This window comes from Caretta caretta, chromosome 24 (genome assembly GCF_965140235.1).
Source record: "Caretta caretta isolate rCarCar2 chromosome 24, rCarCar1.hap1, whole genome shotgun sequence".
Lineage (NCBI taxonomy): Eukaryota > Metazoa > Chordata > Testudines > Cheloniidae > Caretta > Caretta caretta.
The window spans coordinates 19622165-19689850 of NC_134229.1; the positions used below are offsets into that span (position 1 = coordinate 19622165).

Consider the following 67686-nt stretch of genomic DNA (forward strand, 5'->3'; position numbering starts at 1 on the left):
CACTGACATTTTCTGTGGGGGGGGCAAGAAACTGACGTCCGGGGGGGGGACTGGGCGCTGCCACGCGCTGGGGGGGGCAAGAAACTGACATCCGCTGAGGGGGAGCCTGGACACCGCCAGCCTCTGGGGCGGACACTGGGATCCAGGCCCCGGCAGGTTCCCTCGCTCCCGCCCCCCATACCTGGGGGGGGTGGGCTGGAAACCCCACCCTCGGGGGGCGGAGTTGGTATCTGGCTCCGCCTCCAAAATGGCGACGCCACCGCACGCGCGCCCCCGCAGACTCTATGGCTGCCGCGGTGCATGCCGGGACCATGCCACAGCTCTGACCTTGCGGCCGCACCGTGCAACCAAACTTGCTGCCCTCGGGCCCCGCCCCTGGGAGGGCGGCCAATCAGGAGCAGCTCCTGGGCCTGGCCTCGCCTCCGGCCAACGGGAAGGCGGCATGGGAAAGGGGCGAGGCACGGTGACACAGTGGCCAATAGATGTGGTATCGCGGAGAGAGGCGGGTCATACGCAGGTCTGTCCAATAGCGATGGCTCATAAGGGCGGGGTCCGTGGAGACTCTACCCAATGACGATCCGCCATACGCCGGAACAGGCGGGACATGGAGGGGCAACAGCCCATGAGGTCAGGGAACCCCGGAAGTAGGCGGAGCTTTCTCTACCCTTAGCCAATGGATATACGCGATAGAGGCGGAAGGGGCGGAGTCTAGGTCGGCGCTGGCCAATGGCAGCGTGGAGGGGGCGGAGCTGAGGCTGCGGTGCAGGCGGGTTCGGGTGTCTCCCGGCTCCGGCTGCCGCTGCTGCTGCCGCCGCCGCCTCGTGAGTCTGGGGCCAGGTGGGACTGGCGGGTATCGGGACAGGCGGGCGCTGGAGGGGCGGTGGCGCGATAGGTGGCCCCCGGGAAGGTACCGGCGGGGGATCGGGGCGGGGGGGTCGGTGAGGGGGTTGGGGGGGATCGGGACGGGGCGGGGGGGTCGGTGGGGGGTGTGGGGGGATCGGGACGGGGCGGGGGGATCGGTGGGGGTGTGTGGCGGGGGTCGGGGCGGGGGGGTCGGTGGGGGACTGTGGGGGGAGATCGGGACGGGGCGGGGGGGTCGGTGGGGGTGTGGGGGCGTCGGGTGTGTGTGTGGGGGGGGGTCGGGGCGGGGGGGTCGGTGGGGGACTGTGGGGGGGATCGGGGTGGGGGTCGATGGGTGTTTGTGTGGGGGGGCGGTATCAGGGGCATGGGGACGGGTGGGATTGAGGGGTGCTGGGCTGGTGGGGTCACTGTTGAGGCAGGTGGACCCTGGCAGTGGCAGGTGTCTGGGGGGGCAGGTAGCTCTTGGAGTACACGAGGGGGTATCAGAAGGGATGGGTTGTTAGTGGGGTAGATACCCCCATCAGGGGAATTGGGGTGTTGTAATAGTCAGACCCCACTCGGGGTAGGGTGCATTAAGTGAGCTGTGGGGAGCCAGTGTCAAGAGGGGCATTGTGGCAGATGTACTTGGAGCTTGTTGGTATTGCAGGCAGGTGGATCCTGTTGTGGGGGGGGTTATTGAGGTTGTCGGACTCAGGAGGGAGTATTGGAGGGTGGGGGTCACTGGAGGACGGGGGGACAGATGGACCTGGGGATATTTGGGGTCTGTTGGAGACCAGTATCAGGGCAGCCTGTGGGAGGTATCAGTGTGGGGTGCATATCCTGGATAGATGGGGTGGTATGGATTGTGGGATATTCAAGGCATGGGGGGTATGTTGGGAGGTATCTGGAGCCGCTCACCCCTTCTCAACACTGCTATCTGTTCTGCTCTCCACAGCCCCCCACCATGGGTAACGTCCTGGCTGCCAGCTCCCCCACACCCTCCCCCACCATGCCGAGTCCTGGCTCTGGGCTGGTGTCAGTGCCGCCTGGCTTCACCATGCCCCCCGTCAGTGGGCTGGGCCCCCCTGCGCAGGAGCGGCTGGAGGAGAAGGGGGATCGGCTGCCCAATCCTGGCACCTTTGAGGAATGTCACCGCAAGTGCAAAGGTGAAAGCCTAGCACCCACTGTCCATACACCCCCCCCCCCCACCTCAGTCCTGGCACCTTCAAAGAATGTCACCCCCAGTGCAGAGGTTGGGAGCACAGCAAGGGGGAACCTCAGTACACAGCCAGGTGGACAGGTCCCTGGGGGAGCGGGGTACCAGGCTGGACAGCCCAGGGGTCTGATTGGGGGAATGGAGTTACCAACAGGCTGGAGGGGCCCATGGGGTGAACGCATGCTGGGCTGGATGGGCTCAGTGCTGACTGTTGCTGTCTCTTCCCCAGAATTGTTCCCTATCCAGATGGAGGGTGTGAAACTGACAGTGAATAAAGGTCTTAGCAACCATTTCCAGGTAAGGGCTATGCCCTCTGGTGAGGCAGGGTTCGGGGTGGAGTGGGGTGAGGCTGTAGCCCAGGAGGAATGTGGGGGCTGAGCAGGCTGGGCAGAGACATGCCTGCCGGGGGGTGGGGGGGCGTGTGTGCAGATTGAGGGCAGCTGGCTTCAGCAGTGTTACTGAGCATTTTCTACAAGCCAAGCAGTAAATGTGGTGGGGGCACGTGACCCTGAACCTCCTGATCCCATGTGTCGCGTATGGGGCTGGGTGAGGCTGTGGGTTGGTGCTTTCTGTCTGAAATACTTATCTGACGCCCATCACCACTGTATCTGACTCTTTGCAGTCTAATGCATTCATCCCTATGCTTCCTGGGACGCAGGCAAGGTGACTGTCCACATGTGAGATGGGAGCCAAGGCCCAGAGAGATGCAGTCACTTTAGGGACCGGGACCTGGACCTGGGTCTCCCATGCCAGTGCCCCTGGGTTGCCCTTCCCCTCTTGCTGCGGGCATAGAACCATGTGGCTAGAAGGGACTGCAAGGGTCGTCTCGTGTAGGGGTTCTCAACTTTTCTGTTTCTGAGGCCCCCCCAACAGGCTATAAAAATTCCATGGCCTGTCTGTGCCACAACTGGTTTTCTGCATATAAAAGTCAGGGCCAGTGTTGGGGGTAACAAGCAGTGCAGTTGTCCTGGGTCCCAAGCCACAGGGGGCCCCGTGCAGCCAAATTGCTCAGGCTTTGGCTTCAGCCCCGGGCCTCAACAAGTCTAATGCCGGCTCTGCTTGGCGGACACCCTGAAACCTGCTCGCGGCTCCCCAGTGGGCCCCAGACCCCTGGTTGAGAACCACTAGTCTAGTGCAACCCCTGCCAAGACGCAGGATTTGGTGGGCCCTGCTTACTCTGCTTGCTCTCCCCAGGTGAATCACAGCGTTGCCCTCAGCACTGTTGGCGACTCCAATTACCACTTCGGGGTCACCTACGTGGGCACCAAGCAGCTCAGCCCCACAGAGGTGAGTGCCGGGGGGGTGGACTTAGCCGGCTGGCAGCCAGCGCTGAGGAGTCACCTCTGATGGTGGGAGAGGGGCAGTGTGTGTTTGCGGGGAGTGTTGTTAATCTGGACATTGGGGTTGGAGCTGTCAATTCAGAAAGTGGGGAAGTTTGCGGTGAGGCAGGCTTCTCTGGGTGGGGGTGTGGCAGAGGGATGCTGTTGCCCTGATATGGGGGAGGGGATGTTACTCGGCTGGATTTCAACCCTCATGCCCCTTTCAGGCCTTCCCGGTGCTGGTGGGCGACATGGACAACAGCGGCAGCCTCAACGCCCAGATCATCCACCAGCTCTCGACCCGGCTGCGCTCTAAGGTGGCCTTCCAGGTATGTCGTGCACTGCGGGTTCTTCTCTCAGCTCTCCCCTTCACGTGTGTTTGTGTGTGTGTGTGTGTGTGTGTGTGTGTCAGAGCATCTGTGTGTTCCCCCACCCCACCCTGTGAGTCCTTATCTCAGCCTGCTCCTTTGTGGGGTGCGCGTGTGTCAGAGCATCAATGTATTCTTTTCTCCCACCCCCTTCCCCCGCAGGTCTTTCTCTCAGTCCTCTCCTTTGCAGGTGGCAGGGTGGTGGGGGTGTCGGCATCTGTGTATGTCGCCCGCAAGTCCTTCTCTCAACCCTCATCCCTTTGCGGGGCGGATCAGAGCTTCTGTGTATACCCCTGTCAGAGTCCCTGCTGGGGAGGGGAGTGCAGTGTGGCTGCTCCTTCACAGTTTAAGGTAGTGGTGTTACCTGGTAAAAGGTAGCAGGGATGTCAGGGGCGGATTTAGAGTTAGTGGGGCCTTGTGCACAGCTTCATTTTCAGGGGCCCCACCTTGGGACCCAGCCAAGAAAAAGAACATTCTCTCTTCTCTCTCACCCCCCCCCCCCCATTTTTCATTCTTTTTTTATTCATCCTTTTCCTATATTATAACTAATATGAAGTACATGAAACTAGTGAGGTATCTTGGTTGGGGTTGGGGTGCAGGAGGGGTCATGGGGATTGGGCTCTGGGAGGGAGTTTGGGTGCTGAGTGCAGGCTCTGGGCAGGGGGTTGGGATGCGGAAAGGGTCGGGGGGCGGCGCGGCTCCCAAACCGACTAGCACATCCCTCTGGCAGCGGCTTCTAGGCAGGGGGGTCAGGGGGTCTCGTGCACCACTGCCCGCAGGTGCCGCCCCCGCAGCTCCCATTGGCCATAGTTCCTAGTCAATGGGAGCTGCGGAGTCAGCGCTTGGGGCAGGGGCAATGCGCAGAGACGCCCACACACACAGACCCCAGGACCACAGGGATATGCCGGCCGCTTCCAGGAGCGGCGTGGAGGGAGGGAGGCAGCGCTGTGCTGCTGCTGGCAAGTCTCTGTGCCCCTTGGGGGGAGAAGGGCAGTGGGTCTCTGTGCGCTGCCTGGGGCGGGGCCAGGGCGCAGAGCCACCTCCCCCTGCCAGGGACACGCAGAGATGTGCCAGCCGCTTCTGGGAGCGGCGTGGGGCCACCGGCCACAGAACGCAGGCAGCCTGCCTGAGCCCTGCTGCGCTGCCAGCCAGGACTCAGGGGCAGGTTGTCAGATGAGATTTGTCCTGCATTTTGGGGGCCCCAAGCCACCGCACTGTTTGTTTCATGGTAAATCTGCCTCTGGGGGATGTTTGCCTCCTGGAGGTCGCCCCAGTCTTGCCATGTCCCCACACTCTCATTCCAGACGCAGCAGTCCAAGTTCGTGAACTGGCAGGTGGATGGAGAGTATCGGGGGGAGGATTTCACGGCGGCTGTGACGCTGGGAAACCCCGACATCCTGGTGGGCTCAGGTGAAAGCCCATTCCCACCTCTGAAGCTCCTGCCCTGAAATTCCACCCTGTCTCTGAAGTCCCACACCAGCTTGACCCTAGCCTCCCCTTCTCCATTCCCAGCCCCTGCCACCTCAACTTCCGCAACCTGGCCCCTGCCTACCATCACCACTAGTCTGAACCCTGCTCCTCGTAACCCCCTGGGCCCAGCCCCAGCTGACCAGTCTCTTTTCACAGGGATCCTGGTAGCCCATTACCTGCAGAGCATCACACCCTGCCTGGCGCTGGGCGGCGAGCTGGTCTATCACCGCCGGCCAGGAGAGGAGGGCACAGTCATGTCTCTGGCTGGGAAATATACAGGTACTCAGGGAACTGGGGCAGGACACAGACAGCAGCCAGGACTTCTGGGTTATAGGCCTAGCTGCAGCAGGGGAGTGGGGTTTAATGGGTTAGAGCAGGGGGGCTAGGAGTTGAGACTCCTGGGTTCTCTTCCCTAGCTTAGGGCTTTGGTGGGGGCCCTACTCGGACACTCACCCACTCTTCCCTTCTCCTGACAGCACCTAACTGGATTGGGACCTTGACGGTGGGGCAAGCCGGGGCCCATGCAACCTACTACCATAAAGCCAATGACCAGGTATGTGGCGCTCAGAGGCCCACATTCCCTTCAGGCTCCCCCTCTGACATGAGGGCAGGGGCTTTGGCTCCCAGACTGGGAGCAAGGTGTAGGGGCAGGTGAAGTGAGTGGCGAGCTATGTATAGGAGATGTGCTGGGGTGCACACCTGAGAGCCTGGAGAGGCGAAGGAGTGGGCGGTGTCCTGCCCCAGGAACAGATATGCTGGTCCCAATTGCCTGCAAACCTGGAGGCTGCCATCCCATTGGGGAAGGCTGGGGGCTGGGTTTGGGTGGTGGGGACTGGGATTACGTTGTAAGTGGGTGGTCGGGGATAGTGTTCGGGGAGGGTGGGATCACATTGGCAGGGGTGGAAGCCGGGGGCTGGGGTCCTACCGGGCGATTGGCAGCTCTGCTCACCAGACTGACCCCGCTCCCCTCAGCTGCAGGTGGGCGTGGAGTTCGAGGCCAGCACGCGCATGCAGGACACTAGCGTCTCCTTTGGCTACCAGCTTGACTTGCCCAAGGCCAACCTGCTCTTCAAAGGTACGGCAGCCCCAGGCCGCCCTTCCCCTCTGTGCCCTGCGCCCCAGCCCCTCCCAGTGCCACTAACCCTGCTGTCTGCTGCAGGCTCTGTGGACAGTAATTGGATCGTGGGCGCGGCGTTGGAGAAGAAGCTGCTGCCGCTGCCCCTGACGCTGGCCATGGGGGCCTTCCTGAACCACCGCAAGAACAAGTTCCAGTGTGGCTTCGGCCTCACCATTGGCTAGAGCCCTCTCCTCCTCTTCCACCAGCCCTCCCCCACCCCAATTCCAGTGTCCCCCAGCCCAGACTGCCATGCGGTTTGAGCTGCCCTGGGACCCTTTGCCCCACCCATCCACGCTGGTGCTGCCCAGTTAAGCCCTGGAGTGCGGGGCTCCAGCCCCTTCACTGCCCCGAGCAGGCTGCTCCCCAGAGGGCCACTGCGGGTGCCATGGGGTAGGTCCTGACAGAGCCCAGGGGTCTGATCCCCAGGGCGAGCCCCTTAGCATGGCGGCTCTCGCACTGTCACATTTGGGTTCCAGTCACTTCGTCTGCCCCTCAGGACAGGTCACTGGGGGCTGCTCAGCCCCAGACACAAGGTTTGACACTCTGTCCCCAGGGGCTGCTGGAAAATGGAGAGCTGGCTGGTGCAGGGTCAGTGGCTGCTGGGCCCCTCAGGAGGTGTCTGGCCTGCCCCCTGCCTCTCTTGGCCGCTATATCCTAGCAGCCCCTGAGGGGGGGTGGAGGTGTGACCCTCCCTGCTTCCGGGAGGGGACCTAGTGTCCCCTCTATTCGCATGGCTTGGATTTGGGGCTGGGGGCTGTCCTGGGGCACCAGGTAGGGAGGGTGAGTGGAAACCCAGTGACAGGATAACCCCCCACCAAGGGTGTAAAATGCCCTCTTCAGCCTGATACCCTGTGCTGACATTCTTCCTCACCAGGGGGCACTGTGACATCAGGAACTGTCCTACTTCTGGTGCAATGGGAGAAGGACTGGCTCCGTCCTGGGGGTGGGGTCGCTTGGCCTGATGCACTGAGGGGGGATCGGGGCTTGGTGGATCCCCTCAGGAATGGATTGTCCCAGCTGGTGGGGGTGCACTGACCCTGCAACTGTCTGCCAGGAGGGGCTGGATCCCTCACCAAACCCCCCACATCTCTGTGCAGCTGTGGGGAGATTCTCTCTCTCTCTCTCTCTTTCTGCACCAATTACACCCCCTCCCTTCGTGCCCTTGGATCGCTGGGGTACCAGTGGCTTTGCAGCCTCATACCTCACACCCCAGAAAGCTGTGGGGCAGACTCTACCCCTGGGGTGATGGGGCCACAACCTCTCTGGCTGCTGCACCCTAGCTCCCCTGTTCAGGCCTCCCCGGCCCTTCCCCTCCCAGCCTACACTGATCCGAAGAGCCACAAGGGACCTATTGAGCGCTCTCTGCACCCACTACGGATTGGGGGTCTGTCTGTGCGCACACACACAGCCCCGCCCCAGCAGGAGGAGCAGCAGTTTGGGGGGCCCTGCTTGCATCCCATCCCCACCCAGCAGCACTGTGAGGAAGACCAGCGCTTTGAGGGAGGGGTCCTGTCAGCCCCCGAGCAGCACCTGGAGGAGCAGTGGATTGGGGGGGGGGAGAATCCCCAGCAGCCCCCCCCCCCAGCAGCACCAGGAGGAGCAGCGGATGGGGGGTCCCCCCAGCAGCACTAGGAGGAGCAGCGGACTGGGGGATCCCCAGCAACCCCCTCCCCTCCCAGCAGCACCTGGAGGAGCAACGGTTTGGGGGGTCCCAGCAGCCCCTGGAGGAGTGGTGGATTGGGGGTTCCTCCGCCCCGCCGTTAGAGACTCTGCGTGTAAATCATGTTTATAAGTTATGGGAACTGAAGGATCTTTTACAGAGACCCTCAAAACACCTCCCCTCCCCCCATGATGTTGGAAATGTCCTGTCTGAATAAACCCCCCAGCACTGGGCACCGTCCTCGGCTGCTTCTGTCTCACGAAGGGGGCGGTGAAGCACCGCTGGAGACCTCTCCCTCCCGTGGGGGTGGGGTTGCTGAGTATGAGCCCCCGAAACCCCTTGGGAAATGGGTCTGAGGAGGAGCAGAGAGTGGATCTGTCAATCCGTAGAGCTGAGGGGGAAGTGGGGATGGGACAGGGGGTGATAAAGAGAGCCTGGGTTGCGGGGAGCCTAATCAGGGAGTGTGAAGGGGGAGGGTGGGGGAGGAGGGGAGATTGAGATCTGAGGGGGTGGTAGTTGGAGAGGAAGCTCAAGGGGTGGGGACCAGCTCCAGTGTCCTCTTTGGAGGCCCAAAGGCTGGCATTTCTGGCCCCAGTGCCCCACGGCAGGGATCCTTGTGGAAACCTGTCTGGGAGCGCACATACCCTGGCATCAATGGGACTGATACTGGCCACCATGTCCAATTCTGGTGCTCATGCTGCCCATAGGGTGGGGCTGAAGCAGTGAGGGGTTGGAGAAGAGCCCCCCCGAACAAGCTGAGAGCTAGGCCAGCAGCCCCCAGCGAGGGGCTGTGGAGTTCTGCAAGGAGAAGGCTGGGCTAGAATCGAGGCGAGGCCAGGGGTTTGGCCAGCAGAAGGCTGTCCAGGCTCGCTGGCAGGGCGAGGGCCTGGAGCTGGGAGAGAAAGGCTAGAGCAATTCACCCTTGCACGGATTCACCGGGGTTGGGGGATTCTCCTGAATCCAGATGGGAGCAGTGTGTGAGCGTGAGCCCCGTGGGGTTGGCCAGGTGCTGGCGTTGCTGGGCGGGAAGCACCCTGCCTGGGTTATGCAGGGGTTCTCGTGCTGGCAGGTCAATGCGCCTGTTTGGATTGGCTGTGTGGCAATAGGGCTGGTGCACAGGAATGTGGAGAGCAGAGGGTTTGTGTGATGGGACCGTGCACCCCAGTGGTGGGGCTGGGAGGTGTTCTTGGCAGGGCGAGCTATTCACCTGTTGCTAGTGAACGAAAAGCACTGACCCTTGGCTCCGTTGGGGCAGGTAAGAGCCACCCTCCAGCAAGGGTCACGTGCTGCCATTTGGGATTGAGCCCTGGGTTTGTATCAGCCATGTCTGTCCCGAGGCCAGGCTGCTCCATAGCACGGGGCTTTCTCACCATCTCCTGGGGCTAGCACAGTTCTGCATTGACCAGACATTGTCCCTGAGAGGGGAAGGGAAGGAGCCTGATGGGTTGGATGGGTGGTGTAGACAATCAGACAGTGCTAGGAATGGAGCGGTGCACAGGATAAGGTGGAGTCTGGTGATGGGGGATTGAACCACATGGAGACCAGGGCCCCTGCAGCCTGGGGTCCCTGCACAATGGGCTCAGGAGCAGGATTTTATTACAAGGAATTTTTTAAAATTTATTTAATCAAACCCCTTTTCCTGGCATGAGGTGTTCAGACTCCCCCACCCAGCTGTTGGAGTGAATGATAGGGGTGCTGCAGTCCTCCTACCACAGGAATGGTACCACCTTAGCACAGGGATTAGGGACAGGTTGCTGCAGGCAGCAGAGATTCACCCTCTTCTCCCTCCAGAATTGTGCAAGGAGTGGTGCTCCTGGAGCCGTGTAGAGACGCCATCAGAATGGTGAGGAAGGCTGTGCTGCTGCCTTGAACTTCCAGGACCCCGGTTTCCAGGCCCCCTCTCCCAAGTCCTGGCACGTCCTGCCAGTAGCTCTCGGCAGCCGGGTAAGTGGCAGCACAAGGGCAGGGCTTTGGTGTACAGTCATTCCCAAGACCTGCCCTGGTGCTCCGATTGCATCTACCCCCACAGGCTTCCAACTCCCCTTCCTGTCACAAAGTGAGACTGTGGCCTGTCCCCACCCCAGAATTGGGAGCAGAGGGGCATGGAGGCGGAGGCATGGTGTGTGAGCGGATGGCCCTGACCAACGTCAGGCCTGATTGGTGGTCACCCCAAGAGCCCCTCCACACACTCTCCTGCAAATGCCAGTGTCTGACCACTCACCAGCTTTGGAAGGGCCCCTGCTGTCAGGGAGCAGTCAGGCTCGGGGTACAGAGCAGCCTGGGAGCTACACAGCCCTGCCGGGCCCTGCAGCGACGACAAGTCACTCAAGGCAGGACTTCCGCAGCAGGACTAGGTTGAATGGGCGTTACGACTTTTTACTGGGCTGTCCCACAGGGCCTGAGGTCTGGCCAGACTTTTCAAAGGGCTCTCTTAGCACGTTGGGTGCTGCACACCTAAAATCCAGCCTTTTGCACAGCAAAATGTGGGAATTCCCAGCTGTCGCGGCCAGAAAGGACTGGCTAACCCAGGCTGCAGAACTCCCACCCTGCAGGTTTCAGAGTAGCAGCCGTGTTAGTCTGTATCCACAGAAAGAAAAGGAATACTTGTGGCACTTTAGAGACTAACAAATTTATTTGAGCATGACCTTTCGTGAGCTTCAGCTCACTTCATCGGATGCATGCCATGGAAAATACAGTGGAGAGATTTATATACACAGAGAACATGAAACAATGGGTGTTACCATACACGCTGTAACAAAAGAAAAGGAGTACTTGTGGCACCTTAGAGACTAACTAAGGTGCCACAAGTACTCCTTTTCTTTTTTGCGAATACAGGCTAACATGGCTGTTACTCTGAAAGCTGTAACAAAAGCTATGGGGTAAGGTGAGCTATTACCAGCAGGAGAGCTGGGGGGTGTGTGTGTGAGGGGGGAACCTTTTGTAGTGATAATCAAGATGGGCCATTTCCAGCCATTGACAAGAACATGTGAGGAATGGGGTGGGGTGGGGCGGAATAAACATGGGGAAATACTTTTACTTTGTGTAATGACCCATCCACTCCTGTCTTTATTCAAGCCTAAGTTAATTGTATCCAGTTTGCAAATTAATTCCAATTCAGCAGTCTCTCGTTGGAGTCTGGTTTTGAAGTTTTGTTGTTGAAGAATTGCCACTTCTAGGTCTGTAATCGAGTGACCAAAGAGAATGAAGTGTTCTCCAACTGGTTTTTGAATGTTATAATTCTTGACGTCTGATTTGTGTCCATTTATTCTTCTATTCCCTACCATCATAGGTTAGGCCCTACCATCATAGGGCCTAATCACATCAGCCACACTATCAGAGGGTCGTTCACCTGCACATCTACCAATGTGATATGTGCCAGCAATGCCCCTCTGCCATGTACACTGGTCAAACTGGACAGTCTCTACGTAAAAGAATAAATGGACACAAATCAGACGTCAAGAATTATAACATTCAAAAACTGAGCCAGTATCAAAAGCTTTGCTAAAGGCAATTCTTCAACAACAAAACTTCAAAACCAGACTCCGAGAGACTGCTGAATTGGAATTAATTTGCAAACTGGATACAATTAACTTAGGCTTGAATAAAGACAGGGGGTGGATGGGTCATTACACAAAGTAAAACTATTTCCCCATGTTTATTCCGCCCCACCCCGTTCCTCACACGTTCTTGTCAACTGCTGGAAATGGCCCACCTTGATTATCACTACAAAAGGTTCCCCCCCACACCCGCCCCCCCAGCTCTCCTACTGGTAATAGGTCACCTTACTTGATCGCTCTTGTTACAGTGTGTATGGTAACACCCATTGTTTAATGTTCTCTGTGTATATAAATATCCCCACTGTATTTTCCATTGCATGCTTCTGATGAAGTGAGCTGAAGCTCACAAAAGCTTATGCTCAAATAAATTTGTTAGTCTCTAAGGTGCCACAAGTCCTCCTTTTCTTCTCGCCCTGCAGCTGCTCTTGCAGCCAGCTCAGTGACTGGCACCCCCTCACCATTTTAAAGACGCCAAGTACTGGAGAAGTGAAGCCAGGACCCAGCTAGCCTGGCCACAAGAGCCGCCAGTGCCAGAGAAGGGTGAGAGCCCTGCAAGCACTATGTGGGATACTCAGCCCCCAGTGCAGGTGTCATCCTGACCCCACTAGAAATTGGCTTGACCCTGGAATCAGGCAGATCTATATTCCTGTCGAAATGAAGGCACTAGCCTAACTCTGGCCAGCCCATCCATCTGGGGAGCATGCCAAGCTTTTGGCCTCAATCACATCCTCTGGCAATGAGTTCCACAGTGAAACTATGAGAAGACACTTTTCCATTCCCCCCCCCGCCCCCGCCGCCCCCTCTGGTCCATCTGTCCTAAGAGCAGCCAGATCGGGTCAGAGCAAAGGTCCATCTAGTCTAGTGTCCTGTCTGCCGACAGTGGCCAGTGCCAGGTGCCCCAGAGGGAGTGAACAGAACCAGGAATCGCCAAGTGATCATCCCACCGCCCATTTCCAGCTCCTGGCAAACAGAGGCTGGGGACACCATCCCTGCCCATCCTCGCTAATAGCCATTGATGGACCTGTCCTCCATGAGCTTATCTAGTTCTTTTTTGAACCCTGTTTGCTTAAATTACAGCCAAGGGGCCTGGCCCTCGGCCCAAGCCCCTCACAGCGGCAGGCAAAGCCACAGCTGGGCCTGGTACCACGCTAGGCTGAGCTGCCTTTGTACAAAGTGCAGCTGGGCTGTCTGGCACAGACAGGAAGGCCAAGGAGGCAGCAGGTGGGAGTACCTCTGGGAGGGGTGCAGAAACATGCTGACAGGAGAGCAGTCACCCCACGTGTCGGCCAGGAACCACATCCCGTCGCCGGTTGTGTAACCAGCCAGCCTTGCTCCTCTTGGCGGAGCCGGGAAAGGGAAGTGAGAGGGGCACAGGACAGCTGTGCAGCCCGCCCCCTCCCCATGTCTGTCTCTCTCCTTGTACTGCTGGGTTGGCTCAGCTCCCCAGAGCCAGTCGCATCACAGGTCGGCATTGCTCCTCCCTGCTGCTGCCAGCACTTTGACCCACTGAGCTGAGAGAATATAGCCCAGCTGTGACTCCCCGTGACCTGAGTGGGAGGTGCGGGGAGGTTACTGGCGGGTAAAGCCCTGTATCTCTGCTCCAGGCTGGGGATGGAACGTGCTGAGCCCTTATTGTGAGTGGCTGGGCCCCGGCCCCACTGGGGTCACTGAGTGAGACTCAGCGCTGGGTCAGACAGTTTGTGATAAGCCAGGGCCAGTGCTGTGGCCGGAGAGGGGTGGCCAGGGCTGATGGGGGCAAGGAGGAGACACTTGTACCAGGGCCCTGAGCTTGGGGGACTCCAACCTGTCTGCAATTGAGTGAAATGGTGGGGCCTCAGCCCACACACTGTGCATGGCCAGACTGTGACACAGGCCAGGAAGATCAAGCCATTCCTGCTCCTTCGTGCCTCGATGCTGCCATAGAGTCATAGCCTTGGCACTGCGCTGGCCCCTCCTGTGAACTGGCTGAGCTGGGCCCAGTGGACTCTGGCCAGGCCAGGCTGTTTCAGTGCCACATTGGAGGGTGATGTGGATGGGCCCAGAGGAAACCAAAGGACACTGTGATAAGGTTCCCCCGGTGGGGTGAGGGTGGAGTGAGGAAGGAGAGGGAAGGGGAGCGGTGGTGAGCTGGCTGGGGTGGGAGGGGGATATCAGGGCATGACAAGCCAATGGGAAAGGCTAGGAGTCTGCCCCCAATGTGTGACGATTCTTCTCCCCCGCTCCGCCCCCATGCAACCCTGAGACCAGCTGATGGAATGTAGTGGTTACTGCGGGGGGGTTGGGAGCCAGGACTCCTGGGTTCTCAGCCTGGCTCTGGGCTGGGAGTGGGGACCAGTGGGTTTAAGCATGATGGTACTTTAAGATCTGTCATTCCCATTCTCTCTGGATGGACATTTGACCTCAGTAGAGCTGGGCCAGTTTACACCAGTAGAGAATCTGGCCCAGGATGAATTGGCTGGGGGCAGCTGCTCTACTCCCACAGCCAGGCTAGGCTCAGTCTGGGAGCAGGACGGAGCTCCAAGGATGTCGCCCTGGATTACAAACCTAGCAAAGATATGCCCCACGCCTTAGCACTCTCCTCTGACTGACTGCCCCTGCAGCCCTGTGCCAGGAGGGATGGTGTCACTGGGGCTGGCCAGGCCTTGAGAGGAGATAAGAGGGAATTCTCTGTGGTTATTGCCTGTCCCTGGGTTATAAATACCAGGAGCAGTGCGGCAGGAGGGCCTACTGGAGAAGACAGAGACCTATCAGCTGGCAGAGCAAGGTAAGGCCAGCCACAGCTTGGAGAGGGAATAAGCAGCTTGTCTGCTTGGTGCAGGTCTCATGGAGTCGCTGCTGGACTCAGGCAGGATATAAATGCTGTTGGTTTGTGCAGAGAACGGCTCCTGGTGGTGGGGTGGGTCCTTCCAACCTCAAGCTGGGGCTCAGGCTGGCCGGGCAGAGCCACCCTGTTCTTCAGCACGGGCAATACAAGGGGCTGCAGATCCCAAACTGCTCAGCCCTGGCATGCTATGGGCCCTTCTGAAACGCCGGACGCTTATTTTGGTGCCTAATCGGGGGCTGTGTTTCTGGGCATCCTGGTGTCTGAGTGTCCAGTTCACCACGCACTGTTGTTTGCATCAGGGCAGAATGCTGCCATCCCAGGTCACATCATTTTGCCCTTTGCACAGGTGTAAACGGATTTGATTTTAACATACCCCCCATATGTCAAAACACAGTAGTGCCAAGGCAAGCCCCAGCGAAGAGAGAGCTGCTTTCACCCCCAGGCAGGGGGGTTGGTTCCCTCTGGGTCCTTGTAACCCCAGATTTACAAGGAGCTGCTGGGTGGGAGAAGGCCCCTGGAAAGATTTTAAAGCAACACTTTTGAAAGACCCCCCCTCCCCCCGCCAGTGTCTAAACCCAACTACAATCAATTAACCCCCCAATGATTCTAATCAAGGCTGCACAGCTTTCGGTTCAATTATGAACTGCCCACCAGCCCCCTGGGACTGACTGTTCCCCCTCCTGCCAGAGCCTGGGGTCTGCAGCCAGGGGTTCCTCGCAATTGTCTCCAGCACTGGACTAGGATGGCAGAAAAAGCTCGTGACCTGGTGACACGGGGGACAGTGCGAGGATTAATGCATGACAAGAGGTGCTGGTGGCAGGGCCTAAGAACCCCCATCCCAGTCTGCTCCCGCTCTGCTCTAAGCCTCTTTCCTCCATCGCACCAGGGTGTCAGGGAAGCTCCCAGCATGAAGCTTTTCACCCTCATCCTGACGCTGGCTATCCTGGCAGGTGAGTGCATCTTGGTGCAGGCCTGCCCCTGCCCCACTGGGGAAGCCCCATGAGGGATCCTCTGCCTGGGACCCTACACTTAGGTGCACAGCGGCCTCGAGGCCACAGACACACCTAGAACACACATGCACGCAGGTAGAGAATTGGCAGCGTTACAAGGGGGAGCTGAGACTTGTGGTAAATACGCTGGGCTGGGGCTCAGGACTTCTTGGTTCAGTTCCCTGCTCTGCTGCAGATTCCCTGGGTAGCCCTGGAGATGCCCCTGAATCTCTCTGGACCTCAGCTCCCATCTGTAAAATATGGAGACTAATCCTGCCTTTCTCTGTTAGGGCAGCTCTTCAGGGCAGGGGCCGTCTCTCACTGTGTGTGTGTTCAGCATCCGGCAGTGGGAAGCCCGAGGCTTGGTTGGGGTCGGGGCAGCATCCGGCACAGTGGGAAACCCCAGGCTTGGTTGGGGTCTGGGCAGTGCCTGGCACAGTGGGGGCTCCTTATTTCCAATTTAGGAACCTGAAAATTTCCTAAAGTGACTCTCCTAAAGCCACACAGGGAGTCGATTGCAGAGCCTGGCATTGGCCCCAGGAATCCCGAGCCCCAGGCCAGAGTTGTAACACCAGCCCCTCCTTCCAGAGAAAGGGAGCTCTGTCGAGTCCCTTCGCTGAGTCTCTCCAGGGCGGGGTCTGCGGCCTCTAGTGACGGGGTCTTGCTGGGGATTTCTGTCACCCCACAGGCAGCCAGGCCTCTCTCCTCAGCGATGAGCCCACACCAAGGCTGGAGCAGGTCCGCAAAGGCTTCTGGGAGTATGTGGCCAAAGCCACCAGTTCCACCGAGAAAACCATGGAACTGATCCGTAAATCTGAGCTGGGCCAGGAGATCAAGTGAGAAACTGGCACTGATTGTGGGGCGGGGGCCCTACCTTGAGGGCTGGGAGCCTCCCATCCTCCCCATGGACCCAGAGCGGATGGGGGAGGTTAGTTGCCCCTTGACTGCAGCCCCCACACCTTGGCTTCTGGGCTCAGCAAACCCCTGGCCCTCACCGGGATCGAGCCTGGCTAGGAGACCCCCAGGGCACTGGGTATTCAGCTGCTCTGCTCTCTGAGTCAGAACTGAGCCCATGTCCAGGATGACAGGGCCCCGTATCCCATGTCCCCACCCGGCAACTCCTCTGAGCCAGCCAGGCCCCCCTGCCTGGGGCCGGATCGGACCCAGAGCCCCATAGAGGGGAAGGGCCCCGTGTCTCATTCCCCACCCCTCTGAGCCAGCCAGGCCCCCCCCGCCTGGGGCCGGATTGGACCCGGAGCCCCCTAGCAGCAGAGGCCCCACACCCCCATTCCCTTCTCATCTGCTCACCCGTCCCCACAGCAGCTGCATCAGCCACAGCCTGGCGGCTGCCAACACCTATGGCACAGAGCTGCAGAAGCAGCTGCCCCTTGAGGCCCAGGAGCTGGCGGCCAAGCCGAGCAAGGGCACAGAGCAGCTGGTGCAGAAGATTGCAGGGGAGCTGCAGCAGAAGGGGCAGTGGAGCGTGGAGGACTTGCAGGCTGGGCCGGCGCCCTACGCCGAGGGGCTGCTGGAGCAGGCAGAGCAGCGTGCTGAGACCCTGCACCACAGCGTGGCGGCTGGCACCCAGGAGCTGAGCGAGCGGCTGCAGCAGAGCGTGGAGAAGCTGCGAAGCCAGCTGGGTCCCTTCGCCCAGGAGCTGAGCGAGCGGCTGCAGCAGCCCGTGCAGGAGTTCCAGCAGGGGCTGGAGCCCTACCTGCAGAAGCTGCAGGGGAGCCTGAGCCATGACATGCAGCACGTCCGTCGCAACCTGCACCCCTACGCCGAGGACCTGCAGGGGCGGCTGGGCTCCCTCTGGGCCTCCTTCCTGCAGCACTTCCAGTGAGGGGCCTGCGCTGGTGGGGAGAGGGGAACCCAGAGCCGGGCGGGCGGGCAGGCCGGGGGTGAGACACCGACCCCATCCATCCATGGAGCCCATGGGACTGGGGGATGGGAGCACAGACTCCATCCATGCACGGAGCCTTCAGGGGTCACAGGTGCTCGAGTGGGGACAACCTCTTCTCTAAGGGCCTCTGACATGCCCAGGTTCCCCATCCCATCACCCCTAGTCGCTCCCTGTGTCTGCAACAACCTCCCAGGGGCTCAATAAACCACCTGCTAATTAATCACCCTGTGCACTGCTGCTGCCTCCCTGGGGGAGGGGAGCAGCCTTTATAACCCCGCTCGCTGCCCCGTGGGGCTGGGGTCGTGCAGCCCCGGTCAGTGAGGGAGAACAGGCTCTTAGCCAAGCCACGCGTGGGGTGCAAGCCAGGGGGATGATCATGGGCATGTGATGGGGACATAGGGCCGTCTCCTGGGCGGGGGGCCTTTCCCCATCGAAACTCTCCCCTTAAACCTTTCTCCTAGAGCTTGCTCTATCCCTGCGCTGCTGTGACCTCCCGATAAACAGCTCTGGCCAGTGTTACCCACAAACTTTCCTCACCATGCTGTCTGCAGCGCAGGCCCACTGGGGCTGTCACTGCCTGTGTGTGGGGCGCCCCCCGTAAGAAACCCTGCCACTGTTCTGCAGCACAGACCCCTGGCACTGCACTGGGGCCATCTCTGCCTGTACGGGGGAGGAAGTGTCTCCTACTGAGCCCCCCACATGTACACCCCAGCACTGCATTCGGGGGAGCACTCCATACTGAGCCCCCTCCCACATACAGCCCACTCTGCAACACAGACCCCCTGGCACTGCACTGGGGCTAGGGTTGCCAACTGTCTAATCACAGAAACTCAAACACCCTTGCCCTGCCCTGCCCTGGATCTGGGCTGGGGTCAAGGGGTTCGGCGTGTGGAAGGGCCGCTAGGCTGAGCCTGTGGCAGGGGGTAAGGCTGCAGGAGGGGTTGCGGGGTGCAAGCTCTGGGAGGGAGCTTTGGTGCTGGAGGGGGCTCAGGGCTGGGGGAGAGGGTTGGGGGTGCAGGGTGCAGGCTCCGAGAGGGGGCTCAGGGCTGGGGCAGGGAACTGGGGTGCAGGAGGGAGGCTGGCTGGCTGTTGGGCACATCAGACACCACAAGGTTTACCAGGGAGCAGCGGGTGCCGAGGGCTGTCTGGACCTTTATTTAAGGCACCCCGGTGACTAGGTGCTGTTGGCTGGGGTGTGCGCAGCATCCTTTTGCTGCCACAGGCAAGCGTCGGGCTACTTTGTCGTGACATTTTTTTCTTCAACTTTGCAAATCCAAGGTTAGTGGGGCAAGGGGCGAGGTTTCCCTGCGAACAGTGACTGCTCTTCTGAGGCATCTTTCGGGGCGGGGGGCCTCATTGCTGCCAGTGGCATAGGTGGGCTGGGGAGTGGGGCACAGACCTTTGTCCTCTGGGGGCACCAGCTCTGATCCAGCCCAAGGGCAGGGAACGGGACATGGGGCCTCCTCCCTCGAGGTGACGCTGGCGCCGAGCTGTTGGGAGCATGGGGGAATTGGCTGACGCGGGGGAGGGAATATGGCACCTTTCACATCCTGAGAGTGTGTCACGGAGTGTGGGGGAGTCAGGGCCCTGCACCCCGCTCTTCCTGCGATTCACCGGGACTCTTAGCCAGCCAGTAAAACGGAAGGTTTATTGGACGACAGGAACACAGTCCCAAACAGCTTGTTGGTACAACCAGGACCCCTCAGACAGGTCCTTCTGGGGGGCAGGGAGCTTAGACCCCAGCCTTGGGGCTCCCTCCGTTTCCCCAGCCAGCTTCCAACTCAAAACCCCCTCCAGCCGACTCCCCCAGCCTCCCCCCAGCTCCTCCTCCAGCCTTTGTCCAGCTTCCCGGGCAGAAGGTGTCACCTCGCCCCAACCCCCCTCCTGGCTCAGGTGACACCCCCTGCTACCCCATCCCCCATGCAGACAGTCCCAGTAAAACTCCCCTGCGACATCCCCAGGTCAATCCGTCCCACTCCCTGCTCCATCACGGAGCGCCCCTGCCAAGCCTGCCCAAGGGCAGGGGATGGAGGCTGGGGAAGGGGCGTCACAGGACGTGGCTCCTCTGTGGGACACTGCGCGGATGCCCGGCCTTGTGCCTTCACTACCCCCTTCAGTTTAAGTGCCCTCCTCCAGTTCTCCCACTATCCTCGCGACAGCCCAGACAGAGCACCAAGCGCCCTTCTTGGCCCTCTCCCCAGGACCTGAGGGAGCAGAGGGCTCCCTCCCTTGAGGCCTCTGTCGTGTCACTGGGTTGACTAGCGCTGATCCTGCCGCCTTCTTGGCCCAGTCATCCTGAGCGTCTAATTCCCTCCACCAGCCTTCTCAAGGGGGGCTAGTTAACCCTGGAGTGAGCGGAGCAAGGACTCACCTGTTCTCACACATCCTGTCACAGGGGCTACGAGGCCTTATTTTCCCTCTGAATGCCAACATCTCACCGGGGGCGGGGGGCACTTTAAAAGGGGAGGCGGTAGGGATGTTACTGAACGTGAGGGAGTGCTTGTTCTCCCAGTAGGGGTGCTGAAAGCCAGTGGGCTCCCCCCTTACCTCTGGCCGTGTCCCCTCTCCCCCGAGCTGGGGCCAGGACCAGGCTGTGGCTCCGGGAGGGGCAGGGGGCTGAAGCTGGGACCACAGCTGGGACTGGGAGCAGAGCCCTGGGTGTGCGGCCAGTGGCTGGGACCCCATGCAAAACCTGGGGGTGCTGCAGCATGCCCTGCATCCCTAGTTCCCATGCCCATGGGCCAGGGTGGTGCAGTGTAGGGGAAGATAGGGAGCGAGAGCAGTTTAGAATGTAAGCTGGGGGATGCACTGGGGTGGGGCAGTTTAATGGGGGCATGGGGTGGGGCATGTTTAAGGGGGAATGGTTTAGGGGGGGTATTGGGGGGAGGTTGAGCAGTTTGTGGGGAGTGGGTAATTGGGGCCATGACCCTCTACAGGCCTGGTGACCTCCTGTCCTGTTGGGGGATTGACACCCCAAGCCCCCTTCCCCAGAGATGCAGCAGGACCACAAATCACTGCATGATCAAGCAGCTGGTTTATTGAGTGATGGACAGCTGTATGGGGCAGGGAGCCTGCTCTGGGGTTCCTTACAGCCTTGGGTTCCAGGTATGGACAGGGCCTATGATGCTGCACCTCCACCGGTCTCCTCACTGAAACATTGCATGAAGGCGTCCCAGTGGGAGTTCAGCCAGCCATGCAAGTCCTCAGCATAGGGGCTGAGCTTCTGGTGCAGGTCGCTGGCGTAGGCTGCCAGGCCATGCTGGAACTCCTGCAGCCCCAGCTCCTGGACATAGGAGCCCAGCTTCTCCTGTAGCTCCACCCTAGACGGGATGAAGCTGTACGCCTGGCGACCAAGCAGGGTCTTGCTGTACTGCTCCGCCATCTCCAGCAGCCCCTCAGTGTAGGACACCAGGACAGCATGCAGCTGCTTCTTGTAGGGCTGCATCTTCCTCTCCAGTTCCCGCAGCTCTGCCACGCTTACCTCCACCAGCGCATCTACATGCCTGCTCAGGTTCCTCAGCTGCTCCTGGGCCTTGGGGGGCACCTTACGTTCTAGGTCATCAAAGAAGTTCTCAATTTTCCTGGCGAGCCTCCACTGCCTGCAAAGAAAGGGAAGCAGCTTAGAGTGACTCACACTCTGGGCTGCTGGCTCTGTCTGACCCCAAGGCAGAAGGATTGGCTGGAGTGGGGAGGGGAGGGGGGTGTCAGGGAGGGGAATGTGGCCCCAGGGCAGGAGGACTAGCTGGTTCATGGGGGTTGGGAATGTGATATGGGGCCTCCACCCCCCAGTTTTGCTGGCTTTGATCCAGCCTCAGCCCCCAGGTCAAGGGCACTGGTTGTCCCAGGGGCATCGGGCCCTGCCATGCCAAACATGGATGCAATTCTGACTGGGAGAACAAGCACCCGCAGCTGAATCCCCAGCATCCCTAGGGTTGGCCAGGCCAATCCCTGCTGAGCTGGTGGGGCTTGCTAGGCCCAGAAGCAGAGGTGTGGGTCCTGCAGTCAGGGATGTGACTCTAACCCCTCTGCTCTGGGTCCCTGGCATGGATGGGGGTGCTCCCAAACCCTGCCTCCAAGTCAGGGCAGGTGCCTCACTCGATCTCCTGGCCCAGCTCAGATTTCTGGATCAGCTCCACGATCGTTGTGATAAGTTGCTCCAGGTAGTGTGGGATGGCATCTGCGACCTGGTCCAACTTTGGCCTGGGTTTCTCGCTGAGGGGAGAGGCCTGGAAGCCTGGGAAAGGAAAGGGATCCCCAGTGAGACAGTGTCACTGAAGGCCCCAGGGCTGCCCTGGCCTGGAGAGACCCACTGAGCTACCTCTCCCTGGAAGGAGGGGCACGTGGTAACTGCACTGGGATGTGGCTCAGGACTCCTAGGTTCCAACCAGCTCTGGGAGGGAATATGGGGTCTAGGGGTTACTGCAGAGGGGCTGGGAGCCCGGACTCCTGGCTTCTATCCCACTTTGCCACAGGCTTCTGATAAGGCATTGGGACACTGGGATTGGCAGACTGGATCAGCCCCATGGTTTGTCAAGGCAAATATCTAGAAGCTGGCACTCAGTGGCTCAGGGGAATGTGCAAGAACCCTGCAGTAGCAGATGTGGGTATTTTTCCTCATCACCCCAATAGTTAGCACTGGGGCAGCTGGGTTTATGCGCCTCCTAAGTCTCTAACTATGGTCATTCTGGATACTCCCATTATCCACAGAAATGCATCTGTGAATCCTGCTTATTGGAGATGAGTTCCCTGAGCACCCTTCACCCTGCTGAGCACCGAGAGAATAACAGGCTTCTAAGGCAGAGGTTCTCAAACTGTGGTCCGTGGAGCACCAGTGGTCCAAGAGCTCCACTAATTAGGTGCCTGGACCCTGGAGAAGATGCACATGTAAGGTGAGGGGGTGGCCTTGGGGGGAAGAGGGGGTAGGTGGGAGGGGGCAGTGGGATGAGAAGAGGGGTTGGGAGGAATTTGGGATGTGCAGGGCTGCGGCGACCAGAGAAAGAGGCGACTTTCCCCAGCTCCAGGGCTGCAGCTGCCAGGGAGAGACAGCCCTCCTTCCCAGCCTCAGCTGTGTGGCTGCTGTGGTGGAGGAGAGACCCCCTCCTTCCCAGACCCAGCTTGGGGTCAGCCGCAGCTAGGGAGAGAGGAAGAGACCCCCCCTGCTTCCAGCCCCAACTTGGGGGCTGCCACGGAAGGGCAGAGAGGGCACATCCATCGCATTAGAAAGGTAAGACTACTGATATTAAAATATGAGTTGCGTGCTTTTATTTGTAAAACAAAAAAACATTAATTATTAAGCGTTTTTTTAATATAGTGCTTTTATCCAAAGCACTTTACAATAGTTAGCTAATGGTTCAAACAACATTTGGAAAGATCATTAAGTGGTCCACCGAGATCCTCAGCAAATTTCAAGTGGTCCGTGAAAAAAAGACCTTGAGAAGCACTGTTCTAAGGGGTAGCCAACAAGATTTGCCAAGAGGAAATCATGCCCAGACAGTTCCTTCTTTTTCAGGGTTACTGGGCTAGAGGCCAGAGAGGAAGCTGTAGATGTGATTATAGCTTGATTTTTTGGGTAGGGTTTTTGATACAGTCCCATGTGACATTCTCAGAAGCAAACCAGGGAAGTGTGGTCTATATCAGTGGTTCTCAAACTTTTGTACTGGTGACCCCTTTCACACAGCAAGCCTCTGAGTGTGACCCCCCCTTATAAATGAAAAACACTTTTAAATATATTTAACACCATTATAAATGCTGGAGGCAAAGCGGGGTGTGGGGTGGTGGCTGACAGCTCGCGACCCCACCCTGTAATAACCTTGCGACCCCCTGAGGCCTCCCGACCCCCAGTTTGAGACCCCCTGGTCTAAAGGAAATTACTATAAGTGCAAAAGTGGCTGAAAGAATCACCCTCAAAGGGTGGTTATCAATGGTGCACTTGTCAAACTGAAGGGGGGGTATCTAATGGGGTCCCATAGGGTTCTGTCCTGCATTCAGTACTCGCTAATATTGTCATTAATGACTTGGAGAATGGAGTGGGTAATCTGCTTAAACACTTGCAGATGACACCAAGCTGGGAGGGGTTGCAAGCACTTCGGAGGACAGGATTAGAATTCAAAACGACCTTGTTGATTTCTGGCCAATTCTCCAATTTATCAAGATTAAATTCAATAAAGGCAAGTGCAAAGTACTTAATTTAGGAAGGAAAAGTGAAACGAACAACAACAAAATGGGGAATAACTGGCTAGGTGGTAGAACGGCTGAAAAGGCTCTGCAGGTTAGAGTGGGTCACAAATTGAATATGAGCCAACAGTGCAATGCAGCTGCAAAAAAGATTTATATCATTCTGGGGTGTATTAGTAGGAGTGTGCTATGTAAGACACCAGAGTTAACTGTTCCACTCTACTTAGCACTGGCGAGCTCTAGGTTTACTTGGAGTTGCCTCAGCACAGGGGGCTGTACTAGATGAACTCCTGAGGTGCCTTCCCAGGTTCATTTGTCTGCTTCATTCAGGCTGACAGAAAGAGCAACTAAATACCCCTTTTTGTAGTGAGAACTGATACCAGAGAAGCCACTGCCCACGGCACTCACCAGCAGGGCAAGGCCTGAGCAGAATGGCTGTATGGGCCAAGGGGTTTCCCTAGTGACTGATTGCAAATGCAGGGGATGGAGCACTGGTTGGCAGCAGCTGTGTATGTCTGTGTATCAAAGGCACAAAGCCATCAGACAGGGAGAGACGTTTTTGTTAGCATTGGCCTGGGAGGGAGCAGAGCTAGGGCTCCTTGGAGCACACAGCTGGTGGAGAGGCAAGCTTGGATTTCTGGAAAAGGAAACCGCCGGCTCTTGTATGTTCCTGCTGTGTTCAGGGAAAAGGAATTCTGTGCCCATTCTCTGTAAATCAACAGGCTTATACCAAAAATGAGACCTGACTCTTACCATCGATTTGGGGCCTTGCCAAGAGATATTGGCTGCCCGTTGGAGAGGGGAACAATACGTTTATCACATCCCCTTTTATCTGTCTCCTTTTTAGACAACAGGCCCAGTGTTTTCATCCTCTCCGCCCAGGGCTTTTTCCCAGACCCTGGCTCTCTCTCGTTGCCTGTCCTTGAGCTCCCACTGATTCTCCAATATCCTTTTTACACCAGTGCAAAGTGTTTACACTGGGGGGTGGAGGGTGGGGCGATTTCTCTGCTGCCCTCCCAGTGTTCCAGTCAGCCAGTGTTCACCCCCGTTCGGCACACCACAGTTCTGATCTGGATGTGTCTTACACCGGATGAAAACTCTTTTACACACTAAAGGGTTAGACAAGTGCCAGAAACATCCCATGTAGATAACTCCTGAGACTCCCCAGCAGGAGCTCTGCCTGGTTGAATGAGTCAGGACCCAGGGAACAGAGCGCCCAGCTGAATGCTTAGCAAAGCAGGGTGTTCCCAGAGCTGAGAAAGGCTCAGTCCGTTACACTGTTTTTAATTCATGTTTCCTGCTCTCCCCCCCCCTCCCCCCGCAATCCAAGCTGCATTCCCTCCCCTTTCCCCTGCTCCTGTGACTGGGTCTCTATCAGATACTTTAGTGGTTTCCACTTGAAAAGTCAAAGCTGATTCCTGTGGGAGAGGGTGCCCAAAAGACCTGGCTTCCAGGCAGAGGGATTCCCCACACACACTTCAGAGGAACAGCCGTGTTAGTCTGTATTCGCAAAAAGAAAAGGAGTACTTGTGGCACCTTAGAGACTAACCAATTTATTTGAGCATGAGCTTTCGTGAGCCACAGCCACATCTGATGAAGTGAGCTGTGGCTCACGAAAGCTCATGCTCAAATAAATTGGTTAGTCTCTAAGGTGCCACAAGTACTCCTTTTCTTCCCACACACACTGTCAGCCAGCGCCCAATGGGACAGGTGTGAGGCTGCACCGAGACACACTCACACTCACCTAGCACAGCCAGGGACAGGACAGCAATGAGAAGCTTCATGCTCAGAGTTTCCTGGCGAACCTGGCAGGATGGAGGAAAGAGATAAGTTAGACCCAAGGGGGAGTGGATGGGGTAACAGCCTTGTCACCCATGCCTCCTCCTGTCACTCATTAACCTCAGCACCTGGGCATGAGCTTTGTCTACAGTCCAGTGCTGGGGAGTCTGGCTTTGGGCTCCCAGCCCCCGAAATAAAACTGCCCGGGTTGGTGCTGCCCGGAAAGCCCTGGCCTGAGACTGTTTCTTTCCATCCCCGTAGTTGCAGCCTTCTCTCTGGCCTGACAAATGCAGTCTGGCCCCACTCGTATCCATTCAGAATGCTGCCTGCTGCAACGATCATGTTCTTTTGGCCAAAACAATGGGCTATCTCTCCTCTCTTTGCTGGCTTCTCTTCTCTCTGGTAGTGTTACACCTCTGACCCAAACAGCTAATTCAAGTTTGGGGCCCTAGCGATGTCCCAGCTGGGAGTACAAATTCATGACGGAGTCCCGTATTGTCTTGAGTGCAGCCTTGTTTATTCACAGGGTGTCCAAAGTCCTGTTTCTGCAAACTAGCACTAGCAGGAGGAATGACAACCCCAAACGATACTCAGCGCTTGTCTACCCTTCAAGCCCTGCAGCTGCGCCGCTGAAGCACGAAGGGAAGACACTATGTCTGTCGGTGGCAGCCCTTCTCCCACCTGTGTAGGTACTCCACCTCCCTGAGAGCCCGTAGCTCTGTCCACAGGAGAAGCCCTCCCATCAACTGGAGTTCGGGCAGTATAACTGCATCGTTCAGGTTTTCCACACCCCTGAGTGTCGTAATTAGACTAACATAAATTCAGCATGTGGACCAGGGCTCGGCAAACGGCCCTTCCCCCATCCAGTTTCAAACTCTCTAGGGAGTTTTAGGTGTAATTAATGTATCCTGACAGTTATATTAACGGAAGCTGTATTCACACCCAGTCTCAGAGGTCTGTGACTGTACAGTCCCCAGTCCCTCTCAGCATAACAATACCAAGCACAGGGTTCAGAGGAGCAGCCGCGTTCGTCTGTGTCCGCAAAAAGAACAGGAGGACTCGGGGCACCTCCACTCCATACGGCTAAATGCAGTGCCTTGCATAATGACAGGTTTCAGAGGAGCAGCCGCGTTCGTCTGTATTCGCAAAAAGAACAGGAGGACTTGGGGCACCTCAGAGACTAACCCATTTATTTGAGCATAAGCTTTCGTGAGGAACTTTCACCAAGGAACTAGCTGTAGCTCACGAAAGCTCATGCTCAAATAAATGGGTTAGTCTCTAAGGTGCCACAAGTCCGCCTTTTCTTTTTGCGAATACAGACTAACACGGCTGCTACTCTGATACAGGAGGTATGTTAGCAACAAGAAGGTCAAGAAAAATGTGGGCCCCTTACTGAATGGGGGAGGCAACCTAGTGACAGAGGATGTGGAAAAAGCTAATGTACTCAATGCTTTTTTGCCTCTGTCTTCACGAACAAGGTCAGCTCCCAGACTACTGCACTGGGCAGGACAGCATGTGGAGGAGGTGACCAGCCCTCTGTGGAGAAAGAAGTGGTTCAGGACTATTTAGAAAAGCTGGACGAGCACAAGTCCATGCGGCTGGATGCGCTGCATTGGGGGGTGCTAAAGGAGTTGGCGGGTGTGATTGCAGAGCCATTGGCCATTATCTTTGAAAACTCATGGCAATCAGGGGAAGTCCCGGATGACTGGAAAAAGGCTAATGTAGTGCCCATCTTTAAAAAAGGGAAGAAGGAGGATCCTGGGAACTACAGGCCAGTCAGCCTCACCTCAGTCCCTGGAAAAATCATGGAGCAGGTCCTCAAGGAATCAATTCTGAAGCACTTAGAGGAGCGGAAAGTGATCAGGAACAGTCAGCATGGATTCACCAAGGGCAAGTCATGCCTGACTAACTTAATTGCCTTCTATGATGAGATAACTGGCTCAGTGGATGCGGGGAAAGCAGTGGACATGTTATTCCTTGACTTTAGCAAAGCTTTTGATACTGTCTCAGTATTCGTGTCAGCAAGTTAAAGAAGTATGGGCTGGATGAATGGACTATAAGGTGGATAGAAAGCTGGCTAGATTGTCGGGCTCAGTGGGTAGTGATCAATGGCTCCATGTCTAGTTGGCAGCCGGTATCAAGCGGAGTGCCCCAAGGGTCGGTCCTCGGGCCGGTTTTGTTCCATATCTTCATTAATGATCTGGAGGATGGCGTGGACTGCACCCTCAGCAAGTTTGCAGATGATACTAAACTGGGAGGAGAGGTAGATACGCTGGAGGGTAGGGATAGGGTACAGAGGGACCTAGACAAATTTGAGGACTGGGCCAAAAGGAATCTGATGAGGTTCAACAAGGACAAGTGCAGAGTCCTGCACTTAGGACGGAAGAATCCCATGCACTGCTACAGTCTAGGGATTGAGTGGCTAGGCAGCAGTTCTGCAGAAAAGGACCTAGGGGTTACAGTGGACGAGAAGCTGGATATGAGTCAACAGTGTGCCCTTGTTGCCAAGAGGGCTAACAGCATTTTGGGCTGTATAAGTAGGAGCACTGCCAGCAGATCGAGGGGCATTATCATTCCCCTCTATTTGGCATTGGTGAGGCCTCATCTGGAGTACTGTGTCCAGTTTTGGGCCCCACACTACAAGAAGGATGTGGAAAAATTGGAAAGAGTCCAGCGGAGGGCAACAAAAATGATTAGGGGTCTAGAACACATGACTTATGAGGAGAGGCTGAGGGAGCTGGGATTGTTTAGCCTGCGGAAGAGAAGAATGAGGGGGGATTTGATAGCTGCTTTCAACTACCTGAAAGGGGGTTCCAAAGAGGATGGATCTAGACTGTTCTCAGTGGTAGCAGATGACAGAACGAGGAGTAATGGTCTCAAGTTGCAGTGGGCATTTCCTTCCTTAGCGGTTTTTAAGGTCAGGCTTGACAAAGCTCTGGCTGGGATGATTTAGTTGGGGATTGGTCCTGCTTTGAGCAGGGGGTTGGACTAGATGACCTCTTGAGGTCCCTTCCAACCCTGCTATTCTATGATCCTATGATTCTAAGGTGACCGTCGCTGGCTCTCTGTTGCCCCTCTTGCAGCCCCTTCCCACTGGCTCAGGGACTATCCTGTTCTGTGTCTGTACTGTAGTGCCTGCCACATGGCTGGGGCTCCTGCACAACCAGTAACACAGAAATATAAGGATAATAACATGAGGCAAACACTAATGCAATGCACATGCTGCTGGCGGCCTCCCTGCAGGCCCCTCTCCCTCCCAGCTCTGATCAGGTCTCATGGTCGCTCTCTCACTATGAATCATCCTTGCTGACTTGTTTACTGGGACTGCGGATCTCCGCTACGGGTTCTCCCAAACTGCCTCCAGCTTGGAACCCAGGGCAGAAACCAGTGGCTGCTGCCAGAGCTGGGCTCAGGCCCCACAAGTGTCTGGACTTCGGAATGGGGAACCTCAGAAAACTTGATGTAGAGGCAGTAGCCTTGGAGCCAGAAGACCTATTACCCAGCTTTGCCACTGACCTGCTAGTCCTTTCCCCTTCCTGGGCCTGTTTCGCCTCCCTCTGTTGGGATTTTAAACTCGTTTAGGCAGGGCCCAGGGACCCTCGGTGTCCCTACACTGCAGCTGGGAGAGTGCTTCCCAGCATGGGTAGCCAGACACCTGCTCACTGTGCTCAAGCTAACTCACTTGCAGCAGACGCAGCGGCTCAGGCTAGCCACCCATATAATGTACCCAGGGGATCAGGAGGCTGGTTCTTGGGTAGCTAGCCCAAGCCACTGTCTGTGCCACAGTGCCCACAAGGCTATTTTTGGTGCACTAGCTCCAGCAGAGCTAGTGTCTGTCTGTCTTTGTACTGGGAAGCCTCCTCCGTCCCAGCTGCAGTGTAGATGTCCCCTGTGTGTCTTTGCAGAACCTGGCACAAGATGCCGGGAGTCAGGGCTCCTAACTCTGGGAGGGGCATGGGGGGCTAGTGGGTTAGAATGAGGGCTGGTGACTGGCAGTCAGGACTCCTGGGTTCTGTCCCTGGCTCTGGGAGGAGCATGGGGTCTAGTGCGTTACAGTGGGGATAGGGATGGGAGCCAGGATTCCTGGGTTCTGCCTCTGGTTCTGGGCAGGAAGCAGGGGAGACTTGGGAATCTGGCTGCTGTGTGACTGAGCGAGTCATATCACCTGTCTGCCACTCAACAGACCCACCCTTTTAAAATGGGGGTGGTGATGCCAACTGCCTGCCCCTTCCAGATCTGTGGGTGAAACATGCTACAAAACACATTCTCTGGTTATTTATTGTCTTCTCTCCTCTCCACTTGGGCACAGGGAACGCATGATGCCAGGGAAGGGGGACTGTTGACACTAGCAGAGGATTTGCAGTCAGGTGGGGAATCCTAAGTGGGATGGGGAATGTGGGAAGGAGATGAAGCTGCAGCTGGATCGAGGAATGCAGTTTAACAAGGGGGACTGGAAAGGGGTCAGGAGTTCAAGTGAAAGAGCTGCAGGGGCAGAAACGGGCTGGAAATCCTGGCTCCACACCACAGAGGAATGCGCAGAGGTTGGAGCCCAGTGATCTATGATCAGAAGCAGAGTCCTCTGCTGACACAACAGCGCTGAGGCTCCGTGCAGAGGTCAACTGGCAGCAGATAAGGCCTAGGCCACAGGGCGGTACTGACAGCAAACTGTAGCCTCAGGGACCTTCCCTCCCCACTTTGCAGCTGGAGACATTTACTGGCCTGTAGTTTTCCTTCCCAGCAAACCGGGAGGGTGCCAAGTTGGGGCATCCGGCGACGGAGCCTGATTCCAGACCGCCTGATACAGCACGTAATAATCCCTCATGGAAAGGAAGAGGCATGTTCAACTGTGTTATTCCAGGCTCTGCACAAACCTCTAATCCAGAAACCAACAGCGTTTAATACAGAGTCAGCCTTTGTTATGCAAATAAGTTTCTAATATATAATTACAGCCGCAGGGCAGGTCCCAGCCAGGTGGGTCTGGAAACCAATTTTCTGTTTATCTGTTTGGAAAAACAAACCCTGAAGTCATTTTGCCAATGTCACCACGTACCGTGACAGCATCACCCTGAACCTGGCTCGCAGTGCTACGCAGGGTTACCTTGGGTCAGCGTTTGGATGGGAGACACGCTCAGGGAGTGGGTCGCTCTTCCTGGGCAGTCAGTGTTGGTTCGGACGCTCCAGCGTGGCACCACGGGCCACTGTGCTGTCGGAGCCGGGTGGCGGCTCGGGAGGGGGTGCTCGCCTGTCTCAGTCAGTGCTGACCCCAGTATGGCAGGAGGGGGTGGGGGGAAGGGCACTCTCTGTCACAGTTCAGGGCAACTGCAATTGGATGTCCTGGCCGTTGCCATTCTGGATGGAGACCCACCTCACTTGCCCTCTGAGATGGAGATTCCCAGGCTGCACACCTCCCTGCCTTCACTCCCATTTCCCAGCACGCCTGCTTGCTTTCCCTTCAGAGCCCAGTAGCACAGGGATCCCTGCAGACCACGGTGCCACCCAGCTCTTTGTAAGCAGCCAACGTTCGTCTTAAGGTAAAAGCATAACAGAAAAAAACAAAGAACCTACATGCATGCTAATGAGCTGACCAGGACCCCACCCTACGAGGGACTCTGGCAGGAGCAGTGCGTGTGGTGACCAACCCAGAAAGCACCCAGTCTTCTGGGGCCTCAGGCGACCCAGTTTGTCCAACTCTTCCCAAAGGACTGGAGCCCCCACCTGGAGCAGCGTCCTCTCTCTTTGCTGGAGCAGGAAGATGCACGGGGGGGCAGGGAGGGGAGCAGATCTCCCAAACAGCAGCAGCATCACAGACTCTGGCTTTTCTTGAGATTTCATAAATCGCCCCCCCCCACAGCCAGCATGAGGTCTCAGTGCCCCCCCAATCCAGCATGAGGTCTCAGTGACCCCCCACAACCAGCATGAGGTCTCAGTGCCCCCCACAGCCAGCATGAGGTCTCAGCACGCCCCCCCCACACCTGGTATAAGGTCTCAGCATCTCCCCCCCATACAGGGCACAAGGTTTCAGCGTGGGCACAAGGTCTCTGCACCCCCCAGTACAAGGTCTCAGCACATCCCCCATACACACTAACAAACACATACCCAGCACGAGGTCTCAGCACCCCTCCCTCCCCACAGCCTCAGCCCCAGATCTCAGCACCCCCCCCCAAGAAAAAGTCTCAAGTCCCCCTGCCCCAGCCTGTGACACTTGGACACTTTGTATTCTCCTTTGAAAACAGGACAAAAATGCAGAGGGGGCTAGTGCCCCCGGTGTCTGTCCCTGAGAGTGGGGGGCCCTCTCTCCTTTCCCTTCTGTCCACCTCCCTGTGCGGCGTCCGATTGCCGGGGGAGACAGGGTCCTAGACCCAGTGGGGTGGGGCAGACTGCGCAGGGCAAGGGGAAGAGATTGTGTCTGTCTCCCTCTCCTCCCCGGCAAGCAGAGGGTTAACACTTTCTCCAAAGGGGAAGCTGTCCGGCCCCATGCGGGGGTGGGGGGGTGGGGGGGAGTAACCTTCGCCCCCTCCAGCTGCATTGGCGAGTTTGCGCTGGCTCTGTCCTCCCCCCGCCCCATGGGTATTTAAGGCAGCGAGTGGGGCTGGTGGCACTTTACAGCCCAGGACTAGAAGCCCAGCAGAGGTGAGGGCAGGGGGCAATGGAGATACACCCTAAGAAGTAATGGGGTGCTGCAGGCCAGAGGAGAGGGTGTGGGGCAGTAGTAGAGGTGGGAGGGGCTGGGGGTTGCAGCCTCGAAGAGGCTGGAAACGTACAGGCTTCGGGGCAGGCAGGATGCAGCCCAGAGGAGTGGGAGGATGGATGGGCAGCAGCCCAGAGGGGATGGCTGAGGGGCAGGATTAGGGGTAGAGTGGATGCAGCCCAGAGGGGCAAGGGCTTTCCTTAGGACAGGGGTGGTTGGACCTGGCTTCCTACATGCTGTGCGCCCTAGCTTGTATCCCCTGTGGGGGAACCCATGGGGGGTGTTATGTCCCACCCTCCCTGCGCTCATTCACCCCAGCCCCTTCCTTCTCTCTCTGCAGGCAAAGCTGCAGCCATGAAGTTTTGGATTGTGCTGCTGGGGGCAACCCTGCTGGCAGGTAAATGGCTCGTTCAGTTCATCTCCCCCATCAGGGCAGGGTTGGAAACTCCCCTTCTGGTGTTGATCAGGAGTAACCTCATTGGAGTCATGGGGACTGGTTCCCTTTTCACGCACCATGGTGTAAATCAGCAATGTGACCCAAAAAAAGAAAAGGAGGACTTGTGGCACCTTAGAGACTAACCAATTGATTTGAGCATAAGCTTCTGTGAGCTACAGCTCACTTCATCGGATGTGACGCAGTGGGTAGGGGTCCTGCCTGGGGACTCCTGGGTTCTATCCCTAGCTCTGGGAGGGGAGTGGGGTCTGGTGGGTTAGTGCTGGAAGCCAGGAGTCCTGGGTTCTATCCCTAGCTCTGCTACTGACTTGCCCATGACCCTGGATGAGTCACTTAGGCTTTGCCTTCACTGTCAAAAGCAGGTGTTTTTTCCAATGGGAGAACCAACCCATGTTAGCTATTACTACCAACTGTTACCACCACGCAGTAAAGGCCAAGCTAAGACTGTAATTTTACCATGAAGTCAATCAGCAGCAGGGTGCAGCGCTGACCTGCCTAGCTACCTTCCTGCAAACAGTCCAGGTGCCTTGTCTCCAACAGGATCGTACAGCAGGCTGGTGATCCCTCATTTGTGTTAGCAAAAAGAAAAGGAGTACTTGTGGCACCTTAGAGACTAACCAATTTATTTGAGCATAAGCTCACGAAAGCTTATGCTCAAATAAATTGGATATCTCTAAGGTGCCACAAGTACTCCTTTTCTTTTTGCGAATACAGACTAACACGGCTGTTACTCTGAAACCTCTCATTTGTGTTAGTTATTGCACTGCAAAAACACCACCTTTTGCTGTGAAGACAACCTCACACAACTTGTCAGGTCTCTTTCGACTGGTAAACCCTTTTGGGGAGGGACTGTCTCCTACTGTGTGTTTTGTACAATGCCTGGCACAACGAGGCCCCTGATCTCGGTGGGGGTCTATGCAGAGCCTGGCACGACGAGGCCCCCGATCTCGGTGGGGGTCTGTGCAGCGCCCGGCATGACGGGGCCCCCGATCTTGGTGGGGGTCTGTGCAGCGCCAGGCATGACGGGGCCCCCGATCTTGGTGGGGGTCTGTGCAGCGCCAGGCATGACGGGGCCCTGATCTCAATCAATCTGTGCAGGGCTGGCCAGGGATATGACACTGGGCTAGATGGGCACCGGGTCTGACCCCCTGTGTGGCACCAGGGCCGCAATGGCCTGGGTTACACAGGAGGTCAGACTCGACTCTTTACCTGCAAACTCTGCCCCTCCAGGCTGCCAGGCCAACCCACTTGTCCAGGATGAGCCCAAGACTAAGTGGGAAGAGGCTGTGAAGGTCTTCTGGAACTACCTTTCCAAGGTGGGACACGCCGCAGACAATGTGACCGCCCAGATCAAGAGCTCCCAGCTCAGCAAGGAACTGGAGTGAGTGACCCTGCGGCTCAGTGTCAGTGGGTGAAGATGGGTGGGGCAAGGACACAAAGCTGCGGGGGCCTGTGTCCCCCTGGAAAGGGCGAGATCTCTGCTGGGAAAAATGCCGGGCTTTGGCGAAGTGCTGGGTGCCAGGCTGTGCTGAGAAGCACCGTGTTTGGCTGGTGCACACCACGCCTGTGGGTGTTGCTGCCGCTTTGCGGTAATGGTGGGTTGGGAGCATTCCTAGAGGAGCATATGGGGGGATGCCCAGCCAAGGGCCACAACCAGGGGCACAGAGGGGGTGATGTGGGATCCTTGGGGAGCCCTCAGTGCCCTGTTGAAGAGTGGGGTTTGGATGGGTGTCCCCACAGCCCTGCATGGGCGCATCACAGATATCGTGGCTGGGGGAGAGGGGTGGTGCAAGCCAAGACGCCCCAGCTCTGACTCCCTGGTCCCTCCCCAGCGGGCTGATCACCGACACCATGGCTGAAGTGGGGGTGTACACAGAAGAGCTGCGGGCCCGGTTTGGCCCCTACGCCCAGGAGGCCCAGCAGCGCCTGGGCAGCGAGGTGGCGGCGCTGGCAGGGAAGCTGCGGGCCGACATGGAGGAGGCCAAGGGCCGAGTGGCGCAGTACGCGGGCGACGTGCGCTTGATGTTCGACCAAAACCTGGCGGAGGTGCGGGCCCGAGTTGGCATGTACCTGCGCAAGCTGCACAAGCGTCTGGGCAAAGATGCTGAGGAGCTGCGCCGCAAGATGGCCGCCTATGCCCGCGAGGTGCAGGCCCGCACCGACCAGCGGGTGGACACCGTGCGCCAGGGCCTGCAGCCCCTGATCGACAGCATCCGTGACAAGGGACAGCAGCGTCTGGGAGCCCTGAGCCAGGCCATGGGTGAGCAGAGCCAGAAGGTGCGCGATAGCCTGGGCACCCGGGCCCAGGAGCTGCAGGGGCACCTGCAGGAGAAGGCTGAGGAGGTGCGGGGCTCCCTAGACCAGGCTGCTGAGCAGGTCCGCCAGTGGTTTGCACCCTTCCTGCAGGATGTCAGTGCCCAGTTACAGGCCCTGGTGGAGAAGCTGCAAGGGAAACTCCAGCTGTAACAGCCCCTGCTCACCCCACGCTGTGGCCCCCCAACAGCCCAGAGCCCTGGCAATCCAGGGGCCTGCATTCCCAGGTCCCCCACAGTACAGCCCTGCCCACTGATACCAAGCTAGCTGCGGAGGTGTGTGGCTCCCGGAGCAAACAGGCATGAGTCACTTCACCTGCTAAGCCTGCTCCAGACCTCCTGCAGGGGCCCAGTTCTTCATTGCCCCTGTGCATGAACCCCAGTGCATAGACATTGCCACTCCGACCCTGCATTCACACTTGGGACTGGTGGAAATGAAGCCACGAGACTCAGGGCAACCATGAATCTGGCCTTGAGCTGCGTTTGTGCAGGTCCTGGAGACCTGAGAGGGGATAACCTCTGCCCATCCCATTCTCCCCTCTCTAACCACAGCTGAATCTGATGCCCCATCCCATCCCCACTGTTAGATCTCCTGTGTTCACCAGTGCTTTCACCTGTAACTAAATAAATCCTTGCTTTGGGCACAAGATACTCGGGGCCTTTTCTTCTTTATGACCTAAATTTATGAGACACACACATTCAGATCCCCAGCTGCAGTAAATCAGCCGTAGCTCCAGGGGGGCCAGATCCTGGTCAACTGGCACTGCTCCGTGGGCCACAGGTGCAAGAAGTCCTCCCACCGCTATCCCATATTGCACTGCTCCATTCAGAATCGACCGATCTGGGCCCCTTGCTGCCGTCTACTGTCCAGGCTGGCATATGGATGTGAGCACGGCAGCAGGAGTGTAAAGAGGTTATTTTACCTCTGTATTTGGCACAGGTCTGATCGCTGCTGGAATACTGTGTGCAGTTCTGGGGCCCACAATGCAAGGAGGATACTGATAAACTGGGGAGGGTTCAGAGACTAGCCATGAGAATGATTAAAGAATTAGCAAACCTGTCTTGTAGTGATAGACTCAGAGAGCTCAAGCTATTTAGCATAACAAACAGAAGGTTAAGGGGTGACTTGATCCCCGCCTATACGTACTATTTCATAACGGGCTCCTCAGGTATCACACACTCCAGTGGCTGGAAGCTGAAGCTCGATAACTTCAGACAGGAAATAAGGTGCAAATTTTTTACTGCTGACAGTAATAAACCACTGGAACAATTTACCGAGGGTCGTGGTGGATTCTCCATCACTGGCAATTTTTAAACAAAGATGTTTTTCTAATAGCTCTTCTTCGGGAATCATTGTGGGACAGGTCAGTGGCCTGTGCTATGGAAGGGGTCAGACTAGATGAACAGAATGGTCCCACCTGGCCTTAGAATCTATCAATCCGCTGCAAACATGGTATTAGTTCAACTAATCTGAGGCGTTCAGCAGATACTGGTGCTGCAGCAGGGCAGGGCCAAACCCCCAGCCTACCTGCCAACACTCACTGCTGCTTTCCCCTGAATCCCCCCTCCCAGCAGTGTTCGGGATCCCAACAGATGCTCCCAACCCCCCATTCACAGACACGGCCCTTAGCTTGGGGCCCTCTGGGTTCTGACTTGTCCCAGATGCTTATCTTCCAGCACCTTCAGTGGGAAATGCTGCTAACCAGCCCCACCCTGATCCCTCCCTAAACACTCACAACCAAGTCTGTTGGGTAAAGTCTCTCACCATTGGCTCCGGGGGAGTTACATCAGCATGAAATTTGGTCCATTGTGTTTCAAAGGACTTCCCCAGCTCTGCTCCTGCCCCACTGGAGAACACATTCCCCCTGCCTACCTCCACCGCAGCAGGTCTGCTCCATGGATGGTTCTCTGGGGTGTGGGGTGGAAGTCAAAAAGGTTCCTTCTCCCTTTACTCATGCTCAAATAAATTGGTTAGTCTCTAAGGTGCCACAAGTACTCCTTTTCTCCCTTTACTGTAATAGCAAACAAACCAGCTGTTTTTGTGATGCCAGAGACCCAGGGAACGAGCACACGTAGGTTATAAACATCCCCCACTGTGCCCTGGAGCACAGCTGCCTGTGGGCCTCTCAGCCCAAGCTGTGACTGTTCAACACACATTTATATTGGCTTCATCACAACCACAACTTTTCTAAGCACTGGGGAAACTTCCTCTGGCAAACCAAAGTTCCGCTCCTGCCCCAGCATTTCAGCCCACACTTTCTAGGAGAGCAGCGGCCTTTATTAGCCTTGTTATTCCAGCTAAGCTCATGTCATTTGGGCATGCAAATGTGAGCCGGTGGGGTGCCGAGTGCCTTTGACAATCTGGCCCTAATTCAGGAATTCCATTCTGCCTCCAAAAGGAAAAGGAGTACTTGTGGCACCTTAGAGACTAACCAATTTATTTGAGCATGCTCAAATAAATTGGTTAGTCTCTAAGGTGCCACAAGTACTCCTTTTCTTTTTGCGAATACAGACTAACACGGCTGTTACTCTGAATTCTGCCTCCAGTTTCAGCTGGGTTTAAGTTCACATTGTCTCCCGAAGGGCTGGTGTTCTGTAGTGTTAAACAGCCCCACACCCCTCCCCACAGGCAGCTCAGGACAACGGGACCCTGTATAAACAGCCCCCCGGTGCCCTGCCCCACCCCACAGGCAGCTGCCACTCCGCTCAGGACAAGAAGACCCTGTATAAACAGCCCCCCATGCCCCACCCAAGAGGCAGCTGCATTTTAGTGCCAGAAGAGGGGACCCTGGATAAACAGCCCCCATGCCCTAGGCTTCATCTCAGTGCTGGGGGAGGGGGTCCCTGTGTAAACAGACCCTCTCATTTCTGGGCTCCACATACAAGTTGGGGGTGAAATGTCTCTGCTGATTCTGGCGTGACCGCCCAAGCCCCATTGCAGGTTGTGCCAGGCAGCTGTGGCTCCATGCAGACAGCAGCCTGATGCCTTTCCTGCCCCCCCATGCCCTCCCTCAGACATAATTTGCCATTGCCCTCTGCACCATCCACAGTGACTCACACCACTGGCTATTGCTGCTGGTCTCACCTGCTGGTGCTTTGCACTCACTGTGCCCTGGCAGAGAAGACTGGACAGAAGTGACATCTTCAGAACAGGTTTCAGAGGGGTAGCTGTGTTAGTCTGTACCAGTAAAACCACAAGGACTCCTCGTTGTTTGTACCTTCAGAACAGGGGCTAGCTAGGCAGCATAGGCCTCAGTTTACATTAGTGAAAAGTGGATGCACTTCCTTTTTCTGGTGTGAGCAACCACACAGTGGGGCAGGGAGCTGGGCACAGGCTTTTATCTTCCCCTGTTCTCAGCAGCTGCAAAGCCACCTCACAAACAGCTGATATTTTGCTAAGGCAGAGGCATCACCAGGGTCCACTGTCACACACACACGCTTCCAAGTGCTGAGTGTCGGAGCAAGTTTTGACTCTTGGGAAGATATGCCGTGTGGCTGTTAGTTTGGGACTATGCAAATTCTGCATAGAGGCAGCTTTGGGAGCCAGGGAGCTGTGCAAGGCAGAGTGGCGCCATGGGAACTGGTGGTGATTCCTGGGAGAAGGGCTTTCCCTACGTATTGTTTGCCCACCACTGTTCCAGGACTAGCTGTAGGTGGGTAAACAAAGCCGGTTCAACTTAAACTGTATCCAGGTTCCATGTCACAGCTTTCTGTCCACTAATAATCTGACATGCAGGGCCTGGGACACCTGCTGCCACTGTCTGGAAGAGATGCACTGTACTGGGTTCAGTGCAGGGGGAACTGGGTGAAAGAATGTGGCCTGTTTTAGACTGGATAGAATGGTCCCATCTGGGCTTACGCTCAGGCTCTGTGAGTGTAATGCTGACAGACCCCGGTTGTTGGCAGGCAGGATCGAACCTGGGACCTCAGTGCATGAGTCTCTACAGCAGGAACTAGCAGTCTCATTTTCTCTCTCTTTCTCTAAGTGGTCTCAGTGCCGCTAGATGGGGGACAACGCCACACCCAGGAGGTGTGTAGGTTACATGAGCACCCAACCCCTGCTGTAGCCCAGGGCTGTGGGTTTGGCGCTCGGGCACGTCTGGGGCATTTCTAGGCCAAGCCTTTGGAACGTGCTGGGGCCACCTGACTTTGTTTTCCAGCCAGCGCTGGGGTTTGGCTTGTGAATGACTCAGCCGCGGCCTGAGCTTTCACAATCCGAAACCTCAAGCTGAAAAAAGAAAACGCCAGGGAGGGGAAGATGGAATTGGGTTTCTCAGCAAAAACGAAGCATTTCTCAATGCAGGCTGCTTATAAGAGAAGAAGGAGCTGGCGATACAGACCCTGCCAGGAGCGGTTCCTAGCGGGCAGAGCTCAAGCAGCCTGGAGAAGAGCGTGTGCGACTGCGGGGGGATGAACTGAGCTTCAGAGCAGTGAAGGCAGATAACCTCCAGCTCTGGCAGGGCTCCTCCCAGCCAGGCCCCACAGGGACCCCTTTGTGCTGCCTCCAGCCTGGGGAGCCCAACTGGGGCTGGGCCTACCCCAGTGGAGTTGGGCGGAGTCAGTGATGGAGCTGGCATCTCCTGGGGTGGGGAACTGGCCAGTGGGGGAAGGACTCGGGCTCCGCATGGGCTGCATTTCCTTTTCCTGGCCACAGGAATTTCCCCTGGTGTGGAGGGGCTGAACACTGCAAATGCCTGAGGGGGAGGAAGGGGAAGGGGGAGGGAGAGGCAGCTGCAGAGGAGACAAAAAAGAGATTCCTTTGGGAAAGGTGTTGGGAAACAAGTCCTAACAGTGGGTGCTGAGGGGGGGAGAGATGGAGGAGGGGGCGAGGTGGGGGGTTGATCGTAGGGTTGCCAGTTTTGTTTGGAGTCTGGATTCCAGGGAGAAACTGTTGAATTGGAATTCATTTGCAAATTGGATACAATTAACTTAGGCTTGAATAGAGACTGGGAGTGGCTAAGTCATTATGCAAGGTAACCTATTTCCCCTTGTTTTTTCCTACCCCCCCCCCCCAGACGTTCTTGTTAAACTCTGGATTTGTGCTGGAAATGGCCCACCTTGATTATCATACACATTGTAAGGAGAGGTTTCAGAGTAACAGCCGTGTTAGTCTGTATTCGGAAAAAGAAAAGGAGACTAACCAATTTATTTGAGCATGAGCTTTCGTGAGCTACGAAAGCTCATGCTGAAATAAATTGGTTAGTTTCTAAGGTGCCACAAGTACTCCTTTTTTTTTATTGTAAGGAGAGTGATCACTTTAGATAAGCTATTACCAGCAGGAGAGTGGGGTGGGGGGAGGTATTTTTTCATGCTTTGTGTGTATAAAAAGATCTTCTACACTTTCCACAGTATGCATCCGATGAAGTGAGCTGTAGCTCACGAAAGCTTATGCTCAAATAAATTGGTTAGTCTCTAAGGTGACCCAAGTACTCCTAATCTTTAATTAAAGATTAAGCTTTAATTCCTATAACCTCCAGGACAATTCCTGGAGGGTTGGCAACACTAGGGGAGTCCACTCCCAGGGAGGAGGGCTAGGGCTCTGTGGGCTGGGGGAGGGGCTGGGAGCCCCAGATCTGGGGGGGGGCTGTGAGCGCAGGGAATCACTTGCCCGTGGGAAGTGTCAGGAGAGCCATCACTCCGGCTATGCTGGGCCCGCTGACAATGGAGTTTTCCAGCAGCCTCTCCAGCCAAACCACCTCCACTCCTAAACCAGGTTGCCCAGGGCAGACGCAGGCCAAACCAGCAGGAGCCTGGCTCAGTTCACAGGGCTCCTGGCAGCGGCAGGCAGTGAACGCTCTTAGTGCAACTCGGCCAAATGGGTCTAGGCCTGTCCCCAAAGGCTCCGGGAAACCTCCAAGTCCACAGGCCTTGGCTCAGAGACAGCATCTGCAGGTGGGGCCGGCTGGGTCAGTCACTGCCTGGCCCTCTGCCCCTGGGGGTGGTAGGGTGACCACACAGCAAATGTGAAAAATCAGGACGGGGGTGGGGGGGTAACAGGAGCCTATATAAGAAAAAGACCCAAAAATTGGGACTGTCCCTATAAAATCGGGACATCTCGTCACCCTAGGGGGTGGGTGGGTAGACTAGAGGGGATGTCCCTGTAGGTGGGCATCAACCCTTGATGATAATAACAGCCCCCCCCAGGGCATGCATGGACTGTAGGGGATGAGCCCCCCTAACCTCCGGGGAGGAACAGACTGTAGGGGACCATCCCAGCCCCTGCCCCCTGAAGCCCCTTTCCCTCCCTCCCACTGCACTTTTTCTTTTATCCTGGCCTGACTGACTTTCTTTAACCTCCCCACTGTGCCTGTCTGTCTGTGTCCATCTCTCTCTGCAGAAGTGGCATCAGTTTCACTGAAGCTGTGGTTTTCCGTAGGTTTGTTTAAGGTGGTAAAAATATGGATGAAGCTGAACTGAAATGACTCCTGAGCTTGCAGCATTTGGTGTGTTTTCTTACATCTCCAGCTCCTGGAGTCCTGTGATGTATGGGAGATTCTTGGCTTTAATTTAAACAAATCCAGTACATTTCTGGCCCCCTGGCTTTGGAGAAAAGTACCAGTACAGGCTCATATACCAGAGGGCAAAGCAGGAGGCAGTGCTGGGGGCAGAGGGGATATAGCTCTGAAGGCACAGCAGCGAGAGCAGGGGCTGCTGACTGGGCACCCAGTTCCAGCAGCAGCAGAGAAGTTAGCCCGAGGTAGCCTGTGTCCCCACCCACCAGGGCATGCTGTCCAGGGCAGGAGGGTCTGGGGCTTCCCACAGAAGCCTGGACTGACCCGCTCTGGCCCAGGTTCCTGGGACCCTCCCCCTGCGGTCACTGCTCCCCAGGACTCCGCTGGCTCCGAATACAGGTCCCTCTGCCTGGGCAGCTTTTACTGGTTGCAAGCAGCCAGCACTCTGGCCTCTGAGCTGGTCAGGGGGCGGGGCCACAGAGAGGGATGGGGCCTCGTGGCAAGGAGAGGTACAGCTCACCAATTTTGTCTGGCCCATCTCAGCCCCCCCACCCCCACTAGGAAGAGGCTGGTGCTTCCCATGGGGCAAAGGCACAATATTATCATTATTTTTATTACCACAAAGCTCAGGCACCCTAGTACCCCACTGTGTCAGGTGCTGCACAGCCAGAGCAAAGAGCTGGTCCCTGCCCCACGGAGCTTACAGTCCAAGTATCAGAGGAGAGACACCACCAGGGCAGGGGGGGTGGCGAGCACAAGACAACACAGAGACAATAACGGAGCAGAGCCCAACAGGTATTGGGGTTTACAGCTTCATGACTTTTCAGCTGAGCTCCTGTTTCTTTGGGGTCCGGCGAATGCGATTAGCCTACGTGGGGCTGGCGATCCCCAAGGGCACTAGTGTAAGCCCCCCCAGCTAAATAAACGCTTCTGGAGGATACTAACAGGGAATCCCAGCTGACACACTGGGTGTGACCCCCCACCCTGCTGCACCTGGGGGGAGGGGGTAGCTTGGTCTGTGCTAGGCACAGGAGGGACAGTGCAAACTAGGCACTGGAGGGACACACTGGCCCTTCCCCGCCCCATGCTGATTGTCTGTTTGCTCCACCCCCACCCCCCTTTCCCATCTTCACTCCGCCCCTGCCCCTCACCGCCCCTGCCTTTTCCCCCTCACCCCCTTCCCTTTTCTTCTCATTTAGCTGATCTCCTCCTACTAAACCCAGCCAAGACTAGACACCATGAACATGCCATTTGTGGCCAGTACTTTGGTCACGGGCTGGGGCTGTCTGGCAGGCCCTGTCCCCCACGCTGTTTGTGCAGCGCTCAGCACAACGGGGCCCTGGTCTTGGGGGTCCTTAGGCATGGCCATGAGCTCCTTGATTTGTAATAACAGCTCTTCCCCCACCCCTGGTTGCTCCCCAGCTGGGTTTTCATTTCCCCATGGCACAGACTAATAATTAAGAGGCCTTGGAAGAGCAGGGAGGGAGGGGTCAGGTTTCCCCCCCACCAGGCAGAGGGGGCGGATGACGGAGGCAGGATGGTTTATAGGGAGCTGGAGCTCGGGAAGCTGCATCCCAGCTCCGGAGATTGCTTAATTCCAGCTGCAGTGAGTGGGGCTAGGGTGGCGTGTGGAGGCAGTGGGACTGGAGGGGTGCACAAAGAGGGGAATGGGGGCTTGTTCGCCAAGATGGGGGACCTGGTGGGGAGGGCAGGGAGCTCAGTGGAGTGAGGACGGGTAGAGGGGTCTGGGGGATGCATTTGAGCGGACTGCAGGCTTGGGGCTGTAACTCCCTGAGTGGAAGAACCCACTTCCCTCTGGCATTAACTTGACCTCCCCAGAGGATATGGGGCAAATAGGGACCTGTGGGGTATGTGTGGGGCGGGGAATGTGGGGGGAGAGACAGAGATTCTTGTGGGGAACAGGGCACTGTGCAGAGAGAACCAAGGGGGGAGGAGAGGAGGTTTGTGGGATGTGTGGGGTTCATGGAGGTGTTTGTGGGGGGCATGATAATGTGGGAGTAGAGGGAGGCAGTTGGGGTCCATGTGCGATTTGGGGGGGGTGTCTATCCGGGGGAGATGGGACCAATTCAGGTTCAGGGGAGGCAGTGGGGTCCATGTGGGGTTAGGGGGGTGTCAGTGTGGGGGGGCACTGCAGGATCAGGGAAAGAAGTGGGGTCTGTGGGGGAGAGGCAGTGGGGCCCATGTGGGGTTGAGGCAGGTCTGTGGGGGGGCACTGCAGGATCAGGGGAGGAGTGGGGTCTGTGTGGGGGGAGGTAGTGGGGTCCGTGTGGGGTGCGGGAGTGTCTGTGCAGGGGGGGACCAGTGGTACTGGAACAATTTTTATACTGGGGATGCTGAGAGCCATTGAACCAAACTGTAAACATGGGCTATAATGGAAACTACTTCAAGCCAGAGGGTGCAGCAGCAGCCCTAGTTCTAGCAGCTAGGGGGGGACCACGGTAGGATTAGGGGAGGCAGTGGAGTCCATGGGGGGGTGTTCGTGGGGGGGCACTGCAGGGTCAGGGGAGGAGTGGGGTCTGTGTGGGGCGAGACAGAGGGGTCCATGTGGGGCTGCAGGGGTGTCTGTGCAGGGGGGCACTGCAGGATCAGGGGAGGAAGTGGGGTCCATGTGGGGTTGGGTGGGTGTCTCGGCGAGGGCCGTGTAATCCGCAGCCAGAGGCACTGGCTAGGTCCCTACCCCAGGGTAGGTCAGTGCATTTGGGACCAGTCTCGAGGTCACATCCTCCCCCCCTCTGCACAGGGACACACCAAGTCCAGTGACCATGCGGCCTGCAGTGTCCATTTCTCTGATCCTCGTGGCTCTGACGGTCCTGGCAGGTAAGAGCCCCGATTCCTCAGGGAAACAGAGCTGGGTCAATGGGGGTCTCAGAGCCTGGGGGAGGAGATTGTGCGTGTGAGAGGGGAGGGAGAGAGCCAGGGGAAGGGTGTGGGCCAGGGTGAGAGAGGAGCAGGGAGCATGTCAGACCAGTCTATCCAGTCTCTGCCTCGCCCATGGTGGGCAGCACTGATCTTTGCTGCGTGTTCATGCAGCGCCCGCCCCCATGGGACCAACAGCTGCCCTAGCAACACCTCAGTAGAGATTATAAATAACTCTGTGGCTCAGGGATGCCGGGGATCTTGTCAGCAACAGTGGGGCTCATTGAAACCAGGGCCATGCGTTTTGCACCTGCAGTGTGCCACGTGTGTGTGCACGTGCATGCAATGTGCCAGGGTGTGCATGCATGTGTGCAATGTGCCGTGTGTGTGTAAAACCACAAACAGGAGCAGCTCCACATCTGAAGCAAATTACATCTCTGAGCTGCCAGAACCAAACAGTAGCCCTGAGACTTCTGAAAAAAGCTAAAATCTCCACAGGCTGCTACTCAGCAACCCAGCTCCAACCACCCCAGCGTCTGTGTGGAGTCTGGGGTGGGCAGGGCTGAGGGAGCGCGATGGGTGGTCTGGCATTTAAAGGGGATCAAGGGTGATTAACCTCAAGCAACACAAAGTCTCCCAGGGGCTCCAGAGCCAGGTACCAGAAGCAGAAAAGCTAACTGTGAAAAGGGCTGAGAATTCACCCCGTGACAAGCGTGTTTCAGAGACTATGGGGAAACACCCCCAAGGCACAGAATGACGAGATCAGGGCCCCACCGTGCTGGGCACTGGACTGACACAAAGAGCTGACCATGTACATGCACACACCCCCCTGGCACCTTGCTCACATGGGCACACACACAAACACCCCTCCTCCTCCAGCACATTGCACGAGCACGCTCACAAACACACGCCCTGGCACACTGCACGGGTGTGGTGAGTCGAGTTTAGGCTGTAGGCATTCTCCGTCTCCCTTTCAGACTCCGCTCAGGCTCAACCGACAGAGCTAACCCTGTCCGAAAAGTTTGAGAACTTCCAGAACAGGCTGCAGGCCTTTGCTGACAGCATTGCAGATAGAACCAAAGCTGCCTTCCAAGAACTGCATCACAGCGAGCTGAGCGAAAAGACCCGGTGAGTCACAGGGGCCTCGGTGTGGCGGCAGGGCTCCTGCAGAAACCAGTGACACTGCGACTGTCACCTGGAGCTAAGCAGAGGTGGGGCCTGTTCCAGGCTTGGCTGGGAGGCTGCAGGAAGAGTTTGTACTGGGGGGAGGGGGAGGTGCTGCAGGAGATGCTCTTCCCAGCCCACCCACACAATCAGCTCCAGCCAATTGTGCAGTGCCATGACCCCCCTGCTCTGGTCTCACAGGACAGTTGACATTGTAAATGATGTTGACATTTAAATTAGCACTGCTGAGCATGAGTTAACTCCTCAGTGAGATCCCCTGCAGGCTTTCTGCAGACTCAGGCAGATGTCACTGCGCTGGTCACGCTTGGGACAGATCCCCCCTCTCGGAGCTCAGGCAGGGACTGGCGCTCACTCTGTGTGCGCTGCACCTGGCAAAGGAGCACCAGACCTCAGTCAGGGCCGGTGCGGTGCTGGCAGGATGGAAGCTTGACCTTGGTCAGGGTCTGTGCAGCGCTTGGTGGCACTATGGGGCCTCTGAGCTAGGTCACTACTGAAATATGAATAATGTATCATGTGAAGCAATCCCACGATTGGGAAGTGTGGCGAAATCCAGCTGGCTGAGAGGCGCAGCAGATAAACTAGTACGATTTAGTTCACAGTTGGGACTGAGCTGGCCTCATTATCCTCACAGCTCCCAGGAGAGGCGGCTACACTAGAAAGGAAACACCCATTCCTTAGTCATGTGTCAAAATCACTGTAATTAACTGTAATTAACTATAACGACCAGGTGGCTGCTGAGATTTGCCAGCATCTACCAGAGGGATGCTGGCTCTGTTAGCTGCTCCTAGACGGTAGTGTCAAAAATCAGGGCAGCTTTGCACTGTTCACAAGGGCAAAGCCCAGGGATTCTCAGCCATCCCCTTTACAAACCTCTCAGTCATTCCCATAGTAGCATCTGTGGAAGTGGGGGGTGAGGAAATGCAGGATCCTAACACACTGGCTGATGTTGCCTCTGCCTCCCCTTGTCTCACAGGAACTGGTTCTCTGAGCAATTCCAGAAGATGAAGGAGAAGTTCAATGAGAAGTTTTCCAGGGACAGATCTGACTGAGAAGGGATTTTTTCTGCAGAGCTCACAGGCAATTCCTGGGGTACTGGTCCCCTTGAAGAGATCATGCTGGGAGGGGAACCCAGGGTTGGCACCCACGTTCCTGTTTTTTATTGCTTTTTTTGTAGCCATGAATAAATGCTCATTGCCTTAGTGCTGGATTTGTATCCAGGGGTTGCTTGGTCGTTCCTGCACAGAACATGCTCATTAGGGAGAGGCCTCAAAATTCTCTCAGTCTCACTTTGCTTTTTCCGTCCTGTTATTCTCAGTGCCCCCTCCCGCTTGTCCCATGGATCACCTGAAATCATTCTGTGGTACCTGGTGTTCATGCAGTTCACATGGCCTCTCATGTGAGCTCCCCTGCTCCTTACCTGTCCCTTATCCAAACTGAGCAGGTTTTGCCTTTCAGTCTCTGCTAACCAAGCCCAGTGATTTCTGTGCCATTGCTCTGAATTCCCTCCAGTTTGTCACCTCTCTGGGCCTGAGACCAGGATTCTAACTGCAGGACACAGCAGAGGGTTTGGGACCTTTCCTGCACCCCCCTGTCACTGTTACAACCTCGTATCTCATGTGCTGGGTATATAGTTCTGCACATATACAGCATGGATCCAAATACAGGTGTGGCCACCGTTCTCCAGCTCTGGTAGCCACATTTTGTAAAGGATGCAGAAAAACTGTAGAGGGTGAAAAAAATAGCTGCAAAAATTATCCAAATACACAAAACTGTTCCTTGAAAAAAAGCCTCACAGGGAGCAACTGAAGGGGGCCAATCTGTTTCACTGATTAAAAAGACTAGCAAGGGGTGACTTGATCGAGGTATAAAAGCACATTCACAGAGGCTGAGAAAATAGCAGGTATTAAAGATCTCTTTTATCCAGCAGAGAAAGGCAGAAAAAGACCCAGCAGCTGGAAGTTAAAGGCAGACACATTTAAATTAGAAACCAGGTGTAAATTTGAACAGTGAAGGCAGTTAACCTTTGGCACAAACTCCCAAGGGAAGTGGAGGATTCTCCATCCCTTGCTGGTGCCTTGCTGGAAGATGCTTTAGTCCAATGCGAGTTATTGGGCTCAGCACAGGGGTAACTGGGGGCAGCTTTCTCCTCACTGTATTTTCCAGTGAATGCTGTAATGATGAAGTGAGCTGTAGCTCACGGAAGCTTATGCTCAAATAAATTGGTTAGTCTCTAAGGTGCCACAAGTCCTCCTTTTCTTTTTTGTGGCCTGTGTTATGCAGGAAGTCAGGCTAGATGATCTGATGGTCCCTTTGGGCTCAGTATTTATTAATCAAGCCAGAGGGTTATTTTTCTAAAGACAGACATTTAGGCGAAAGTGGTGAGGGATGGGGTGTACACAGTAACTCTTCATTTAACGTTGTCCTGGTTAACCTTGTTTGGTTGCTGAGCAATTAGGGAACATGCTCTTTTAAAGTTGCGCAATGCTCCCTTATAACATTGTTTGGCAGCGGCCTGCTCTGTCCACTGCTTGCAGGAAGAGCAGCCCCTTGGAGCGAGCTGGTGGGGGCTTGGAACCAGGGTGGGCCGGCAGTCCCCCTGTCAGCTCCCCGCTCCCCCAAGTTCCCTATGCAGCAGCCGCCCAGCAGGCTTGCAATTGCCGGCAGTTCAGGTGCGCTGCTCCTGCCCTCTGCCTTGGAGCTGCTTCTGGGAGCCTCCTGCTTGCTGTGCGGGGGGAGGGAGAGAAGAGGGGTGCTAATGTCAGGGTGTCCCCCTCCCCCTGCTCCTGCCCCCACTCCTGTACCTCATCTCCACAGAGCAGGGGCGGGGACACGACAAGGCTCAGACTGGAGGGCGCTTTGCGGGCAGCAGCAGCTGTCTCAACTTGCTGATCTACTTAAAAAGGCAGGGTACTTAGAGTGGGGTCAGTGTACTCCCCCCCCACACACACACTGTGTGTCCATCCCCCCCCCACTGTCTCTCTCTGCCATTTTCGGGCTGCCTTGTAGCGTGTGAGGTTACACTAACAACATGTTAACCCTTGAGGGCTCAGCCACGTGCTAGTTCATCATTTAGCAGCAAGGCAACCCCTGGGAAATAGCCCCCCCCCGACTCCTCCACCTCAACCAAGCTTCACAATCCTCATTGCTGTGTGTGATGCATCCGATGAAGTGAGCTGTCGCTCACGAAAGCTCATGCTCAAATAAATTGGTTAGTCTCTAAGGGGCCACAAGTCCTCCTTTGCTTATTGCTGTGTACAGTATTAAATTGTTTGTTTAAAATGTACACTGTATATATATATATATATATTTCATCCCTTTTGCCTTGCCAGACTTAGCGCTCCCTCCTCTAGCAGGGACAGGGCCTGAGGTAAATCAGCCCCACTCTGGAGCGTGTCTGTCTTCCCTCTTCGGGGTTTGTTTCTCAGAGCCTTCCCAGTAGGCCCTGGGGCAGGCCTGAGGAGTGCTCCTCTACCAAACAAAGGGGAAAAGTCTATAATGCACTGAAACAAAAGGGGAATACCTTTCCCTGGCTCCCTAACTGGGGCAGGTGTTCTCCTGTCACTGGCCCCAGGGTATCAGTCTTTCCCCTAAACAGGCACTGGGTTTTGGGTGTCTCCCCTATGGGGAAGGGCACAGTCTCTCACACTGGAGAAGCTTATCTCCCTGCTGCCTCCAGCCTTGTGCAGTTTGTCTCCCTCCCTCCGGAAAGAGGTTTTAACAGGTTTCAGGCCGCCCTTAATTGGACTCAGGTGTCCCTAACTGACCTGAAGTAACCCCTTCCCAGCTTGTAGGAAAAAGGGCCTTTAGCATTCTAGGGCCAACATACCGGTTTTCTTTAAAATGTTTTCCCTGGACCCTAACCCCCCACATTTACATGAATTCTTATGGGGAAATTGGATTCGCTTAACATTCTTTCGCTTAAAGTAGCATTTTTCAGGAGCAGAACTACAACATGTGAATCTCACCATAAAATCTTTAACCCAATAAATACTGACACAAAAGGCAGAGCCTGGACACTAGGGGGCTCTCTAAACTCACCAACAAAGGCAGAACAAGATCTAATGGCCGAGAGTCAAGGTGAGAAAATTTCAAACTGGAAACAAAGCAGGGATTTGTAACAGCGTGAGGGAATAGCCACTGGAACAGCCTCTCTCGGGGTGTCACTTTAAATCAAGACGGGGGTGGGAAAGAGGTCTTTCTTAGCCGCAATCTGCACTGCAAACTTGTGAGCCACATCACATGGCTAGACTGGCCTAACCCTCGCTGTAGACTCTATCGACAGGAGGGGTTCTCCTGTCCTGGGAGGTGGGGTACCTGCGTCGCCAGGAGACGCTCGCCGCTGGTGTAGGTAGCACAGAAGGGGCTAAGAGCGACAGCAGTGCAGGTGTGCAGCTGCAGTTCTGTAAGTGTAGACAAGCCCTTAGATCCAGCACCAATGTCTCGTCTCCATTGCCTGCTGCGTGCACTGACTGCGGGGAAGCGAGTTTGGGTTTGCACTTTGCAGCAGCCTCAGTTCACCCCCAAGGTGGGCTGCCAACACTCCCTCATTTCAAGAGGCAGCCCTTATTTCTTCATCTCTGTCCAACAAGATCGGGAGTTGCTGGGTGCTGCAAAAAGCAGCAAGAAACACCCCCGGCGAATGGAGGCGAGCCGTACTTAGTATTACTATTTATAATAACAATGATGATAACAATATCAGGAGGAGTGCGGGGAGAGGGGCTAAGAAAACAGTCCCTGATTTTGGCAATACAGTGTTGGCACCCCTAACCACAAGTCACTGGGGGTGGCCTGGGTTAAGCAGGTCTGCGGAGATGATCACAGGGCTCCTTTGGGAGGGTCAGCTCCTCAGCTACTGTAAATCACTTTGTGACCCATTTCAGAGTAACAGCCGTGTTAGTCTGTATTCGCAAAAAGAAAAGGAGTACTTGTGGCACCTTAGAGATTAACCAATTTTGGTTAGTCTCGAAGGTGCCACAAGTACTCCTTTTCTTTTTGTGACCCATGTGATTGTGTTTTAAACTGATCCAGAAAAGCTGGTTGATAAATTACCAGGAGCAAATATTGCAAAAGCTCTGAGCAAAGTGACCTTGGGAGCAGGAGTTTAGCTCCCAGCAACCTTATTCTTTGGGATACTTAAATAAACAGCCCTTTGGACCCCCCAGATGTCAGCAGCCTGTCAGAGAGCAGCTGACCTCAGTGTCTCTGCTTGGAGTGCCTGTTCCACACACAGGTTCTGCACTAGTAGCTTTAATTTGGGGTTTTTAATGAGATAGTTACACCAGTACAACCCCGCATGTGGGTGCAGTTATATCGCTATAATGGTGCCTTGTCCTGGTTTGGCTTATTCCCGTTCCATAAGGGAGCAGCCATACAGGCTCCTTTATGCTGCTAGACCTGCCTCCACGGCAGGGCTGTGTGTTGTACCACTTTCAATATACAGGCAGAGTTAAAGTGGTGTGTGTGTGCAGAGAAAGGCTCAGAGCAGCTGATAGATTGTCCCCTCTTTGGGACTGGGCTGTCATCCTGGTCTGGGTGTGTAGGGCATCCTGGCCCATGACTGCCACTCCTTCGCACACGGGCAATGCAAATAACAGGAATTGGGCTGTACTGAGCACGCTGTGTTGAATTGCCCCTTTGGCTACAGAAGGGAGCTGTGGGAAGGGGGTGGTGGGAGTGTGAACCCTGACAGTGTTTGTGCGAGAAGGCACTCTTGTATGCAGCACAGGGATTGTTGATGGGTGAGAGCCCCTTGCATATGGGAAGCTCTAGGATGGGATGGCGGGAGGAACATCTGTGCAGGGGGAGAGAGAGACCAATAATACCTTGCTGTTCTGTGGCACTTTTCACCAGTAAATCTCACTGTGCTTTACAAAGGGGATCAGTATCATTATCACCCTTCCTGTTTGCTGGACTCCTGGCTTCAGTGGAGTAGTGTCCATTGAGACGATGGCCCTGGGGCTCTTTGGAGGAGAGGCATAAGAGGAAGGCACTGGAGGCATAAGGCGATACAGCAACATGACAGGGACACAGAAGGGAGACTAGCTGCTTATCACCCCCTTTCTTAACACAAACTCTGGCTCTGCACATGGCTGGCAGCAGCTGGGAAGCAGTAAAAGGGGCAGTTACCAGGAGCACCCACTGTTCTTAACAAGGGCAGATCAATGGGGGATTCCCTGTAATTCTCAATGGGGAGGGGGAAACAAAGCCTCTTCCTGGGCAGATATCTGATAATATGGTGCAAGGCAGCCAGAGAGAGAGAGGTAGCTAGCGAGATAGATAGGTAGATAGGTAGATGGGAGGTGGAGGTGTGTGTGGATGCATCATTCCCTTTAAGCTGTACCTTTCCATGCCCCCACCCTTCCAGTGGCATTGGTGCCTTCTCTGATCCATGCCCCCCGCACTGTCTGTTGACACTGATCTGTCCCCCAGAGTGTTTGTGTTGCACGATTATTAGTATTCCAGGTTTAGAAGCTGGGGAAGAGTCTGAAGGTTCCAGGACACCCCCTCTTCTCTACAGCTTTGCCTCTGGCATGATGGGCCTCCGCAGCCCCGCCCCCTGGGCTCTCCTGTTGCTCTGTGTCGCCCAGGCTCTGGCTACGAGTTTCGGGGAATGTTACTGCCACTCCGGTAGCGCTACCCGCACTAGCTTTCGTCCAGCTGGCCCAGCTAAACTCGCACCGAAGAAGCAGCTGTGTGAGCTAGAAACCCCGGGCTGCAGCCTACACCCAGCAGCTCACGCTGAAGCCCCTCACTGCAGCGTGACGACCATTGTAGCTGATGCTAGCTAGGCTAGCGCTCCCATGGGTAGGTCTACCTGACTCAAGGAAAAGCCCAGAGCCTTGATGGGCAAAGGTGTCCTTTAAAAATAGTGCGCATGCTCAGCATCTTTGAAGCCTTTCTGGCTGGAGTGTAATTTCACAGGGACCCTGAGAAACAGGAAGCTGGAATGACTCTCCTAGGGTCATGCAACGTTGCTATAGCCATGTTGGTCGAGAATATTAGAGACACCGGGTGGGTGAGGTAGAGGCTTTTATTGGACCAACTTCTGTTGGTGAAAGGGAGAAGCTTTTGAGCTTGCACAGATCACTTACCTCACCTGCCCTGTCTCTCTCAAGGTCACACAGTGAGCCAGGACACCCCCTGCCCACTCTAACCCACTAGACCCCCCTCCCCTCCCACAGCTGGGGATAGAACCCAGGAGTCTTGACTGCCAGCCCATGCTGTGAGGAGGGATGCGTTACTAAGGCCTTGTACACACGGGCACTTTACAGTGCTGCAACTTTCTCACTCAGGGGAGTGAAAAAACACCCCCCTGAGCGCTGCAAGTTTCGGCGCTGTAAAGTGCCCATGTAGACAGTGCCCCAGCGCTGGGAGCTGGGCGTGCTGGAGGTGGTTTTTTTCTATCCCAGCGCTCTGCCACGACTACACAAGCCACGATAAAGTGCGGCCACGGCAGCACTTTAATGTTGCCAGTGAAGACGTGCCGTAAGTCACCAAGAGCACGCTGGCTGTTTAGCCCATCTGTCCACACAAGCGGCATCTGCACGTCCATAATGTCCATGCCAGGGAAATCCCCTAATGGGATGAGGCTTGGGGGAAGAGGTGTGGAAACCAAATAGCCTCAGCATCACTCAGCAGGATGGGATGAGGCCACCCCACCCAGGGCAGAGGCCAAGCACATGGGGCTGAATTGGGACATAAGGGTTTCCTAGACCATATGGGAGTTAATTGTGGCCTAGGCTGCCCCCTTGAACCAGGGCGAATTTCACAATGGAAGGCCTGGCTGGGTCATCCTTGAGCTGCAGTCTCTGGGGCTGGAATCTGCTCTGTTTGAGCCAGGCTGGCTTTGGGGGGCTCTGGACAACACTGAGCCCCAGGCTCAGAGCCCCCTCCAGGAGAGTGTAGAAAACACTGTGCTTCCACTGAAGGGCCTGGGAGGTATCTCTGATGTTTCACTGAGGGGGCCAAGAGTAGGGTCTTGTGGAGAGGCAAGGTGCAGGGAAAAGGCAGGCTGAGCCGGTGGGGAAGTAGGGTGATGGATCTGGGGGGAGTAAGGGAGGGGCAGATCCCACAGGCTGCCTGCTGAGTGGTGGGGGGTTTCCGTGGGGCTGAATTTCCCCACTCACTGAGTCAGTATAATTCTGACTCAGTCCCACTCCTAGGGACATAGGGTGGTGGGGGGGTTGTGTGGCATTGGTCAATCAGTTGCTCTCAGGTCAAAGGGCCAGGCCTGGCTGTGTTTGCTTGGAGTTTGACCTGGGATGGTGAGGTTGTGTCATTGGTGGATCCGATTTTGGGAAAGGGGGGTTAAGAGTTTTCACAAACACTCTATAAATGAGCTGGCCAGAACCTTGGAGCCAGAGTGAGCAGCAGCCTCCAGTCACCCGTGAGTACCTCTCCTGTGGGGTCACACAGCCTGCCTGCCTCTCAGCCTGGACCGTAATGCTCTGGCTCCAAGAGTGCCTGGGGGCTGGAGCAACCTCACACGGGCTGCCCTCTCTGGATTGATATCTCCCCCTGTATCTCTGCATCCTGACCTGGAAAAGCCATGGCTGGGAGCCTAGGGCCCGACAGGGGATTTTCCTAGGAGCACGAAGCCCCAAGGGGTTTGCTTGACTTCCCTGGCCTGCGAGCCCAAGGTTCTGTTTCTCCTTTACCAGCTGTACATGTTTTATTTGGTTTGTAGGTTTCTGTGCCTTGCTCGAGTCTCAGGAAGGAGCCACGCTCTCTACAACAGGTATGGTCCCTAGTCACCCCAAGACCTGGATCCCTCTGCCAGCCCAATGGAATTGGAAGCTAGATACATTCAGGCCAGTAACCATACAGTGAGAGGGACTGGGGACAGATGTGGGGATCCCCCTCCTTGATGTCTGTGAACAGAGCACAGACATCTCATCGCTCTGGCTTACCCAGGGCCAGGAGGATACACGAGTCACTGGGAGGGCTTCTGGCCGGGGTTATGCAGGAGGCCAGACTCCCTGCTGATTTCAAATCAATGAATGTCTGAATCTGCACCCCATGCCCTGTGTTGTGTTTTACATGTGTGGAAAGTGTGTGTGCAAAGTTCCCATCCCAATTTAGCAGGGTTCCCATCCACTTTGTAGGTGCAAATGGCAGGACTGGGCGCAGGGCAGCACAGGGAATCAGCTCCCAGGAAGATGCTGGCACCTTGGTCTCTCCTGGTCACTGCCTTGAATACACAACAGTTTAGTCTCCTGAGGACTGAGATGCTTTGGTTTAACTAAAGTCTCTGGACTCAATAGACGAGTGTCTGGATTAAACTGAATGGAGCGTGCTATACAGGAGTTCAGACTGGATGATCTATTGGTCTCTTTTGGCCTTAAACTCTATGAGACAGGGAAATACTGGGTGCACAATCAGCCTGTGGAACTCCCTGCCACAAGAGGGCACTGAGGACAAGAGCTCAGCAGGATTCTGACAGGGATGGGACGTTGCAATGGAGAACATGAATATCCAGAGCTGTGATAAGGATTTAAAAAATGGGAGGTTTGGCACTGCCCTGCTATGGGACTCTCTCACAGAGTCAGGTGGGGATGCCCACCTGGCGTGTGTTGCTGATAGAGGTAGGAGGCTGGGCTGGATCGATGTGACTCAGGTGGGGAATCCCAACAGTGTTCCAGGAACTATGCTGTAGGGAACAATCCTGAGCCAGTTTTGTGGGCCTGGGGTGTGGGCTGGGTGGGAGCTTGCCATTCTTGATGTCCACTGGTGTGAGCTCGGCCCCTGTGCAATAAGTGAGGGTGGGAGGAAGGGACTAGGCTCAGCAATGTCCACTCTGACTTTCTGCGCACACACCCAGTGCAGAGGGAGAAAGTGGCATTAACCTGAGGGTTTTATTTTCCAGCAAATATGGGGCAGATGGATCTGAAAATTGCAGTGGCCTTCATCCTGCTGCTGTTTCTCTGCACCGGTAAGAGATGCTGGCGTGTGGTAGAATCCCTGAAGCCGGAGATGCAGGTTAAACTCCTCCTGATGATGTCGAGAGAGATGATGTCTCCTTGAGTTCCCCTACTCCAGAGCACGTTACTCTTCCTTCTCCCCATTTCCTGTCTAGGGGTTGTATCCAGGCCCAGGGGAAACCTGAGGACGCAGCCCAATATTTGCCAAAGTGGCTGCTGATTTTAGGGCCTGATTTTCAGAGCTGCTGAGCTCCTGGCGCTCCCCCAGCTTTCCCTGGAGTTATGGGCTGCTCAGCCCTAGACTTCCTCTTCATGGTTTTCTTCAAAAAATTTTCCCAAAACGTTTTTTTCGCTAGAACAGAAATTTCTAAGGAAATGTCCACTTTCAATGACATTTCTTGGATTTTTGCCCAAAACTGAACATTTTTTGGTCCCTAACAACTGGAAGCCAAAAACCAATAACAACAAAGTTACAGTTAAAAAATGAGAAACTGGAGAATGAACGTAAAGAAAAAATTTGAATCAAATTTTTTCATGCAAACAAATGCCAGTTCTCTGCTAGCCGCAGAATGAGTTGCCCTAAAGCACTGGTCTGCTCTCATCCTGGGAGTCTGTCAGAGCAGCATGTCTCAGCCTTTCCTCAGCAGTGACCCCTTATTCAAAATAAAAGTGATCCCCTACGGGTACAAAAGTGGGAGTAAAAAATGATAACAGTGTTAAGCTTGTAGAATACTATGGCTCATTTGATCTTACACATCTAGACAGTTTTGGCAAGCATAAAGTTATTCTGGAAATGCTATTTTCTTTGCTTTAGAATTGTGATACAATTGTTCCGCTCTACAACACAATTTAGAATTATAATACAATTTTCAATGTCCCACAACCCCCCTCATTTGCCTGCCAAGACCCTTCTGGGGCTTGCAACCCACCCGCTGATAAACATTGTGTTAGTTCTGTGGTGCATCTGAGCAATGGCTGCCTCTCCTCGCTTGTGTTTAGCATGTCACTCACACACCAGAAGTGGAGGCTTTCATCTGTCCGGCCGGAACTAGGCTGATTTCCCTTCTGCATTAAACACAAACCCCCATCCAGCCAGTGTTTGCTGTTGCGTGTTGGTGCATGAACAGCATCTTGCGAGGTGCAAGAATGGTACTGGGATATTTGTGACAGGTGCTTTGCACATCAAGGGATCACGAGGATTCAGCTTTTCCAGTTTGTCTCCTGTATCAGAGGGGTAGCCGTGTTAGTCTGTATCCACAAAAACAACGAGGAGTCCAGTGGCACCTTAAAGACTAACAGATTTTTTTGGGCATAAGCTTTCGTGGGTAAAAAAAACCCACTTCTTCAGAGGCATGGAGTGAAAATTATAGATACAGGCATAAGTATACTGACACATGAAGAGAAGGAGAACCAGTGCTGACAAGGCCAATTCAATCAAGGTGGATGTGGTCCACTCCCAATAATTGATGAGGAGGTGTCAATACCAAGAGAGGGAAAATTGCTTTTGTAGTGAGCCAGCCACTCTCAGTCCCTATTCAAACCCAAATTAATGGTGTTAAGTTTGTAAATGAATTGTAGCTTGGTAGTTTCTCTTTGCAGTCTGTTTTTGAAGTTTTTTTGTTGAAGGATGGCTACTTTTAAACCTGTTATTGAATGTCCAGGAAGATAGAAGTGTGCTCCTACTGGCTTTTGTATGTTTCTATTCCTGATGTCTGATTTGTGTCCATTTATTCTTTTATGTAGAGACTGTCCAGTTTGGCCAATGTTTGTCTCCTGTCTTTCCAATACCAGTGTAAAAACAGCTACCTTCCTGGGCATGGCCCCTCCTCCCCTAGAGAGACCTGAGCCCCATTTTCTGTCTCTGCAGAGGCTGCCAGTTATCGGCTGCAGAAGCGAGAGGCTCAGGACTCATTCTCCCAGATCCAGGAGGTTGCCAAGAGTTACTGGGAACGGCTGAATTCAGTGGTCCAGGGCTGGCTGGACAGTGTCAAATCTTGGTAAGGGGAAGGCAGAGTGCAAGTGTAACCCACACCCCTCCTGGGTGTGGTGTTCTGTCCCATATAGTGGCACCAAGACCACTTAGAGAGAGAGATAAAATGAGTCTGCTCTACAGCCTTAGCTAAGAGCCAGTTGTCTTTTAGCTCATGTGGTAGATAGAGACTCATGCACTAAACTCCATAGGTCCCAGTTCGATCCCACCCGCTGACAACAAGGTTCTGTCAGTGTTACACAAACAGAGATTAAATCTGGAGGAAGCCACCAGCGGGCCAGTGTTTCCAGGCAGCATTACTGGGAACAGACACCCCCCCAGAGGGAGTGGTTTGGGAGGTGGTGGTCTCTGGCTCCCCATAGACAGAGGGTTTGCTCTGTCAGTGCCACAAAGCCCTGGAGAGTCCCATGTGGTTACAATCCTGGGCGCACACAAAGGCAAAGAGCATGCACTAGTTGTGACCTAACAGCCCCTCCCCATTCCTGAGGGCTGATTCTCAATCACTTCTTTCCTGTGACTGGGCCAGGCTCTCTGGCAGGCAGGTTAAAGCTGCCTTTGTGGTTCCTGAAGTTTGAAACTCTGCCGGGTCCAGCTCAGGCCCTGGTGTGGCTGCTTTAATATATGCAGATGATACAAAACTACTCAAGATAGTTAAGTCCCAAACAGACTGCGAAGAGCCACAAAAGGATCTCACAAAACTGGGTGATTGGGCAACAAAATGGCAGATGAAATTCAATGTTGATCTGTGCAAAGTAATGCACATTGGAAAACATCATCCCAACTATACATATAAAATGATGGGGTCTAAATTAGCTATTACCACGCGAGAAAGAGATCTTAGAGTTACTGTGGATAGTTCTCTGAAAACATCCACCCAATGTGCAGCGGCAGTCAAAAAGCTAACAGAATGTTGGGAATCATTAAGAAAGGGATAGATAATAAGACAGAAAATATATTGCCTTTGTATAAATCCATGGTACACCCACATCTTGAATACTGCGTGCAGATGTGGTCGCCCCGTCTCAAAAAAGATATATTGGAATTGGAAAATGTTCAGAAAAGGATAACAAAAATGATTAAGGGCATGGAATGGCTGCCATAAGAGGAGAGATTAATAAGACTGGGACTTTTCAGCTTGGAAAAGATGACTAAGGGTGGAATATGATAGAGGTCTATAAACTCATGACTGGTGTGGAGAAAGTAAATAAGGAATTGTTATTTACTCCTTCTCATAACACAAGAACTAGGGGTCACCAAATGAAATTAATAGGCAGCAGGTTTAAAACAAACAAAAGGAAGTATTTTTTTACACAACGCGCAGTCAGCCTGTGGAACTCCCTGCCAGAGAAGGTTGTGAAGGCCAAGACTATAACAAGGTTAAAAAAAGAACTAGACAAGTTCATGGAGGATAGATCCATCAATGGCTATTAGCCAGGATGGGCAGGGATGGTATCCCTAACCTCTGTTTGCTAGAAGCTGTAAATGGGTAACAGGGGATGGATCACTTGATGATTACCTGTTCTGTTCATTCCCTCTGGGGCACCTGGCATTGGCCACTATCAGAAGACAGGATACTGGGTTAGATGGACCTTTGCTCTGACCCAGTGTGGCTGTTCTTATGCTCTACTTCTCATGGCTCTCTCGGCCCTGGGAAGCAGAGATGGATGCTGTGGCTCCAACTAGGCATTCTGTCCTATTTGGGAAGGTCCTCTGAGCAGGGGGCATTAACAGGCAGTTGTCTCCACCTATCTGAAGCCCCTCTATGCTGCCCGAATGGCATGAAAGGGCCCTAGGGTGCATAGGAAGCAGGGCCCATGTGTCAGCAATTTTCAGGGCTCCATGGCTGGATTTGGTGCTGGTTTTACTCTAACCATGGACTGTATTTAATAACAATGCTGACAGTGCAGACCATCCTGCAGGGACCAGGGTCCAGCCCTCTCATGTGGCGTCTCCTCCTCCTCTTCACTTTCCTTCCCAGGGACATCTATGAAAAAACCACATCGGCTGCAGGGACCTACACAGAAATCCTGAAGGACCAGGTTTACCATTGGTGGCATGGGGAGCAGTAACATAGGCTGCTGTCCACCCCATCCCCATCCCCTCCCCGCTACCATTCCTACAGTGACAAGCCGGCAAGGATAGCGAGCGGGTTCCTCTGTGTTCATATTTGTTTATGTGCTGACACTTTTCTGCTTACCGAGTCAATAAAGCAAATTCCCTTTTGCCTTGTTCCATTCACTGCTGTGTGTGTGGATCTGTGAGCGACACAGAACTTGGTGTATATGGGGCTCACTCAGAGTCTCAATTATAACTGCACCTCCCATCCCATTATCCCTGTCTTCAGATATTGGGAGGAAACTGAGGCACAGCGAGGGTACCTGAGAAGGAGTAAAGTGCAGAGGAGGAACAGAACTCACAAATCCTGACTCCCCCACTCATTTTCCACCAAGTTGAGAATAGGACCCAGGCGTCCTGGCTCCCAGCCCCCTTCACTCTAATCGTTAGAACCCACTCCACCCAAGCATCAGGCATAGAACCCAGGCATCCTACCTCCCAGCCCCTTCCTGTTCCGACTCACTGGACCCCACTCCCTCCAAGAGCTGGGAGTGGAAAAGGCCATACTGCAAACTTGTTCTAGCTCTAAGTTTCCTCCCTGTTTGAAGCTAGCTGCCACTCAGGGATTTGGGGTGGACCCATCTGTTACATTAAAGGGTTGAGTGATCAGTGCTAAAACTGCAAAGGCACAAAAAGAAAAGGAGTACTTGTGGCACCTTAGAGACTAACCAATTTATCTGAGCATGAGCTTTCGTGAGCTACAGCTCACTTCATCGGATGCATACCGTGGAAACTGCAGCAGACTTTATATACACACAGAGATCATAAAACAATACCTTCTCCCACCCCACTGTCCTGCTGGTAATAGCTTATCTAAAGTGATCATCAAGTTGGGCCATTTCCAGCACAAATCCAGGTTTTCTCACCCTCCACCACCCCACACACAAACTCACTCTCCTGCTGGTAATAGCCCATCCAAAGTGACAACTCTCTACACAATGTGCATGATAATCAAGGTGGGCCATTTCCTGCACAAATCCAGGTTCTCTCACCCCCTCACCCCCCCTCCAAAAAACACACACACAAATTCACTCTCCTGCTGGTAATAGCTCATCCAAAGTGACCACTCTCCCTACAATGTGCATGACAATCAAGGTGGGCCATTTCCAGCACAAATCCAGGTTTTCTCACCCCCCTACCCCCATACACACACAAACTCACTCTCCTGCTGGTAATAGCTCATCCAAAGTGACCACTCTCCCTACAATGTGCATGGTAATCAAGGTGGGCCATGTCCAGCACAAATCCAGGCTTTCTCACCCCCCCCCCTTTTTTTTTTCCCCCCCGGGGACACACACACACACACACACACAAACAAACTCACTCTCCTGCTGGCAATAGCTCATCCAAACTGACCACTCTCCAAGTTTAAATCCAAGTTTAACCAGAACTTCGGGGGGGGGAGGGAGGAAAAAACAAGGGGAAATAGGCTACCTTGCATAATGACTTAGCCACTCCCAGTCTCTATTTAAGCCTAAATTAATAGTATCCAATTTGCAAATGCATTCCAATTCAGCAGTTTCTCGCTGGAGTCTGGATTTGAAGTTTTTTTGTTTTAAGATAGTGACCTTCATGTCTGTGATTGCGTGACCTGAAAGATTGAAGTGTTCTCCGACTGGTTTATGAATGTTATAATTCTTGACATCTGATTTGTGTCCATTTATTCTTTTACGTAGAGACTGTCCAGTTTGACCAATGTACATGGCAGAGGGGCATTGCTGGCACATGATGGCATAGATCACATTGGTGGATGTGCAGGTGAACGAGCCTCTGATAGTGTGGCTGATGTTATTAGGCCCTGTGATGGTGTCCCCTGAATAGATATGTGGGCACAGTTGGCAACGGGCTTTGTTGCAAGGATAAGTTCCTGGGTTAGTGGTTCTGTTGTGTGGTATGTGGTTGTTGGTGAGTATTTGCTTCAGGTTGCGGGGATGTCTGTAGGCAAGGAATGGCCTGTCTCCCAAGATTTGTGAGAGTGTTGGGTCATCCTTTAGGGTAGGTTGTAGATCCTTAATAATGCGTTGGAGGGGTTTTAGTTGGGGGCTGAAGGTGACGGCTAGTGGCATTCTGTTATTTTCTTTGTTAGGCCTGTCCTGTAGTAGGTAAGTTCTGGGAAGTCTTCTGGCTCTATCAATCTGTTTCTTCACTTCCGCAAGTGGGTATTGTAGTTGTAAGAAAGCTTGACAGAGATCTTGTAGGTGTTTGTCTCTGTCTGAGGGGTTGGAGCAAATGTGGTTGTATCGCAGAGCTTGGCTGTAGACGATGGATCGTGTGGTGTGGTCAGGGTGAAAGCTGGAGGCATGTAGGTAGGAATAGCGGTCAGTAGGTTTCCGGTATAGGGTGGTGTTTATGTGACCATTGTTTATTAGCACTGTAGTGTCCAGGAAGTGGATCTCTTGTGTGGACTGGACCAGGCTGAGGTTGGTGGTGGGATGGAAATTGTTGAAATCATGGTGGAATTCCTCAAGGGCTTCTTTTCCATGGGTCCAGATGATGAAGATGTCATCAATATAGCGCAAGTAGAGTAGGGGCTTTAGGGGACGAGAGCTGAGGAAGCGTTGTTCTAAATCAGCCATAAAAATGTTGGCATACTGTGGGGCCATGCGGGTACCCATAGCAGTGCCGCTGATCTGAAGGTATACATTGTCCCCAAATGTAAAATAGTTATGGGTAAGGACAAAGTCACAAAGTTCAGTCACCAGGTTAGCCGTGACATTATCGGGGATAGTGTTCCTGACGGCTTGTAGTCCATCTTTGTGTGGAATGTTGGTGTAGAGGGCTTCTACATCCATAGTGGCCAGGATGGTGTTATCAGGAAGATCACTGATGGATTGAAGTTTCCTCAGGAAGTCAGTGGTGTCTCGAAGGTAGCTGGGAGTGCTGGTAGCGTAGGGCCTGAGGAGGGAGTCTACATAGCCAGACAATCCTGCTGTCAGGGTGCCAATGCCTGAGATGATGGGGCGCCCAGGATTTCCAGGTTTATGGATCTTGGGTAGTAGATAGAATATCCCAGGTCGGGGTTCCAGGGGTGTGTCTGTGCGGATTTGATCTTGTGCTTTTTCAGGAAGTTTCTTGAGCAAATGCTGTAGTTGCTTTTGGTAACTCTCAGTGGGATCATAGGGTAATGGCTTGTAGAAACTTGTGTTGGAGAGCTGCCGAGCAGCCTCTTGTTCATATTCCGACCTATTCATGATGACAACAGCACCTCCTTTGTCAGCCTTTTTGATTATGATGTCAGAGTTGTTTCTGAGGCTGTGGATGGCATTGCGTTCCGCATGGCTGAGGTTATGGGGCAAGTGATGCTGCTTTTCCACAATTTCAGCCCGTGCACGTCGGCGGAAGCACTCTATGTAGAAGTCCAGTCTGCTGTCTCGACCTTCAGGAGGAGTCCACCTAGAATCCTTCTTTCTGTAGTGTTGGTAGGAAGGCCTCTGTGGATTAGTATGTTGTTCAGAGGTATTTTGGAAATATTCCTTGAGTCGGAGACGTTGAAAATAGGATTCTAGGTCACCACAGAACTGTATCATGTTCATGGGGGTGGAGGGGCAGAAGGAGAGGCCCCGGGATAGGACAGCTGCTAGACAAGCCATTTACAATGCACACTTTGCTTCTCTACAAAAGAAAAAGGACACTAAACTTTCTAAACTACGACATGCTACAAGGGGCCACAGCAATGGTTCCCTCAACCCACATAGCAATATTGTTAACCTATCCAACTATACTCTCAGCCCAGCAGAAGCAGCTGTCCTATCCCGGGGCCTCTCCTTCTGCCCCTCCACCCCCACGAACATGGGGTGGGGGTGGGGTGAGAAAGCCTGGATTTGTGCTGGACATGGCCCACCTTGATTACCATGCACATTGTAGGGAGAGTGGTCACTTTGGATGAGCTATTACCAGCAGGAGAGTGAGTTTGTGTGTGTATGGGGGTAGGGGGGTGAGAAAGCCTGGATTTGTGCTGGAAATGGCCCACCTTGATTATCATGCACATTGTAGGGAGAGTGGTCACTTTGGATGAGCTATTACCAGCAGGAGAGTGAGTTTGTGTGTGTGTGTTTTTGGAGGGGGGTGAGGGGGTGAGAGAACCTGGATTTGTGCAGGAAATGGCCCACCTTGATTATCATGCACATTGTGTAGAGAGTTGTCACTTTGGATGGGCTATTACCAGCAGGAGAGTGAGTTTGTGTGTGGGGGGGTGGAGGGTGAGAAAACCTGGATTTGTGCTGGAAATGGCCCAACTTGATGATCACTATAGATAAGCTATTACCAGCAGGACAGTGGGGTGGGAGGAGGTATTGTTTTATGATCTCTGTGTGTATATAAAGTCTGCTGCAGTTTCCACGGTATGCATCCGATGAAGTGAGCTGTAGCTCACGAAAGCTCATGCTCAAATAAATTGGTTAGTCTCTAAGGTGCTGTTGGGGACACTGGGGCATGGCCACTAGGTAACTCGAGGGGATGGAAGACCACGAGTGTCGATGAAGCCCCCTCGCACTAGGCCCAGGTGTCCTTGGCCCCCCGTCCTGCCTGGAGGCACTCGCAGCAGATCATGACCCCTTCTATTGGACCCCAGAGGCTGATAGGGCATTTAAAATCCTGAAAAGAAAATTGATGGAAGCCCCAGCTCTGGACCTGCCGGATCTCTCTAAGCCGTTTCAGTTGTATGTACATGAACGAAGGGGGGTGGCCCTAGGAGTGCTTACACAGCTGTTAGGAGCATGGAGACGTCCCGTGGCTTATTTTTCTAAGCAATTGGATCAGGTTGCAAAGGGTTGGCCGGCATGTTTACGGGCGGTCGCAGTTACTGCCCTATTGCTTAAGGAAGCCGAGAAGCTAACATTGGGAGGGGTTATGCAAATCTATACTCCCCACATGGTCCAAGCCTTATTGGATGCAAAGGGAGGGCTTCGGCTCACCCAGGCTCGAATTGCTCGGTACCAGGCTAAGCTGTTAGAGAACTCTGAAGTCACCTTACAGCCTTGCCCCTCCCTTAACCCAGCCACTCTCTTGCCAGAAACAGAGGAACAGAAACATGACTGTTTAGAGATCATAGATGTCCAGTACTCCAGCCGTCTGGATTTAAAGGATGTTCCCCTCCCAAATGCAGATTATGAGTGGTACACTGATGGTAGCAGTACTGTAATAAATGGGCAAAGGAGGGCGGGTTATGCTGTTGTGAAAGGAGGGATGGCTCCATTCCCCAGAAGGGAAGGTCCTCTTACCAAAGGGCCTGATCCGGCCAGTGCTGCAGAAACTACATCAAACCACTCATGCTGGCAGGGAAGCATTTATCCAACTAATGGGAAAATACTTTATCTCTTCCGGACTCCGACCCCTGGCTGCCCAGGTATAAGCGGACTGCTTAGTCTGCCAAAAGAATAACCCCCGACCGGGACATCCTGTGCCATCAGCTGCCCTAGAACCCACTCCGGGCCCTGGACAAGTGTGGCAAATAGACTTTACTGAGTTTCTCCGGACCCAAGGGTTCAAATATCTCCTTGTCATAGTGGATCAGTTCAGCGGATGGCCAGAAGCCTTCCCATGCCGTAACTGCACTGCCAAAACAGTGGCCCTCAAGTTTGTTAAGGAGATCGTTCCTCGCTTTGGACTCCCCCTGTGGATGGAATCTGACAATGGGACACACTTCACGTCAAAAATCATTCAAAGCATCTCACATGCCTTACAGATCCCCTGGAAACTCTATACGCCCTGGAGACCGCAAGCCAGTGGTGTAGTGGAGCGTACCAATCAGACCCTTAAACGGCATCTCTCAAAAGTGTGCCAAGAAGCCTCACTGCGATGGCCTGATGCTTTGCCCCTTGTCCTACTCCGTATCCGCGTTCTCCCAAAGGGTAGATTAGGGCTCAGTCCCTTTGAAATTATGTTTGGAAGGGCATGGCCTATGAATGGCACCCCGGTTCTGTCAGGGGAATGGGAGTTGGGTAATGTTTTTTTGTCTCAGTATATGTGTTCCCTGTCTGCTGTTCTCTTGTCTCTTCACAGGTATACCAAGGATTCCCAGCCTCTCCCCTTGGACTCTCCCGTTCACTCCTTACAGCCCGGTGACTCTGTGCTTGTTCGCACCTGGAAAGACGAGCCTCTCCAGGAAAAGTGGAAAGGACCCTATACCGTCCTGCTGATCTCCCATACAGCGGCAAAGATCAAGGGACACAAGAACTGGATCCATCACGCTCATCTGAAGGCAGTACCCGCCCCCTCGTCAGCAGAACAGTGGACCGTCCAACCTGCTGACTCCTCATCTAGTGACGATCTCGGGCTAAAGCTACTGTTTAAAAGACACAAATAGCAGGCACCTTAATGCTAAAATGGGCCCACCCAGGTATTGAAGACCTTGGGTTGGAAAGACTCTGGTCATAATTAATTGGGTAACATTGTTATTCTTTGTATTGGTATTTCCAAACTGTGCATATCGGGAGCATAACTCCTTTGTTTTGCTTGCGCACCATGTTGCTAATTTAACAAACCAGACTGATTGCTGGGTATGTGCTCCAACTCCACTATCCCCCAAAACGGGAATGCCCCTTGACATGCTGCCCTTGACCCTAGCAGAATTAGCCACCACCAAAGAGCAGGAAAGAACGGACTCACCGTTCTGGAACAAGACCTCTTTACAGCAAGCCACCTATCAGGACCAGGAGTATTCAGTTGCAGTACTCACTGAGGGAATGTTATGTTTTACCCGAAACCAATATGATCCCTATGGGCATCCTGTGAAAAAGAGCTCCTGTGTTATTACACAGTGGGCTGATGGGTATTGGATAAAAACCAACAGGGGAGGCCAACAGTGTGGGTGTAATGGTTTCTCCCCTTTTAGGGAAACTCTTACAAATACTCTTACCACAAAAAAAAGGTTTGAAAATATAACTTGCCGTCCAGTTAATATCTCCAATGTAGCAAGCCAATGGTGGGTTTGTAGTGGTCCCTATGGCAAGTGTAATTTAAACGGCACAATTAAAAATGCCCCCACTTGTACCCAATCAAAAAAATAAAATGCCCCCTTAGGGGCATATAAATTGTTTTAAAAAGCAGCCAAAGCAGCCTTAAATATCCCAAAAATCCCCTTAAGAAACAGTCCTTACTGGGCCCTACAGGGTCACTATTTTGTATGTGGCCAAAAGGCTTACAAGGTGCTGCCAGCCAACTGGACAGGTAGCTGTTATATAGCTCATGGAGTTCCTCATCTTTCCATAACTGCCACACTGCCCAAAGAAAAGATTAGAAATGCCCGAGACACCTCTGTTGAGTCACGAAAAAAAACCCTGCGGCGACTGACTAAGGCATTGGAGGGCAATATGAAGAATCCCCTCACAACTGAGAAGCTTGTAGGGTGCTCTGTACTGGGAATAGCTCCACTGTTTACCGAGCCAGCCATGGCATGCATAGGCCGCTATACTATAAGGCTACAGATGGTACTTAAGAAGGTGGCCTTAGAGTTAGAGGACTCGGTTAGTAATTTAGGGTCAGCAGTAAAAACATTAAATAAAAAGGTACAGCAGCTCAGGACCTTTTCCCTCCAAAACAGGCTGGCTTTGGACTATCTCTTGGCATCCCAAGGAGGGGTTTGTGCCCTCATCGGGCCCCGATGTTGTGTATATGTAAATGATAGCAGTTATGAGATCTATGAAAAGGTGGTACAGGTTGAGGCCCATGCCCGAGCCGGAGCACAGGTTGCCTACACTGCCCCAGAGAGCGATTGGTTGCAAACCTTGTTTTCAGGCTGGGGTTTGTTGTCTTGGCTTGGTGGTTTATTTAGCCTGCTATTGAAACTTCTCTTTCCTGTATTGCTTGTATTACTGGTATTATGCTGTGCAGTATCATGTGTTAGGGCCCTTTTGCAAAAGTTAATAAGTCATTCTCTTCAGGGTTATCACAAAGCGCTTATGCAAAGTCATATTGTAAAGAAATAAGTAGCCCAAGTGAGAAAACTCAGAGCCAAGGCTGTTGAGTGTTCTCAAAGGGGGGAGTTGTTGGGGACACTGGGGCATGGCCACTAGGTAACTCGAAGGGATGGAAGACCACGAGTGTCAATGAAGCCCCCTCGCACTAGGCCCAGGTGTCCTTGGCCCCCCCTCCTGCCTGAAGGCACTCGCAGCAGCTCTGCGTACTAGGCCCAAGTGTCCTTGGCCCCCCTGCCTGGAGGCACACACAGCAGTTATGCTAAAAATCTGCAACAGTATGTTGCAGAGTCAGACTGCCTGAAACTAAGCAAGGCCAAACAGGGGAGATATGGAAGAACAATGCTGAATAGAGCAGCTTTATGTATAGTTTAACAAATGATAAAGAAAATCAGGGAACTAGCTGGGAACTGGATTGGCTGGCTATATGGATACTTGGGGCAGCTTGCTATTGGATAAGTATGCTGGGAAAAAGGATGTATAAAAGCCTGTGTAACTGCCTGCTCTGTTGTGCAGGATTTAAGATTTTATTCTCCCTGTACCTTTTTGCAGCTGCAAATAAAC

At 54.5% G+C, this 67686-nt stretch overlaps 6 protein-coding genes across 6 annotated transcripts; 5 read left to right on the top strand and 1 right to left on the bottom strand.

Annotated features, from left to right (window-relative positions):
• The first annotated feature begins 756 nt into the window (after positions 1 to 756).
• Positions 757 to 6644, top strand: TOMM40 (translocase of outer mitochondrial membrane 40). Its single transcript, XM_048828524.2, has 10 exons — positions 757 to 907; positions 1796 to 2006; positions 2286 to 2353; positions 3251 to 3343; positions 3603 to 3704; positions 5048 to 5153; positions 5370 to 5492; positions 5690 to 5766; positions 6186 to 6288; positions 6373 to 6644. The coding sequence occupies exons 2-10, from the start codon at positions 1805 to 1807 to the stop codon at positions 6510 to 6512; spliced, it is 1014 nt and encodes a 337-aa protein (XP_048684481.1). The 5' UTR covers positions 757 to 907; positions 1796 to 1804; the 3' UTR covers positions 6513 to 6644.
• Positions 6645 to 8511: 1867 nt separating this feature from the next.
• Positions 8512 to 17483, top strand: LOC125625882 (uncharacterized). The gene is made up of 5 exons (XM_048828466.2): positions 8512 to 9934; positions 11967 to 12087; positions 15258 to 15321; positions 16049 to 16196; positions 16681 to 17483. The coding sequence occupies exons 3-5, from the start codon at positions 15279 to 15281 to the stop codon at positions 17201 to 17203; spliced, it is 714 nt and encodes a 237-aa protein (XP_048684423.2). The 5' UTR covers positions 8512 to 9934; positions 11967 to 12087; positions 15258 to 15278; the 3' UTR covers positions 17204 to 17483.
• A 2795-nt stretch (positions 17484 to 20278) lies between these two features.
• On the bottom strand, positions 20279 to 36517 carry LOC125625883 (uncharacterized). The gene is made up of 4 exons (XM_075122752.1): positions 36436 to 36517; positions 25182 to 25242; positions 21359 to 21497; positions 20279 to 20862 (listed from the first exon to the last, which is right to left on the bottom strand). The coding sequence occupies exons 1-4, from the start codon at positions 36436 to 36438 to the stop codon at positions 20382 to 20384; spliced, it is 684 nt and encodes a 227-aa protein (XP_074978853.1). The 5' UTR covers positions 36439 to 36517; the 3' UTR covers positions 20279 to 20381.
• Positions 31782 to 35321, top strand: APOE (apolipoprotein E). The gene is made up of 4 exons (XM_048828465.1): positions 31782 to 31846; positions 32245 to 32301; positions 33589 to 33739; positions 34191 to 35321. Exons 2-4 carry the CDS (start codon positions 32259 to 32261, stop codon positions 34822 to 34824), a joined length of 828 nt encoding a protein of 275 aa, XP_048684422.1. The 5' UTR covers positions 31782 to 31846; positions 32245 to 32258; the 3' UTR covers positions 34825 to 35321.
• Positions 36518 to 42621: 6104 nt separating the features above from the next.
• Positions 42622 to 46397, top strand: APOC1 (apolipoprotein C1). Its single transcript, XM_048828725.2, has 4 exons — positions 42622 to 42728; positions 43884 to 43960; positions 44977 to 45127; positions 46158 to 46397. The coding sequence occupies exons 2-4, from the start codon at positions 43906 to 43908 to the stop codon at positions 46231 to 46233; spliced, it is 282 nt and encodes a 93-aa protein (XP_048684682.1). The 5' UTR covers positions 42622 to 42728; positions 43884 to 43905; the 3' UTR covers positions 46234 to 46397.
• A 2834-nt stretch (positions 46398 to 49231) lies between these two features.
• APOC2 (apolipoprotein C2) lies at positions 49232 to 59332 on the top strand. The gene is made up of 5 exons (XM_048828737.1): positions 49232 to 49261; positions 53871 to 53921; positions 55050 to 55115; positions 56972 to 57101; positions 59073 to 59332. Exons 1-5 carry the CDS (start codon positions 49246 to 49248, stop codon positions 59161 to 59163), a joined length of 354 nt encoding a protein of 117 aa, XP_048684694.1. The 5' UTR covers positions 49232 to 49245; the 3' UTR covers positions 59164 to 59332.
• The last annotated feature ends 8354 nt before the right edge of the window (positions 59333 to 67686 follow it).

Coding starts and splice junctions, on each gene's coding strand:
- TOMM40 (XM_048828524.2), top strand. CDS start 1,805: ATGGGTAACGTCCTGGCTGCCAGCTCCCCCACACCCTCCCCCACCATG. Junction 5,154..5,369: donor CGACATCCTGGTGGGCTCAG/GTGAAAGCCCAT, acceptor CTCTTTTCACAG/GGATCCTGGTAGCCCATTAC. Junction 5,767..6,185: donor ACCATAAAGCCAATGACCAG/GTATGTGGCGCT, acceptor CGCTCCCCTCAG/CTGCAGGTGGGCGTGGAGTT.
- LOC125625882 (XM_048828466.2), top strand. CDS start 15,279: ATGAAGCTTTTCACCCTCATCCTGACGCTGGCTATCCTGGCAG. Junction 15,322..16,048: donor GACGCTGGCTATCCTGGCAG/GTGAGTGCATCT, acceptor GTCACCCCACAG/GCAGCCAGGCCTCTCTCCTC. Junction 16,197..16,680: donor GAGCTGGGCCAGGAGATCAA/GTGAGAAACTGG, acceptor CCGTCCCCACAG/CAGCTGCATCAGCCACAGCC.
- APOE (XM_048828465.1), top strand. CDS start 32,259: ATGAAGTTTTGGATTGTGCTGCTGGGGGCAACCCTGCTGGCAG. Junction 32,302..33,588: donor GGGGGCAACCCTGCTGGCAG/GTAAATGGCTCG, acceptor CTGCCCCTCCAG/GCTGCCAGGCCAACCCACTT. Junction 33,740..34,190: donor CAGCTCAGCAAGGAACTGGA/GTGAGTGACCCT, acceptor GTCCCTCCCCAG/CGGGCTGATCACCGACACCA.
- LOC125625883 (XM_075122752.1), bottom strand. Junction 21,498..25,181: donor CCTGTCCCTGGCTGTGCTAG/GTGAGTGTGAGT, acceptor TTCCTTTCCCAG/GCTTCCAGGCCTCTCCCCTC. Junction 20,863..21,358: donor GAGCTGGGCCAGGAGATCGA/GTGAGGCACCTG, acceptor CTTTCTTTGCAG/GCAGTGGAGGCTCGCCAGGA.
- APOC1 (XM_048828725.2), top strand. CDS start 43,906: ATGCGGCCTGCAGTGTCCATTTCTCTGATCCTCGTGGCTCTGACGGTC. Junction 43,961..44,976: donor GGCTCTGACGGTCCTGGCAG/GTAAGAGCCCCG, acceptor TCTCCCTTTCAG/ACTCCGCTCAGGCTCAACCG. Junction 45,128..46,157: donor GAGCTGAGCGAAAAGACCCG/GTGAGTCACAGG, acceptor CTTGTCTCACAG/GAACTGGTTCTCTGAGCAAT.
- APOC2 (XM_048828737.1), top strand. Junction 53,922..55,049: donor AGCCACGCTCTCTACAACAG/GTATGGTCCCTA, acceptor TTTATTTTCCAG/CAAATATGGGGCAGATGGAT. Junction 57,102..59,072: donor CTGGACAGTGTCAAATCTTG/GTAAGGGGAAGG, acceptor TTTCCTTCCCAG/GGACATCTATGAAAAAACCA.